General features: G+C 33.0%; 2 protein-coding genes across 2 annotated transcripts; both read right to left on the bottom strand.

Moving 5' to 3' along the window:
- Positions 1-961: 961 nt before the first annotated feature.
- On the bottom strand, positions 962-8788 carry LOC120345836 (uncharacterized). Its single transcript, XM_039415399.2, has 11 exons — positions 8606-8788; positions 8281-8339; positions 8148-8174; positions 6996-7055; positions 6445-6664; positions 6180-6333; positions 4657-4801; positions 3649-3768; positions 3099-3187; positions 2595-2702; positions 962-1557 (listed from the first exon to the last, which is right to left on the bottom strand). The coding sequence occupies exons 1-11, from the start codon at positions 8719-8721 to the stop codon at positions 1396-1398; spliced, it is 1260 nt and encodes a 419-aa protein (XP_039271333.2). The 5' UTR covers positions 8722-8788; the 3' UTR covers positions 962-1395.
- Positions 8789-15076: 6288 nt separating this feature from the next.
- On the bottom strand, positions 15077-39577 carry LOC120346720 (C-myc promoter-binding protein-like). Its single transcript, XM_039416527.2, has 36 exons — positions 39174-39577; positions 38373-38525; positions 38122-38216; positions 37622-37782; positions 37356-37425; positions 36922-37091; positions 36530-36774; positions 35794-35860; positions 35051-35109; positions 33555-33699; positions 32566-32741; positions 31825-32023; positions 30940-31057; positions 30321-30546; positions 29068-29305; positions 28416-28774; positions 27793-28022; positions 26978-27232; positions 26073-26155; positions 25428-25875; positions 24785-24982; positions 24087-24235; positions 23761-23855; positions 23254-23428; positions 22561-22702; positions 21991-22083; positions 21634-21731; positions 21111-21232; positions 20374-20425; positions 19974-20031; positions 19786-19870; positions 19471-19516; positions 18766-18915; positions 17940-18159; positions 17407-17628; positions 15077-17245 (listed from the first exon to the last, which is right to left on the bottom strand). The coding sequence occupies exons 1-36, from the start codon at positions 39335-39337 to the stop codon at positions 17106-17108; spliced, it is 5706 nt and encodes a 1901-aa protein (XP_039272461.2). The 5' UTR covers positions 39338-39577; the 3' UTR covers positions 15077-17105.
- Between the last annotated feature and the right edge of the window lie 21371 nt (positions 39578-60948).

The following is a 60948-nucleotide window of genomic DNA, read 5'->3' as shown; positions in this document are numbered from 1 at the left end:
ATGAGAGTGTGATCCATAACATTATTTCTTAATTGGGGGAAAAAATTTGCCCCATTTTACAAGTGTAAACCAGAGGACAGTGTTAAATAGGAAAGTACTCCAAAATCTATGTGAAATCTCAAATTTCAACCTTTGGTCTTCGATATTACCTATAGTACTCCAAAATCTATGTGAAATCTCAAATTTCAACCTTTGGTCTTCGATATTACCTATGTGTTGTAGTATGTTAAAACGTTAAAACTGGCGGAATGATGGATGGAGATGACCAACCCAAGAACTCGAATTCATCAATTTGCTTTATGTAGAGTAGGTCACGGTCATACAATTTCGGAGTCGGATCCTAGTTTCATTAAAAGTTAATATTCAACTCGTACGTTGAGTCAAATCCCCGTACCCCGCAACAAGTCGATCCCCCTCCAAGTAATAAATCGATAACTCGTATCAGTAGATTTCGAAAACAGTGATTGATTGGATGGGTGGCGTGGGCAATTAATACGCGAAACTTTTCTATTTCACACTGAACCAACTTTATATAAACTTCATAATAAGATTTAATCATGTATTGAGATATTCTACCTCGCTATTATTATGTTATATCTTTAGTTATATCTGCAGCAAGCTCTTAAATTTTCATCGATGTTACAAATCGACTTTTTGTTATAGTGACTTGTCCAAAATTTTCTTGCATTTCACTCGGGCTCAATGAGTCAAATCACTTCGATTCTTTGAAAAAGGAGAGATAATGATCCTGGTCTACTAAACACTGATTTTGTCATTTGCCCGAATACGAAGATGAGTACCTCAATGCGGAAAGGCAATGGGTGGAATAATGTGAGAAAGCTTTTCACTAGCCATGGTTATATGAGACAATTCAAACTTGTCATCCCAACATAAACATGTGCTTCAAACAACATAGCATACATACCATACACAAGTGTCGTTTTATCATCACACGTAGTCGTATTCATTTAGACACCTTTATCCCAAATTCCAAGTAACACATTATATAGTTACAAACAATAAAAAAAATGTTCAAAACAGCCAAAGTCTATATTTACAAGAGGTAGTACCAGCTACAATCGAGAAATTTCACTGAAACAATTATGTATTTTTTCACGAATCGATGGTCACATTGGTAATTTTATGAATAATATAAGCATCTCAAATCAAGCACAAAGCGAATATCGTAACTCTGATTTAATACTTCTCAAGCTATGTCCCACCAAATCAATCAACTTATATGTCTGTTAGCATGCGGCGGTATACTAGAATTGAAGAAACTACATGCCGATTTGTGGCTTTGTACAAGCAATAATAAAAATAGCCCAAACCGGAGCATCATAATATTGAATGTTTGTACAACATAATTTTACATCCATCTGGTGTCAACCATTCTCAGATACAACCACAATATTCAGTAATCATGTTGTCCACGTAGGCACTCATTAATGAGCCTCGTTCATCCAAGGTTATGTAGTGCAGCTTCCGATACGAAATGGGGGCACAACAGACAGTTGGCTGTGGATTTCTTGAATCTTTCTTTTTGTTACGACGCTCCTAAAATTAAGATGGAATACCATTTTAACAGCAATGGTTGTCCTGCAAAAATCTCAATTACAGTCCTAATAACACTCTAAAAAAGAAATATATTTAATCCCAGACCCAACGCGGAATTCAATTACAAGATGGTGATAAATAACGCAAATGTCCACTAGACTCAAGTATGCTATGGTGATTATGTCAGCAAGACGCAGTGATACTAGTTGTCATGATAGTTCGACATTTGATCACGAAAGCTAAATAAATAATAGTCCAGCCGTGGCAGGTACCAGTAAACAAAAGCATATCCACTGAAAACTATCGATTAAGCGTAAAGCGTATTCGGAACGATTTACACCTTTTGTATCTAAATTCTGTTTCTGGTAACTTTTATTTTGGTTTATATCTTACTTTATTTTCTTTTTTATGTATATACGTATTATATTTTTCGTTTTAATTTAATAATTTATTCTTTAATCTTTTTTCATCTTAACGACATGCCACTATATATTTTCAATAATTTTCCGAAACGGGAAATACTAGATAGCGATCGGAGACCGCCGACTTATCGATCTTTTGTTCTCAGCTACGAAAGTTAGGGGATCCCCCAAAACAGAAACGGTTTCAAATTTTTGCTCTGACTCAATAGTGACACCTCGTGTATCATCACTAATTAATCAATAACTCGCTAATTATACGACATAATTGATCCAAAATCAATAGGCTTCTGGGCCGAGAGATGATGACTTCACTTGACTTGATGATGATTCAACCTCGCTTTCGTGTGATATCGCGTAACTTACAAATACCTATCGACTTACTTACTAATTGAGATTAATAAGTAACAAACAGACAGATACCCATCAACATAATAAACCCAAGCAAAGGTTTTCTAACATTAGTGATTAGAGGTAAACTGTCAACGGATGGAGAATTGCGCTATTATTTTGCCATGCTAACAAACGTACTTTTTGATGACAAACTGTAATTTAACCACATAGAATTCGACATATTTGAATGAATCAGTTAGTGTCATATAAAATTTAATAACTCACCGAATGCATACTCAGTGCATGGTTTGTAGAATTGAGATCAAGAAGGAAGGCTTTATCACAGCTCCCTACACACTCGCCGATGTCGATTTCATATGGACGAATGACCGCCTAAGTTAGAAAACAGTTTAGGTGTAATAATATAATGAAAGAATATTTAAGGAAAATTTGAATTTAATTCTACTACAATTTGAGTTCTGCAGTAAATTTTCAAATGTAGCAACCACGAAACTCAACACAAAATTCCAGGAAATAAAGCTTAGGCGTATTGGGCCTAATTAGCTAATGGTGTATTGGTGCCCAATGACCCTAGCCCATATATGGTGAAAATTGGGTAGGCTATTTGGCTATGCCAATTTAAAAATTTTCAGCCAAACCAACATCTCGAAATATTCGTTTGCGAACAAAACACCTAAAAATTCAATACATAGATTGTATTTTAATTGACAATTTTTGATGGCAAGGTGAATACTTAAAATTTCCTAATATTGGTATTATTCATCTTACATCGTTATTTCTGTAATCCATGGAGTAAGGTTTACGCCGACAACTCTCTGTTTCAGAATTTGAGCTTAAACTGCGTTTAGATCTGCTGGCTGGAACGTCAAAAATATTTAAATGAAGAACATTCGGATTCGAAAGTATATGTAAAATTAATGAATCGCACTAATCTCTCCATAAATTCTATAAATAAACATAAAATTGTTTAGATTATGAAAATATTCTCTACAAATAAACGTTAATATTTAGAATGAAATGTATATTTGAAATATGTATATATGATCAAAAATATTTCATTAGATAGAAACATAAAATATGTAAATTCGGTTAACAAACTAGTTTACACACAAGATCTGCCCCTACCCAAACATATCAGTCCTACTGTCACAGCATTTTCACTTGTTTAAAATCAAAAATCCCCCCAAAAATACAAGTTTTTGAAGTGTCTATAAAACTTTCAAAATGTTAATACATACTATATATACTGGGAATTATGAAAACGAACATCCAAGCATGCAGCAATGCTACACGTTCGCTATAAAAATAATAAGCTTACTGCGGTCAATATTCACATTCCTCAAAGGCAGAATCGCTCTTGTGCTGGTCATATGAAGAACGAGTCCGGAAACTTCTAGTCCAATGTCAAATTGTTGCTCCAGGTAACTATCTGCATCAACTGTTAATTTTGAAAGCTTATCAAGATTAATAGGTTCGTTCAAAGAAGCGAATGTACTACAATGAAAACAAAAAACGTTGTCGTAAATGGCGCTAAAGAGAGGGCGATGGGGGATTATGAAAGCTTGCATCAAATTACAATTTTTGTATACGTGATGTGGCCTCAATTCAACACCTGCCGTACAATAATTCATTACAATTCATTCATTATATTTCAGTACGAACCACTCCTGTTTCCTTTCATACGGCCTGTATAAGTAATTGAATGGGAACAAATTTACGATATTGCGAATAGTTATATTACTATTGAGCCATTATCAGGACATGAAAAGACATTTAATTTTTGTCAGACAGTATTACGTAAATCCACGTGATGTAGCGCTGACTTTAGTCACACAAACTCGGCTCCTATCGCCGACGTGCCAAATAGTTAACCTCAAATATATTTTACATGTCAACTCACAATAGAAAATCTTCATCGTGTCGCGACTAGTTTATTGCTGATATTTTATAGCGGAATTGAATCGATTTAAATAATATATAATAAGATAATAATATTCATTGAAACGGCGAAAGTTCACGATTTATCTATAAATCAGTCATATGTTGACTGAGTGAATAAAAATACCAAATCATATATTGAAAAAAGCGACTAATGAAGTCAATTATACAAATGGTTTGAAATGCAAAAAGTTATTTTCTGCAAAAAGATGTCCCTTGAAAATTACTGAATTACGTGTAAAACTCAACTCCCAAAAGTTTTGTGTCCAATGTAATCTGAATATTAATTTGTAATATTGCATTTCAAGAACATCATTCCTGCAAACCAAAGAAAAATTGATAAAATGCATGCACAATGCCATAAATAAACTAAAACAAAATAAAATACCTTTCACGATTTGTTTTTGAGAGAAAACTTCAATTTCAAATTCGAAGAAGTCATGCTGGCCGGGAGTATAACTCGAAATCTTTTGTATACCCTTCTGATTTATCCCCGCAACGAAAAATCGATTTCCCGCCGAAGGGCAGGTTGCCTGTTATATGCATTTTGAAATTTAAACAATTCATGAAAATGAATGCTACAACAAAGCATGCAGTAGAGTAATCTTATGTTTCGATAACATGGGCGCCAAGTCGTGAAATTTTGCATAAAAAAATATAAATTCGCGATCCGCTGATACGGCTTATGAACTGGATTGCAAAATCATTCATTTTTTCAATATCGTTAATATAGTTGCTATCAAGCTTATTTATAGCGAAGCATGCAAAGCTGGAAAGAAACAAACGCTATGTTTTATTAAATATATATAGACGAACTCGCGCTATAAATCTGGGAAATGATTGATTTATCTATAGTTTGTTCCGGAGATATGCTTTCTCACGCTTATTCTGTTGACTAGTTTTATCTAGACGCCAAAACAAATATATTTCACTCCCTACGCACCTGTGATGTTTGATAAATTCGCAATTCGCAGACGTGTACGTGATTTGGCAATGCCGAAGCAACATTGAAAGATCAAAGCGATACAACTAGAAAATAATTTTTTTCACAATGTCTGAGGTTAAACTTGATTTTCATATAATCATTTCCAATTAGTTCCAATCTCAAAGATATTAATAATATAAACAACAACCTGTATTTGAGGTTTTATTTTATACCACTGCGGCTAACTTTGCTCCAGTTTTAAGCCAGCAATCTATAACAGGCAGACAAACAATTGCCCACTCAAATGGCCCTCTGCGTGAGAAATCATTTAAATAACGATCGAGACCATTCAGCCATCTTTGCATCTAACTAATTTCATGATTACTATTTAGATTTTTAATACTGGTATATTTGAGAGAAATTTCAATCAAACTATTGAAATAACAGGAAAATCAAAAGGGACGATCGTGAATCATTCCGGCAAGGGATAACTATATGTTTGCAAATGAGGGGTTAAAAAGGGCGGGGCATGTTGTAGGAAATCATCACCAAATGTAAATCACGAAGACTTTTTATGAGAATTCAGAGAATATGATCAGAATTCCTCACGGAAATCAAATTTTCACATTTGCATGGAATGTGCAAGTGAATGACTTTTATATCAGAGCTTTGAGGCTAAAAAAGGTAGTTATATTAAATTTGAAATACGAAATTTTAAAAGGCCTTGATCATTACATCACTGAAGATGATGCAGGATTTTATTTTGATCAAAATTACATCTACATAGTACGGCTAGATATTGCAAAGCAATATCAAATATATATATCGATTATTTAAGTTCGATAATAGCCGAATCGCTATTGATATAAATTCGGTGGAGATTCATTCATATCGAATGATTGTGAAGTAGGAGAAAATAAATTAGCGTATATAAATCACGTCTTCTATATCACTAAAATTTATTTTCATATATAATATGGTTTTACCTGCAATGTGTTGTGTACTATTACATCGCCATTGTATCCATGGTCTGTAGTTCGGAATGTGACAGTTACTGCATATTTTCCGAAAACTTCGATGTCTTCAGATGCGGATCTTGATATTATAAGATCGGCAGCTTTCAGATTGCCGAGGTTGAATCTTAAAAAATAGGCAATGGTTGATTGCGTGTTTGCCGTTTTATGGGTTTAGAAAATTGACACCGATGCAGTCACGATTTCCGAGAAAATTCGTAACTTTATACAACAATACCTGTCAGCAATAACACCCGCGCTGAACCTCGCTAAAATTCTTGACCCATTGCGTCTTTTCATCATCGGGTTCTGAACACGACTTTCGTAGTCACGTTGAGCAAAAAATTGTTTCCAAGTTTTTCTCATCGAAGAAAAAATGCGATTGCAACTTCCCACATTCAATGTAGAATTCATTACATCTTGGTTGCTTCTTTCTGTGTTCTGGTACTCACTCAGTGCTGGAAAATAGCATTCAGATCTTATTTAATCCACTTGATTATAGTTTAGTCAAATATAGAATAAATTTAGTGTGAATTAATTTGCTGCTGTGCAATTGATTTCATTATTTATCGAGGGATATTGCAAATCTATCCAAGGCATTATCAAAATATCCAATTATCAAAATACCCAATCAGTTGTTCATGGCTTAAAAAGCTGATTACTATTAAACAATAAAATAAGCAATTTGTCACACGCAAAGCATTTTAAGGTATATATTTTATTTACTTCAAACTACGAATTTAAGGATACTTTGTAGAGAGAAGAGAAAAACAGTAAATAAAAGATTACCGCAAATATACTCGCTGGTTGGAGAAGAAAATACAGTTCGCTCATCTTCGCTAATAGCACCTGCATTTTTTTTATAAACAGTTTTAGTATAATATTCAAGTTTCGATGCTTTATCAAATTAAAAATATACATAATATAAGGATATAGTTGACAAATATGAATCGCAGACTTCGGTTTAAAAATGTAGTGATCATTTTTACGTCTGTACGTAAAGAAGTAAATACTGGAATAAGTATTCTGGGACAAAATTTTACAAATGAAAATACTGAAATATATATAAACACGCAGTGAATACTTTGCAATATGCTTCAGACTAATAATCAATTACGAATCAGTAATATATTTTTATATGGTAATAATCATGCAATTCAATTATACTCAAATCATGCTATATGGGAAGATTATATAACGTTTTTTCAAATCGTCATGCATTCGAACAACATAAAAATACAGGAATACCTTTTTTCTAATAATCTTAGTTGTATCTCAATTTCGAATGAAATTATTGTATTACATTATATTTGTAATTTATATTGTTCATTCGGGTTCGGTTCGACTATGCTAGTTTCACACGTTGAATTAAAACATGCAACAAGTCATTCATTAGTGTAAAGATAAACAAAGATAAGGAAGCATTCACAAAATTTTATTAAATTTTATTATATTTCATTTAATCCATCACGGCCACTTTTTTTTGCGCGAAATTTAAAAATACTTGAGATTTGCATAATTTCGGGAGAGATATTTGAGTCAAGGTCGTTTTGCAAGGATTTGTCTGCGATAGTGATCAGTAAACAAGGCGCTGGTGCGAATAAACAACCGCTGTATCCCGTTATGCGGTTCAAAAATTTCAGTAATTTATACTGCATGTCATAGGAATTGTGATAAATCACGAAATGAATATTTCGACGAATCGTGATTAAATGTTACTGCAAGATAAATTATCCAAATTAACTCCTAATTTACTCAACATGGTTCAATACATAGTATTAAAATTATAGCAAATAATTACAGTTAGACTAAAATATATAATTGCATGAACTGCGAAAAAAGATGAAGGAGAACAGTTGATAGCCTTTAAAATATTCATTAACAAACAAACAATCTACTGAATCTGTCGGCTTTAACATTCATGCAAATTTCTTAATTTACCTGAAATTTTATTTTTGCAGAATTCATCTGAACAAAACTTTTAGTTCTTAAGGTTGAAAAAACGCTGACAAATTCAATAACACTTACAATCAAATCTGACAATTAAGGATTGAATATAACAAATCTTACTCACGTTTGACTCTCTGTGCCCGAAAAGCACGTAGAATTCTGGTGCATCGATGCTCTCGCGTTCTATAAACGAGGATAATATTTGTTTGACATTTTTGCTATCTCTGCAACTATTCACATTTTTATAATACTGTAATATTTACAGGAACTTCTATTATTATGCCGTTTGGTCACTCTGTTAAATACCCTAATTCAATCGAATTCAGTGTATGTGTGGGTTAGATGTACCAAAATATTGCCGTGTCTATGAAAATGTTAAATAAAAGCTCGGTTAGTGAAACCTGCAATAACAACCTTAATATTCCCCATTTATCATTACCAGCACTTACTTGTGCAGAAGACATCTTGTGAGTTTAAATTCCTCGCTATCAGAAGGAGCAAAACCTGCCTCAGCCAATACTACAACGCAAGTGAGCGCGACACAAAAAATGGGAGTCGTAAACATTGCGTTTTGCGATTTCGTTCCTCTGTTAGGCCATGAAACCACCCAGCAAATGAATCGTCTGAACCACACTTGTACTCTTTTATATGCAGCTCAAATGATTACAATTTCTAAACAAGCACACAGTCTATAAATAATATGACATATAGTGGGGCGGTGATACATAAAATAAAATTTACTTTTCAATTCGCCTGCATGAATCTACAATGTAGAAGAAGCTGGAATAAGTTTTGTACAAGGTGTAAAGTATATTAAAAATATATTCGTCAAGTATCATTCCTAAGGAGAGACAGCCAATCTCCATAGGATAAGAGATTTTGCCTTTTCCATACCTCGACAAAAAACAACCGCATAAAAATCCGTTCGTTAGTAGTTTAAAAACAACAGTTAATGATAAAGGATAGGAAATAGAAGATGGTGAGAAAAATTTTTTGATGCATTCGATTCTATATATTTTTTCAGAATTTTTGACACTTACTATTTACATGAAGTTGACTTAGTTTTCTATTCCTAAATTTTTTAAAACCGTTTCAGCGAAAATCGACCGCAGTTGGAAAACGGCCTCTGATGACGTAGTACTGAGAACCCGTTCCAGAACTTGTATTCATCGCACATTAGCGAGTATGATGTTTAATTTCTGTTTTTGACATTTAATTCTAGTTCCTCAACGCTTAGTTTCATGAATATTGAAATAATAATGAAACGTTGAACAGATATGCATAGGAAGTTCAGGTAATCGAGAAATGCTGTTTTATGTAATGAAGTTACCAGTATTGACAGTCTAGCGATAGACTTTAAAGAAAAACTGATTCTATAATCAGTTTTTACCACTTTATTTCGTTTTTCGGCTGTTCGATATAATATTCATTAAAAGTATGATGATTTCTGGTCACGACTGGCATAATTCTTGCATTTCATGTTTTCGTCGGCCGAAGAATCAGACTCCGTTAAATATTTGAATACTGTAGTGCAGGGCTACTCAACTATTTTTACCGAAGATCCGGATACAAAACTTCAAAATTATTTGGGTCCGGTCTTTCCAGAAATTATATTTCGGCATCATTAAACGCGCACTTCCTCGACCGGCTAATGATTATCAGCTAATCAAGATTGTTTATTATGGTATTATAGTTTTTTTCATATATATCCGAAACTATAAATGTCATTTTATAAAAGGAAACTTCAAAAGTGGGGCTAATGATCCAATATAAAGAATTAGGTGCGGTCCGATTCAAATATATACTCGAAAGGTCCGGATTCGGACCGCGGTCCGCCAGTTGAGTAGCCTTGCTGTAGTGTATGGAAAGGATGAATAGCTGCAAATATAGAAGTAGTAACGAGTTACAATGGGGATGTTATCGAATAGATAACGATTGAACTTAAATATATAATGTGAAAATCTATTTATTCATTTCATCGAACTCCTGAATGAAAACGTATGCAACGAGACAGTCAGACAGTGTCGCATGCTGAGCATCATTAATCCTGTAATCCGTCTGGTGATATCGTGTATGTCAATTTTTTTAAGTTAATTCGTATACTATATGTATTCCAGTTCAAACTGATATTTACAACACAGTCCAGCTATCACCAACCGGAACTGATTATTTGTTGCATGGTGCTATTCAAAAAGAAGATATGATTCCCAGTTCAATCCTGTGTAATTTCGAGGAAAAGAGAAACGTTCGGGTCCACCCAGACATAAAGTTGGCCCTTGCATATTAGTGGAAGTTCATACTTAGGCTTGCTTGGAATGAAATGCCCGAATTGACAAAGCCGCTCTATTAGGATCAATGTAATATTTACAACACGAGGCAACATTCGCGGGGAAACATTTATTGACATGATTGAATTAGATATTATGAAGAAAACTTGTAATCGCTTGGTGAAATGCCATAGACCAGAAAATGATTGCGATAAATCAAAATTTGATTTGATGAACTGCGTCAAATATTGTCGTTTAGGTCTGTGGAGCAGGAGTTTGCATGGACTTCAACATAATTTTTAAACTGAAACGGTAGATTCAAATTAGAGGTCTTCTTTGGGTTCCATGGAGAAATCAGAACGGGTTAGTTGAGCAAATTTGATTCATTATTTTCTTTCTGGTATACATGTTTAAGGAATTGATATAGGGGCAGACAGACCATCACTGTTAATTCTGCGGTAACCACCAACTACATATTTGCTAGTCATTGAAACTCCACAGCACATATATTCTAATTTAATATAGTATGTATATATATAACAACAAAAGAACTGGTTACAGAATCAGAAAAGCAGATATAACCGACATAAAGTATAAACCTTAGATCTAGTTGATGTGAGACAATAAAAATAGCCTACTAAGCCTAGTATATATATATATATGTTATTTTACTTGAGAATGTGTTACAGCAATAGGTCGGGCACAGAGATCGTGCGTTATGTGCGAGAGAATGGCTGGACTCCTAGCCGCCGTAGGGTGGGTCACGTAACCGCTGGTCGGTTACGGCTTCCTCTACCATCAAGTCCATGCTTCCGAAAACAAATAACTAACTAATCCCATACCCGACATGGAATGGTAACCGGACGAGAGGCTGTGGTTCGCCATATGGTTAAGCCGTCTTATCGGCTTTCCTCTCCCACTGGATAAATATGTAAATCCTTATCCTTATGATATATATTTTATTTTGAAACTAAAAAATTCTGAAAAGCGGAAAAAACCTTCAAAATTTGTTTTAACATATTGTGCTCCTCTTGTTTTTGTACGACCACTGTGATTATAGCTAAATCGTTGCCGAGGAGTGGACATTTGTCTTACGAAATTTTCAAATTCAACACCTCAGTTGACGGTTTTGATGACGTCACGCCCTAATTATTACTGCACGGAGGCTTCCTGGTGCAACAAATGTTACATTTTTTCAAGGCTAATACGCGTAGAGAGACGTAAACAAGGCGTCGTTACAATGAAATTCACGATGAGTTTTACGTTACATTCTTGTTTGTATAATTTTACCACTCCCTACCAAGCCTGGTTGAGTAAAAATTATATTTTTCAATACACTACATGACCACGTATGGAATATATGACTGACTATCAGTACATGCTAGGCCAATAAAAAGTCCATTAGATAGAAGGGAGTATCGCTTATCATTTCTTATCTGGTATAAGCGGTATGTTTGTATGCTTTTTCGTCTCGTAAAAGCAATATATAAGAGTTGACAGTTATAAATATTAAAGACGGCGTGTATGCACAAGACCATACTGGCCTAAAACACAACTGTGTGGCATGCACCCTTTTGATAATATAAAAAAAAACAATAAATCAAATAGTAAAGCTCTGACAAGTCATGTTCTAATCGATGACTGAAACTTTTTTCTCTTTTCTCGCTACGGCACAATACGACAAATAAAAGCTGAGAGCGTTGTTAACACTTTCAGTCAAGGGGTTTCAACTATGAGACACAACATTTGACATTTACAATGGTCAAGGATTGTATTATTCGCTTGGTATTTTAAGGGGACGCTTGCCTAACCACGCCGTTTCAGACTACGCGCGGTTGCTGTTGTACCTGCTTCGAAAAGCTCGCTGTGTGTAAATGTTGCTTCAGCAATCTTTTTAATATTATAAATGCAATACTGACCAACCTATGTTAAGTAACATGTACAGTACCACGGTCTATTTGTCGGTTGGGTTGAGTACCGGTACGGTACCTGGCAGTGGTGCACCCGTACCGGTATTGCAGTACCGGTACCGTCAGAAGACCGGATATCGTGTCAAACTAAGTCTATCGTGTACCTCAAAACACTGACATATTACGAAAATTCTACTTTAGTACAGCATCTCTCGGATCATCTACCGTCCAACCACATGCGAATACGCAAAACCGCAGCGTCCCCTCAAAAAGTGGTTTTGGCAGCAGTCGTCACCCTCTGTTAAGTCGTATAAAAGTCGGTAATGGCTTTAAAATTTGCAGTGGTTAACGATTGTATTTTTCGCTAGAAGGATATTACTTTCATTCATTTTAAAAGTATCTGTGGGCTCTATATCGGTCGTTTTTGTGTGTCATGACGTCACCAAAAAATCTCGCATCTGTGGCGGCTCCGGGTTCGCGTTAGTCCCAAGTATTGCGGTACCGGTAGTGTACTGTGACAAATCGCATACCCGGTACCCGTACTATTGGTACTTCCGTTTTGGTCTTCGTCTCCATACAATTATTTACACTCAACCCCTAAATTTCATGCCCACCGTGTCAATTGTCTTACCCTTATTTAGGTTTTTTACAAATTTCCGTATTTAAGATTTCTCCCGATTATCCAACACTTGTCCCTACTTTGTCGCTAAGTTTTCAAATTGCTCGAGTTCCCATTCGAGTTCATTGCTTTTTCTGTATTTCTGACTCGTTTTAAATCTAGGTGTAGCAGACCAACGACTGATGTGTAATAATTATGCTTGAATTATTTGTGATTTCTTGCACAACGAAATAGAGTTATGGGGTATAATGGGATTCATTAACCTACATAACATTGAAGACTTTCTAGGTCTGGATTTCTGATTAGCACCATGCTGTTCAGTTTTCTCAAAAGTTTTCTTCCTGCTCATTGTTATTCGCATTGTGCCTCTACGCCAATCAACAGCAACGTTCAAAAAACTTAACAATCGGTGTGTTTCAAACCAATCACCTCACATTTTGGAGGATTTACGCCATTTTGATCGGTTAACCAATTATGATTAGCGCAGTTCTACGATTTCTTGTTGTGTAGCTCAGGGGTTCTCAAACTTTTGGTGTTGCGGAGCCCTCGAAAGGTTGAATATTATTCGCGGAGCCCCAAAATAAATTTTAAAATTGTTACTTTCAGATTATTATTCCCGAGCAAGTTAAAAGTACTTTATTTATTCTAAATGCTGAACCTTTTTTAATAGGGTTAACACAAGTCATAAATATATCTAAATTTTATACTAAAGCTAATTATACTAAATTATACTAAATGTAAATTTGACACTTGACGAACATATTAAGAAATTAGGGATCGAATCTTTTCTTTTTTGACATTTTTGGAAGACTTAATTAAAAGGCCGTTAGTAACGTGCGCTATTTCATTTTGTTACAATCGCCGATTTTTTCCGTCAGCATGGCGTGTTTTAAACATCTTTACGCCGCTGTTTATTCTCCCTAAATCAAAAATTTCCCTCGGCATATACATGTATTGTTACACAATGACGACGTTAATTGCTTTTTTGTTTTCGTGGGGAATTATGAGTTCAATGTGAAAAACATGTTACCATATTATAGTCATCGGCGACGAAATGCTAAAAATAATAATCAATAAAAAGGTAAATCCACAACTCAAATTTCTTGATTGAAAAACGGCATTCTAAAATATTTAAACTGAAACTTAAAATGGAAGATCACACTTTGGTTTCAGCAGACTCACCTCAGATTGAAAACGCTTCTATAGACATTGTAAATCACAAAATTTGGTGTTATGTTATGTTTTCATCGTAGTAGCTGCGAAATCGAAACACAGTCAATTGTGCGCGCGATTTACCTTTTTTTTCATTCTGAAACTACCGACGCAGCCGCACGCAATCAATTGTGCGCGCGATCCGCGATGTACCTTTTTTCATTCTGAAACTACCGACGGAGCTGAATGCAATAAAATAATTTTCAATTGTTCGTATTTTCCCCAGACATTGTGATTTTTTAAACGGCGATATCTTGCTTAAAAATAATCTCAAGTGCGAAAGAACAAATTAAGTTTGACAAATCCCAAGATCGCAAAAATACGACACCAATTTATTTATAGTTGGCAGTTTATCACATATTTTATGTTATTTTAGAATAGTATTCTTACATTTTAGTAATCCTAATAGTAATCTCGAATCAAACGTGAGTAACGATGAGCACAACTACATTATACCGACGAGACACGTCAAATGCTCCATCGGTCTTGGATTGAATATTTTACGCAACAGAAATCTCGTTATCCGTTTTTTTAATCGCGAAAAATGTTGCGCGGAAATTTCCGATTCCAATTTTGAACCACCTCCCTCTTAAGAATCCTGGCTGCGCTACTGCTCATAAATAATGTCATTTTTTAATTCCGGCCCTTTACCATATTTCGAGGCTATATTGTTGTCAGATGTTATCAAAGCTGTTATTGCTTCTTTGAACAGTTACAAAATTTTGAGTCAGTATTTTGAAGAGTAATCGAATAGCTCGCGGAGCCCCTGGGTTTCTCTCGCGGAGCCCTGGGGCTCCGTACGGAGCACTTTGAGAACCTATGGACTGTAGCTAACACATTAAATTAAGTAAAAATATTCAGTTTGATCCTCCCAGGTCTGGATAATCCCAAACAAATCAATACAATGGTAAATACATTTGAATCCGATCTTTTTAAGTACCGCACTTAAAATTTATTTCATACTTTTATATGAAGACGGCATATAAACATGATGAGTAATTAAGACAAAACAACAAATATTATCTACGTAAACAGTAAAGGTATGAATATCTAACAAAAAATTTCTCAACAATTAATGGCGCCAAGCGTGAAACATTGATCTTATAATATGAACCATGTAGGGTTCATAGAGGCAGTTTGCTTAGGAGCAAAGCAGGCATTAAGTTGCTAGCAGGTATTCAAAACTTTCTCAATATATATACAATCCAAAATTTTCAAACTTGTTCCGCTAACAATTTAAAATATTCAAACTAAAGTTTGCATATCATATTCTAGAATGGATTTAATTTAAGAACTGAAAGGTAACCTTCCGATCCAACAAAGCACGAATTTTGTCTATGTTCCGTCCATTTAGGGTATTCAGTAGGAAAGGTTACTGAACACCTGATTAAATGACATCAAAAGACAGTTTGTAGATTCTCGATCTATTACATCAAAATATACAATTTAAAAACAGAGAGCAATGATTGATAAAACCACGCTTTTATTTCAAGCATACCAAACCGTTCACACCATAATTGCCCAGAGATATTAAAGTAGGTATTGCAATTGGCATGAATTATTTGTCCGAAGTCCGAAGTCCGAAGCATCTATAATCAAGTTTCAATTGGGCAAAATTTACCAGACACTATTGCAAAATTATATTTCTCCCGTTTTGAATATTAAACAATAGAACTCAATCTGTCAGATTGAATTTGCACACTTGAAATTTGACAAATAAAATATTATTCCTGTTTTGTCCAACAAAATTCGTAAATGATGGCTGCACAGTGGCCACATAAGCAGAACAAAGACAAGAATCTCCCATCAAAAATGCAACGACTACCTCCAACAATAAAAACCAGTTTAGTAGTGAAGCATAGTGTCTAAACTTTTAATTTCCAAAACTAGTACACAAGGATAAAACATTAATAAAAGAATTATTTTCGCATATTATCATTTTGTTTTCATTAGAGATACAGATAATCTAAGTCAGCATTGAATTATTAGCTATGCAATTTAGGTACATGCAGAGGAAAGCCATCTAAATTAAATTATAAGCATATCTTTACATTGGATGACAACAATATAAGTTAAATCAACTTAAAATGAACTGATAGCTCAATTTTGTAATCCATGATGTTGAATGTGTAGAACTGCCCTTACATATAAGCATAAAAATATAGACCTGGCTTCCACAAGCCTTATGGTAATTTTTAATTCAATTATCACACATTGCAATGGCAGCTATAAAAGCATGATTGTTTTTGAAGCTCTAAAACAGTAAAATAACTTAACTCCAAAAATCCGTAAACCATGAACTGAGTCTAATCTTGAAATTTTTGTCCAGCATTTATCTTTTTATAAACTATAATAACAAGCTGGTATAATCACCAAATTATCATCATCAAAACTTATATTCTTATAAAGTGTGTATTGCAAATGTATAAAACTTCATCATATTATTGTAAGTCGATATCCCTTGGCAATTCAGTGAACCAATCCAAACTAATGTAATGTATTTTACCAATAGCATCACTTAGGTAAGTTACTCGTTTCTCCAAGAGATTAATTTCACTAATAAACATACCTGATATTCTATCATTATCAGATAATAAACAAGAAAAATTCGAGACAAAAGGGATTGTGAATTGACAATTAAATTTAGTATTTTTATGTTATTACTATATGCAAAAATTAGAGTTAGACACGGTAAAATATTTCTAAAATATCGCAATACATTTTAAGTCCTTTCATCTAGCTCTAAAAGAGTTTGACACTTTGATTTGTGAATTTGAATCATTTATTGTGGTTGGTGTGATGTCAACTCGACTAGTATACCTTCGTTTCGTCAGCTTATCTATGATTGCAGACAAGCTCTGATATCGATATACATGCTTGCTCTCATGATTGATTACAAATTTCGCCTGCTTCCATAGAATATCTTATGATTTACAAAACACTATAAGAGATTTAATTCACCAAATATATTTCTACATTCTCTTGTATTAGTTCTGGGTGGTTTATCACATTTTCTCGTCATGCCAAGTTCTTGCATGGTAAGTGAATCAAATGCCTCATTGTACACTCTATCGTAGGCATCTGAAAATGAAAATTATGATGACAATTGATTAGAAAATGATTAGATGACAATTTTTAGCAAATTATTATCACATTATCTTATGTATAATAACCTGGTATTTTTGTCCAGAAACATTCTCAGCTAACTATTACTGTAATATTATCTAAATAAAAGTACTCACCAATATCAATTGAATTCTTTCCAAGTGCAACAATAATCAAAAAGAGTATTTCACGATATGCACTTCTTCGAACTTGCGAGTGAGTATAATTCTGAGCAGAAAACTCATTTAACAAAGCAACAAGGGGTCCTCGGACATCATCAGCTTTTATACTTTGCTTCATATTTTCAAGAAAACTAAGGGAATAAGCATGATTTTCAACAGATGAATTGGGTGTGCACACTGAAAAATAAAATTAATCATTTTAAAAATAATGATGTGCCATGATAATGTTGCATGATGAAAAGTTTTCGGTCATAAAAAACGGTAAAAAAACAGAATAGCACATGACACTTCACTGGTTCTTGTAGCTTTTAGATAGCCTCACCATGCTTGAGTCACTGCTTACTGAATTTGCTCCAACTCGTACAAATACATCACTAATATTTTGATATTGAGTTACAATGGGGAAAGAAGGTCGCAGACCCAAAATAACTATAATTGTATAATTTATTATCTAATTCTAAAAGAAACAACATATTAAAAACACATACTTTGAAGATAAGACCAATATAATGGAGGTTTTGCCATTCCTTCATGCAATTTCAAATTGTCCCACATGATATGGATTACAACCACACCACTTGTACTTCTTTTCGAACCATCATTATTAGTAGCTTCATTAGTTGTATCGACATCTTTATTTACAAGATTAGACTTCAAAATTAGATTATACAGATTTGAGTGTAAATTCAATCTTCGGAAATACCATACCTGCAAAATACAAGATAGAAATAACGATATGTCACTGATTGTATCTGAATTTTCAAATTTGTTTTTCGAATATAAGACAAGTAACGAACTATAACTAAAGAACGTGAACATATACTATCACCATACCAATTGAAAAAACAGCAAAAATAGAAATGCTCTTTCGTGTTATGCACACTCTGTTACTTTGTGAAAATGCACTAATATCCAATATGTCATGATTCCAACAAATACATACATGATGCAGAGTTGACTCCACAATTTTCTGAGCCAAATCATTACCTACTGAACAATAGGCTTTTGAATGGCTGAATATCTTGGGTTTGACCCCATCACCACCACCTAACCCTTGGTTCGATGCATTAATTGATTGTACGTAGCCTTGTTTAGAGTTAAAACATATCAAAGAATTCAATTTATTATTACGATTACAAACAAGTGTGGCAAAATAGCAGCAAGAAAAAAATTGAGAATTCAGAACACTAAAAGATTGCACAAACGACATTTTCAAGCATGGCTGTATGCGCGAGTTTGTCTATTCATTCATAAATTATATAAATGTTCCGAGATCATCATATTGATATTTAAATACTTAACAAATATACTTACAAAATTCCAGTATACAATAGGATGATGATCAACAAAGTCAGGTTCTCCCAACACCCTTGTACCCTCATTCTCAAGCATACTCTCCAATTCTTTTCTCAAGACCAAAGGACTTAGGTATGGTACATTGATTGGCTCCATGATTGTGAATGTCTATAAAAAGAACAAACTGATGTAGCATGGCAGGGAGACAAAATCACCCGATTCACAAACATCCAAATTGAATTTTTATCTATGCCCATATCCGCAAATTACAGTTAAGTATACTGCAGTTGAGTTATGCTCGGATATTCTATCTATGCCAGGGGTGTGCAACCTATGGCCCAAATGCAACTCACAAGGGAAGAATGGGCGGCCCACGGAGGAGTGCCACGAGTTTTTAATTTAGTTTAATCTGGTGTGTACGAGTAATTCCAATACCTTTGCACTGCATAAGATCAATAATCAAAATTTTTCTGCCTGCAACTACTAGAAAGCATATGTTAAATAAAGATGCGGCCCGTCGTTTCACCCAGTTATTCGTATCTAACTCTTCTGTATTGAAGGTTGGACACCCCTGTCCTATGCCAATTAGAGACTCAGATAGAGCAAGATAAATATGATACTGCTCATTTTCAAATTAACATATCATGCTCATCATAATATAGATGTGAATGGAATTTCTCACTTCAAGAATCTGACTAGTAGATGAAGGTAAGTAATACATACCCCATCACCAGGCTCTGAAATTGACGGGGGTGAAAGATTCCCTTTTCTGAAAAAACATATTTGTATTAATAATTTAAGTTAACTAACAAAACAGCAAGAATAATTCCTAAAAATCTAATAAACTTTCCTAAACTAATGATGCCACAACATGTAGCCGTGCATTATTTAATTTTTTTCATTTTTATTTTCGTAGGACGTTATGCATACGTAACAATTAAAGTTGCTAATATGGTATAAAAGATATGGGAGCATTGAAGTGCAAATGCACGTGTAGAACATCAAAGTAAACTTGTATTTATTTAAAATATAGCATACCTTTTCATGCTTTCGTTTTCATCTTTCGCAGAAATATTTTCTTCAAGATATGATCCATCCAGGTCATCATCATCTTGTGTTGTTGCTGAAAAAATAATGTTAATATCCTCAACATGATTGTTATGGTGATAATTTATTTTGCTTTTCTTTTTGTTGCAAATCAGAGAACTTTATTAGGAGCAACATACATGAAGTGTTTGATCTTTTTGTATGAAGTGCTGACTTCTTACTTTTTCTTCTGTAATCCTGAAAATGAAGGGAGATATATTCACACAAATTCCCAAGTATAAACTACTAACACTAATATTATGCTGATCATGATGGCCGAGAAGTTAGCATGCTGTAAATCCCTGTTAATGCAAAATGACTAAGCACCTTGTCCAAGGTGTATTAAACATAGCTTAGAAGGTGCAACTGTCTAATTTCGTTGAACTAGGTTTGGGACAAATGACTCACACCCACGGCTGCTTGTGCTGCTGGGCATCATGGGTAATGTGATATTGTTCTAGTGTCTGGGATCACTCGAATCAGAAAAAAAAACAGAGACAAATCATTGAAAATTTATCATACAACACCAACGAAACGAACCTTGATATCAATATGAAGAACTGGAACGAACAGTGAGTTGCAGAATGGACAACTGAAAAACATTATAGAGTAATTAATTGTCACTTGAAGAATAACAAGTGAAAGTCATTTTTAATAATGTCGAAAAATCAATCTAATACGAATTCGATCACATCATGATTTCTATATATGAAGCAACAAAAACAAAAATAAACTTGGTTAAAAAATCAGTTATAAAAAAAGTCATTTCACAATGAGGAACCAAACTAAGATAAAAGTGTTATCCATATATGACATATTTAACATGGAATACTGAATAGATTTCAAATTGATGAAGGCTTATTTTAGAAGTTAATCAAGTGTTCCTTTACAAAGATTGAATTAAAAAAACTATATACAAATATTATGATAAACATATTTGGATCAGTCTTCCAATTTTCCACAGTTACACCAAGTTCACATGTATTGACATTTTTTAATTGCACGTTTTTTTAGGAACATATCATATTGCATGAACTAAATTTGAATGTATTCAAATATTGGATTTGTTGTTGGAACATCTGTTTTTTTCACCAATTCGAAGTTGTATTCCACACTACAGAAATCTAAGAATTTATCCATTGGCAAAAAATTTCAACAAAGAAGAGCCATTTTTCATATACATATGAGCAAGAAATGCAAAAGCTTTCTTCTTCGTAAAATAAATGCATTTAAATTTGGAAATCCAACTAAAATAAAATAATATTTAAGAAACGTACTGAGTATTGAGATTAGATTCATCAGCCATCCACCCCGCCATAATTTCTTCATCGTAAACAAGAGATTCACATTTTTGACATTTTGAACAACTTGACAGTGTTATATCAAGTTCACAAGTACCCTGGATGACATGATAATCATTAAGATCAGGTAATAACTAATATAACCACATTCATTTAAATTTGGGCGATTCGGAACTGGGACTAACTAAATATCATGTAAAATCATGCTTATGGGAACGACAAATATAAAACTGACAATTAAAATAGAAATGAATGGTGGTGCTTAAGTAAAAATTAGACTTAATAAATGTCCAAGAGAAAAGAAGATAAGCATCATGATAATTAAACTCCTGGAAACTTTTTACAACTTAAGACAGATTTACCCCAAATTAAATAATGTTAACGGAAAGAAACTAATTGAAAATCTTTCAGGATGAAATGAGATTGAAAATTATTGTTTGTTATAAAATGATGTTGTAAACCAATGAGAAACAATGAAATTGATATAAAATGTAACTACCTTAGTATTTAAAGAGTTGATGGATGCTGCCAGATGGAGATGTGCAGTATTCATATTACTGCCAGGTACTTCAAGATGAGATGAATTTTCACCTAATGCTGTAAAAAATCAGAATAATATTAGTGTGATTTTACAGTGATTCCACATTTTCCACAAAGACTTAACAATAGCATGATGAACAACAAAATAACATTATAGTTTGTTTTCATGAGTTTCCTATTGCCAAAAATACAATCTGTTTGTAATATGATTCTAAAGGAAATTGTTATCTATTTATGAAAATCATTGTTGAAACATATATAATAATAGTTATATGCAACTTCAACTGAAGTGAATAAAATAGTTTTATAACATTACTTGTTGATGGATAACTAACTGGACGATAATTATGTTTGGTATCTTCTCTTTTTCTTCTGTCAACTTCATTTGTACCTTTAAACGTCATCGAACCTACACAAAAAATATAAATCAATTTCTAAATAATGTGGTTTCAGTAGCTCCAAGCATTTCAATGGTCACCAGCGACTTTGTCTCGAACTGAATGTGTATTACTACCTTGCTTTGAGCGAATTCTTAAAAATGAAAATGTAAAACGTTTTCAGGGTCATGATTGCCACCTAATCTATTCAAAACCTTTTTTGAAAATCACATAAAAAATCTCAGCTTGAAAAGGCATCAAATACATTTAAGGCATGAAGAACACAAGTTACACTTGGAGCAAAATATTTGAATATCAAAATACAGCTATCACTTATGGTTGAGGGAAACATCCATCTACCATTTGAACAAATATCACATCAAAATGTCTGTGTCATAAGTCACAACACAATATCTAGATAGTTCTACATGTCATAGGGGAAAATAACAGATATTCTACAGCTTATTAAACTACTGCAATTGTGCAATTATCTGTTCATCATATCGTACCTGTAATATCGAATCCACTTTGTTTGCTATCAGAACTTCTTATGCTTGATTGGCTGCTGTACAAATCATCTCGACTTTTTCTTAGGTGAGAGCTTGATCCTCCATACTCATCTCTTGTTAATTCAGACAATGATCCTTTAAACTGAATATAAAAAGTTTCATAATAATTACAATTTAAAGGCCAAATGAAAATGCAATACGAACCATTAGGTTACTTTGTTTTACTTAGCGACAACTCGTAATGTGTCACCATTTTCATTAGAGTTTAATGCTAAAATCATAGCAGTGGAGTCGAGGAAAATTCCCAAGCTATTTGAAAAATGACTCCAGTTGCAACTCCTCGTTGACAAAATATAGAACTACAAGTTACAAGAAAATATCGACTCGATCTCGAAGCACGAAAACTTCGGAGTAAACAAGCCTTCTTCAATTGTATATTAAGAATGCTTAGTGGCCTTAATACTTTAATAGTTTCCATCAAAATTTGACTTGAATTACCACTTTTATAAGGCTGAAAATCAGACTTACAGAGGAAATTTTTTTTTATTCAGCTTCAAAAAAAGACTCTGGCCCCAATATAAATAAAAGCATGAAAAACTCAATCTCTCAGCCTCAGCCAAAACTTGAAAAAAAAATACAGGCTTTTTAAGATTTTGAACCATTTCTTGTTTTTGTAAGATCTACAGTTGTTACCTTCTCAGGGGTGTAATAGGCAAGATTGGATTGTACGGTGTTATTGATATCTTTTGCAAAGCTAGTTGCCAGTTGTTTCGCTTTACTAGTTGTTGCTTTAAACAAGCTATTAAGTTTGGAACCAGAATTCATCAATCCACTCGATAAGGTTGAACCAGGTGCAAATGTGAATGATCTGAAAAATATAGATCCCGGATCAGTTACGAAATTCACTCATACACAGAATTCACCCTCAAGGAATGTCAAGGTAACCCAATGCCTTTCATTCAAATTTTGAATCACAAATTCTGAAACTTATTATATCAGAACATTAATGTATAAAAATTGATATTTCAGTCATATATTGTATCTCTATTGAAACAATTCATACTTGACAGGACATTAGTCATGTTGATATTATCAGCTATCTATAAATATATATTACTATCTATTGTCACAGTAATGAAAATATTTTTACTTTACATTACATTGACTTGGTTCAAAAATATCTAACTGTTTCTAAAATACCTAGTTAGTAGTCCAGGAGGAGGGTGTTTACGTGGAGGTGTTCCTTCTCCATGTATGCTACCACGACGCTTGGGTGTCTCAGAATCACTCTCATCCTATCGAGTTCAATACAAATAATTCAATTTTTTTGAATAATGAATAAATATAACAATTCCAAAACATTAACTCTATGATAACTGATGTATTTACATTTTTCCAGCCAAGAAAAGTTATTTGAAAAAAATAAAACTGTCAGGAAAGAGTTGGTTCAACCATTTACATAAATCTTGGTAATTTACAAAAACTTGAGTAAGTTGTGGTAAAACGTCAAAACATCTTATTCTTACTTCTTGTGACACAATAGCACTCTCAGTTGACAAACTCCCTTCCTCGCCTACACTATCCATTGTGGATTGTGACTGATCAAATGTTGGATCATCTCTTGTCATATATTGTTGGATTTCATCAAGAAGATGACGCCCTCCACTGTCACTTTCTGGAAAATAAATAACGGATTCAATGCAGTTAAACTTATTTCTAAAGTATCAATTCAATTAACTATTCTTGAGAATTTTAATATTTTTGCATTCATTTTCTGAATAAAACTGTGGTATATAAATTTTTATCATTTTGACTTAAATCCATTTATAATAAAAATTTCATTCTAAATCCCATCAACAAAAATTTTGAAAACTATAACGTCTGTATATCTTTTATATCGATGATAGCTGGTTTGCTATTCACACAGAATCAAAAGTTCAATAATGAAAGTATTTTCGAGTTAGAGGCAATTCTGATTATTGAATAGGGATTTCTATTTTAGTGGAATGGCATTAATAAAAGTGCATTGTCAGTTTCATCTAGAGCGTATTGCCTGCTGTGCTGTAAAAGGAAATCATTAATCCAAACAAAATCTTTCCTCTCTAGCAATACACAAATTAACATCAAATGAGAATCGCAGAATGTTCCACTTTAGCAGAAGCAGAACTGATTTAGGCTGTGTAATCTTAAAACGATTGTGTAAAAGATTCATAAAAATTCTCACTTGACATTGCGTCTGTTGATGAATTATCGTCAAATGGATCAGATGATCTTGTGTTCAAAGTTGGAGGCGGTGACAAAGGATCAAGTGCAAGATGTGTAACATCCATTCGTTCTATTAGTTGTTTTTGACTTGGCTTTCGAGTGATAGCTGTCGTACCATTTACAGGAGAGGATTTGTCTTTTTGCATATTATTTTGATCTAGAAAAGAAAATATATACAAAATAAGTTGAAAATGTTTCAATTTTAAATCACATCATAAAATAGAAACTTGTGCTTATGATTTGGTTTCTGCGAGACTAACTACTTATCCTTCTATGCTTTTGTGTCGGCGGATCCGTATAGTGCAAGGATGCTGTAGCAAGAGTAAAGATAACTATCCTAAGTGATTCAAGAGACTCTTGAATCAGTTAGGATAAAATAGAAAATAGTAAATTTATAGATGTTCATCAATGTGAAATTAGCAACAATAAATGTGATTTCGTAGTAATAAAATCGAATCACTAGCATGAAATCAAGCCCAGAAAATATATATTGCAGGTTTCGTGTTTTTATTCCACTGCGCTGTATATATCCAATCTGAGATATGTTCAGGCTAATTCGCATAAGCTTTCCATACCAATCTTTGAAAAACAAGAACTTCTACCTGTAGTTATTGAAGTATTATTTGTGTTATTCCATTCTGAATTTTTTGCTGGAGATGCTGGCGAATGAATTTTATTTCCGGACTTTGATCTAGCCCTTGATCGTTTAGAAATATAACTTCGAGATTTTTGGGGTGAGGGAGTAACAATATCATCTGCTGTCATATTATCAAAATTATTTCTTAAGTTCTGATCCTCGGCAAGAGACACACCAGAGTCTCCTTGTGAAGGTTCAAAAAATGATTTTTTTTCGACAATCGAGCCGACGTTTGCACTGGATTCTCTGTCAGGTATGTGGTCAGAAGCAGATCTTTGCCTTGTTTCGTATTTGAGATCATTTTTGCGAAGTTCTCTCTGTTGTTGATGATTGTCTGCATGACTTCCGTCACTGCCGGGCGTTCCTGGTGAAGATAGTCGACGAGGTGCTGAATACGCCCTCTGTTTTATACCCTGTAATATAATGGTAATTTTACGAACATCTGGATAATTCGCCCAACTCATCAGAAACTATGCGCGTACCATGTTCTGTTTAAACTAGAAAATATAATATTCTTCATATTGAACTTGTTCCCTTATACTGCATTGTCTTTAGGTTTGAAACAGACAAACTTACTACAAGAAACTGAACAAGATAAACAACATATTACCTCGTGTTTGATTGATTTTCCATAAAAAATTCCATTATCTTCAGGCTCTTCTGCAAGAGGAGTTGACACTGGTGATATCTCAGCTAAAAAAATGAACAAAAACGCAGATTCAGTTTTACATTCAGCCTCATGCATTCGGAAGTTGACTAAACTTGTACATTCAACATCCAAATCTGATCATACACAACCATGCTCAGCGAAGACACATACATATGCATAGGAAGTCATTGAATCATATATTTTCACTTTGTTTTAACTTTTATGGATTTGATTTTAAACGAAAATAAGCTTGGTATACCGTATTTGCTCGTTTTGTAGTCCAGACCCATAATTTTTTAACTCACTAACCCGACCCTTATTCAAGCACGGGTGTTCTTATTTTTAAAGGTAAAATTATACACCAAATATACTGTCATTTCCAGTTCTCAAGAATAATTTAAAGGAGAATAACAAAAATTTTGACTTTTTCCACGCACCGCACAAATCCACAAAAGAAGAAAAGTTTTGCGACGCCCTATCAATATTAAAAAACGACACACTTGGGCGTCCCGACGCCCAGTTTGAGAACCACGGTGTTACGTAATCAAAGCTATCTGTTATGTCATTGGACGCTTAAGGCGTGAGTGTTATCTACCAGCGCTTAAAATTCAACAGCGTTGTGACAAAAGCGCTTCTTATTTCCTATTGTTTTCTACCACTGAAAAATCACATCGGGCGGTTATTCAAGCACCGGCCCCTATTTATTTTTATGTTCTGTTCACACGGGCGACTATTCAAACGGGCCCTTAATCAAGATCGGGCAGTAAAACAAGCATATACGGTATACATATTTGGAAATACTAGTCTAAAAAGCAAATCAGGGGGAAATGAAACAACATGTTGAAAGATGAATATGCCAAACAAACCTGCATTTTTAACAATTGAATTACAACGTCCATGAATAGAATCAGGTGACGATATATTATTGGAAGTAGGAGTTTCTGCATCATTCCCTGTCTCGCTAACAGGTGTCATTGCTTTCTTCACCAAAATTTCAGTCTCAAAACTGATTGGTTTATTGATATTTGTTTGATTATCTCCACCACCTTGTTCTACTTTATTAACTTCAGTTAAGGACAGTGTTGCAGGTGGCTCAACTAAACGTCCTCTGTGAGTTTGATCTGATCAAAGATTATGAAGCACAAGCATGAGACAATGACAAGCATGCGACAATTTCATGATCAAATTTGAATTATTTCAATGATTTTTGTGAATCAAAATTGAAGACAAAGTCAAAGGCCCAGTATTTCCCACACACACAAGTCTAGTGATTAGAACATTTGGCCTATGCTTTTTCAGGATGTTGACAGAAATTTCCTAATTGAAGACATTCACAGTCGTTCCAAAAATAGTCACATAGCTTACATATAATTGAATGCATTTACAGAATTGTTGGCAGTGAAGGCGTGACACCATCCCAAAAAATATTTCACACAGGATTAGAACATGCTTCTCCTAGTTTATGACTAAGTAGAGAAACACAAACTCCCAAACAAAACCAACAAACATTCAAATAAAATTAAAAATTTCAAAAGAATACCAGGAAATTTTTTTTTTGAATAACTCATGCATTATTTAGCATATTTGAAATGGAAAAAGAAATCAAAATGATGACCATGGAAAATCATATTTTAATCTAAAGTATTGTGATGCAACAGAAGTCATTAGTCTTTCATCTTACCTGTATTATCAGACTTTGTTATTTCAGTATGATTCCCATCTTTGTCCTCTGACTGTTGCTTTGGAGATGAATGTTTATTAGGTGCATCAGAACTATTCTGACTTAATGAATCCAAATCACTTTTTGTGTCTGAATAATCAGGTGTACTAGTCGAATCGACATGCCGAATCAATCTCCTTAATTTAGCTGTTGCAATAATGACGTTGCGTAATTTTTGCCATAACATGTACCTTGAGCCCAAAAAATATGACATTAGTATAACAGGCTTCCACCATTTTAGCAATCGTATTTCATCAATCTAGTATACAACACCAAAGCAAATCTTACAACTTATGTTTTAATAAAATGTGATGTTTTTATTTCTTCTTTATGTCTTTATGTGTTAACACTGCGCTTCTGAACATAAATGTTATCTATAGTCTCGGATTGTATTGGCCCACCGAAATTCAACATACTATTAAGTTGTCAATATACAGACCGATTCATAAGGCCAATGTTATAGTGCGAAGACAGTCCCACATTATTACCAAAGCAGGCAAAAAATTGAAGGCTATAATAGATTAAGTTCTTATAAAGTTAATCCTCTTTTTATGTCTAAGTCCCAGAATATTGTTCCAACTCACCCATCTCTGTTTGATGACGGCCATGTTGATTCATAAACAGCCTTGTTATAAAGTCCATATGTTATCGCACTCAATTGAGTCCCAGAATCACGAACAAAATTATACACACGAACTGCGAGGACTGGTTTATTCTCCAGTGTACATAAGTGCATTAATACGCGATAACACGTCTCGTCAGGCAGTGGCATACATCCTTTCTCTTTCATCAGGTAAAGAATATCATGGCTTGTTCGAAGTACAGCAGCTTTTGAGTTACTTTGTCGGACAAGTTCCGTTAAACATCCATACCAAACACTGTATGTGTTTGATAACAATAGACGAGCCCACATCTGTGGATTTGAGCTGTACAATTTTGCTTGCTAAAAATATTTTAATATTGTTAAATATTATCTACCAAACTAGTGGCATAAAGGCTAGGTTAAATCAGAAATTGCTACACATTTTAATCGATAAGCATTGTCTGCCAAATGTCCATTACTATTGATTTTCTACAAAGACTTGGTATTTTTAACTGTAATCTATGACAAATGCTGAATGCTAATGACTAATATACAGGGGTGCCATATTGAGAATTTTCTGTGGTTCATATAAATTTTAACAAATTATAAATAATATGAACAAATCTTTTTATAAACACAAATTTGGAAACCACCTTCTGTGTGACTTTTATTTCTTGTTTCGTCCTTCGTCCAATAACAAAAGTTCCTGATCTTCTTCTCTGTTTTTCAAGCGTGCCTCCTTTCAGGGAACCAGATTCAATACTCTCTTTATCTTTATCATTATCCAAGACAAATAATTCTTCTTGCAATTCAGGGAAAGTTGTGTACTGATAACCAACATCGATTGGAAGTCCTTTTTCATCAGGTGGCATAACGAAAACTGTTCTTTCACTGTATATATATAAAAAGAAAATACATTCAATCCACATAAAAAATGATATGCCTATAAAGGCATTATTAAGAATGGATATGTAGTCAGTATGGTGTAACCCTAACTCATAGTTATATAGCAGGGGAGGGCAACATTTTTGAATCAGGGGTCAAAAATTTTGCCCACCTAGTCTGGCGGGCCATGTAAGTGTGACGCAAATAGTTATATTTTTTGAACAATTTTTACAGTGTCATAAAGCAAAGGTGGAAAACAATAAGCCTCGTGCCAAAACTAAATTTAACCACGATCTCAACAAATTCCTTGAGCTATTTTTAGCTAAAACATAAAAATTTGGTTTTAATTTGGTTGTGGCAGCATCAGGCGGGCCAGATTGAATTACCCAACGGGCCGGATTTGACCCGTGGGCCGTACTTTGCCCATGTCTGTTATATCGCTTAAAGACACCAACTGAGTACAAATTAATTTCAACCTATTCAATGAGATGAATAATTATTATTTTAATGACTTTACTTTCATTTTGTAGCGAGAATTCTGTTTTGATAATTACTGGTTCTTCATTATCTGCATGAACCCATGGGAATGAATCATAAATAATTCAATAAAAAATATTGAATAACGTTATACGTCATCTATAAAACAGTGTAACCATATCTGTATGAGTTATAAGTTTTACTCGTATGTTCAACTACACATCACAGAAGTTTACAAAGTATCGAAGTGAGACTTTTTAAAAACTACTTATAAGGCCATGGATGGGATGGCCAGAAACAGATCATGTACTATTGCGAATACATTCATAAGTAATATTTTTGAATATTGAGCACGGAATATGTTCTAAGTAGCCCGAAATAGTTGTGAAATTGATTTTTAAACACTTGAAATGACAAATTTTTCAAAAGTATGAATTGAATCTACCGGTAATCATTTTCACCTCATATTAGACATACCTATCAAATAGAGGCCTATAAAATTATATTCACATTACAATTTGATATTTACTGCCTTGTTATTTACCTCTTCAGAGTATCATCTGCTTCAATCAACCTCACATTATCATGAAATTCTCCTCCGAGTCTATCAATACACTCATCAAAAAACACAAGACTTGCTGCTTTTCCTGCACCATCAGCCCCAGTAAATGATGCAAAAGATCTTGCTTCAACAAAAGCGGCAAATAACTGAGTACCAGTTAATAACGTGAAGAAACGTTGACTTGCTTTATCCTGACATCTGATAAAATCTGAATTGCATTTATAATATTGCAGCAGCCTGTATGTATACACATAGTGTCCAACCTATTTCAGGATGGCAGTCTATAACACAAGTTGGGAGTAAAATACTATACACACAAAACTGCAAAATTTTATCCTCGCTCAAATCAAGACAATCCTCAAAATATGCTATTTATTCCAATACGATAATCAGTTTCAAATATAAAATTTTATATTCATGATTTTAAAATAGGAATTCCAGTATTATAAAATGGGTTGGCACAAACGAATGGATAAAAAGCATTAAGTGACTGAATAAATTTAATTGTCCAATTTTAAATTAGAAATCAATTGTTAAACTAACACAGACAACACCGAGCTGCTACATAATAATCCACAAATAAAACTTAAAAATTTCTTACCTTGAATGCTGAACAATGAACTGGGATCAGTAGTTCCAATACTTGGTGCTTCAGTTATTGGCAAAAGATATTCTCTGTATTCTTTCATAAGGACTGCCATGAATTTTAATATTGTCTCCTATGAAAATTAATTAAATTTAATTTTGATGCAGCCCGGTTGAAGATCAAGAGTTGAAATACTATGTTCAGAGTGTTTTCCATGGCGGGTAGATATACTGAACCAATAGGATTATCGAATCCTATGAAATACAGTGCCTCCCCATATTTTAAGTTACTTCTATGGAGCCTTGTTTAGGATTAGAATGTGGAAGACTCAATGAAAAATGTGGAAAAGGCTGTTATAATTTCATGATAGGTGATCTGCGTGATCACTGATTAGTATTTACTTTAAGGGAAATGTTTAAAGTAAAAACCACTTCCTCCTATAAACAAGACTAATGTCATGCATTCGACAATAGCATTGCTGCCACTGATTTAATGGGAAATCACAACTCTGCCTTTAGTGATCTTTTCCCCTTTGAAAGAAGAAAACTTATGATGCAAATATCAGGCAGTAATTTAAAATAAAAATAACTCTTACTCTGAGCATATGTTTTCTAAATATAAATACCAACACCATAGGTCATTAAATAGCTTCAAAATTGTTTTTAAAAATGTTGAGTCTTCCTAAAAATCGGAACGGGACCATTCATAGCATGCAGAAAAAGCCAAGTATTCAAATGAGATTTATTCAAATTGGGTATATGGTTGTATTAAAACACAGTGATAGGTAACATGCAATATATATTCATAAGGAACTAAATTGAGGTAAATTTCTAAAAGGAGATAACAACCATAAAAGCTATCAAACCATGTTAACATACTTCAAAAATATTTATGACATACTTGTATTATTATCTCGATCTGCATATGCCTTGCTGTTCTTGTCAACTCAGGATCGAGTGATCCGATATATTCACCCTCATCATCTTTTCTACGGGGACATGAGTGCTTAATCTCCTTGAAAAGATTTTGTAAAATATTTCGAGCATGTTTAGCAGGTTTTTTCGGCAAGATTTTCCAACTATATTTCTTTTCATACATCCTGAAAACAAAAACTTTTCTGTCATTTGAAGCAATATTTCAATGTATTATATCCGTTAATATTCATTTGATAAAATCCCCAACTCTCCTATGTTGTTTTTTAAACTTGATGCCAAAAATAGTATAGTCAATAATATGAAAAATACATAAAATTGTACAAAACGTATTAAGGAAATTCTTAATGCATGTGCATTGTGCAATATAGTTATGATCAAGTGAAATCAGAATAATATGATAATAAAGTACTTGATGCTTTATTAATGATCGCTGTACAAACCTAAGCACCAGACTACAGAGGACTTCAACTTATCAAGTTAAATGCCTTTCTCCTTAACTTTCTAAGCAAAATTTATAAATATGCTATTGCATAGAGTTCTGATTGGATTTCATCCTAGTACAACTACATGACTGTATAATGGAAATCAATTTATGTTACAGTACAAAACAATCTTATCTCAAGCATTAAAAACGAGCAAAAAAAATTACATGTTACGACTCTTGTAAGATTGGCGATATGCAAATAAATCATAAAAATTAACTCACTGTGTGATGCTATTTGTATCAAGATTAACACATGTAACATCGTGAGGAGGTTCGTACATATCAAAATATCGAGAATCAACTCCTACTATAAAAGGACAAGGTGCCTCGAGTACATAAGCCATTTCCAAAGGACAAAGAGGTACATAAGTGCATTGCCATTTGAATGGAAACAAAAGCTGTAAAACCAATATATAAAGTGAAATGTGTGCAAATAACTACCCTAAATAAAAAGAGCTATCCTTTTAAAAATGACTGATCTAAGAATGAATGACAGTGCATATTATGGAGGTGGTGTGATAAACCATGAATCGACACTAACAAAAAAACTATGGCTCGAAATTAATTGAACACTAAACTGAAAATACAATATTATCACAGATGATATTCCGATAATTAAGTACATGATTGTATTGTTGAATTTTGAATGATTTATAGAAATTTATTGAAATATCATTTTTGTCATTTGGCCAACATTAATAAACTTATTCTGATAGTTCCAATATCGAAATAATATAGTTTTAGCTTCAGTTCACATCTATTGATTAGAGTGGCAATAGCATATGGGTAGGTGATTGTCCAAACGTTTTTGTCCAAAATGAGGAGACAAGATAAATGAGAAATATGATCAATATTACCAAGATTTTGTGGCAACAGAATTATTCTAAACATATTATTAATAATGTATATTTATTTCCAATAAATTCAATCGAGCTCTCAGGAGAAATAAATGATGTATGAAAATTTAAAAATATTTTTATTTTCTTCTGCCAATTCAAAATAGCAAATTCTAATAGTATAAGGCTTATTGTGTTGTTAAATAAGGAAAAAGGGCGGCAAAAGTATACTATGATAAGAACAGCTTGATTTTGACACAAAATTAATTCGATATGAATTATTTATTATAACAGCAGTTGAAAAACTGAGACGACCAAGTGAATTCAATTCTCTTTGGAATATCTGCCACATAAGAGGAATGAAAAATGCATTACCGTTATTAACGCTTCAGCAACTCTAGTAATTTCTGCCCTTCTGAGTGAGTGAACAACCAATTTGTGCTCTGTAAGTGCGAGTGTTATGAGAGTGAGTGTATTGTCCGCTCCAAGATCATCAAGCAACGCCAGGAAGGATGCTCCACTGAATTATTGAAAATTACGAATCAAACTTAGGACAAGGTTTATTTAACCTCACATTTTATTCACAAAAACATTTCAAATTTATTCGAAGTCATACAAAGATTTCTTTATCAGTTATATTTAGAATTAGATAATGTTAAAATTTAGTGAGACTGTAAAGCATATTTGAACAAGAATAATTTTATTTTTCCTTTTTTTAAATTTCAATCTTTTCTAGTCAAAATCCAAAAACATGTATCTTCTTAACTACTATGTATTCTCTTTCGAGAACACTTTCTTGTGTGTAACTACTGAAACCTCATTTCAGTTTTTTGAAATAAGGATTTAAAATTTCAAACTAGAGCATAATAATTTAATTTTTTCAAAATATTATATCTATCCATATCTTTTATAATAAGAATTCAAGCATCTCAAGACAAACGGACGAATAGAGCAATTTGAAAAAAAAATGTTTGTTCGAAAATATTGTAAAGAAATATCTCTTCAAATTAAACAGTCCACATTCCTTATAGCTATTGAGTATTCAAGACAAGTTTGAGAAAAAGAGCAAAATATGCCCCTTGCTAACAAGGACGAAAAAGGAGGCAAATCTTAATATTTACCCAATTACCTCAATATATTATTTGATTTTAAAAGTACTTCATATGGTGCAAATTAGAAAGGGCAAAAAGATGAAAAAAAATATATTGTCCTAGCCAGACATGACATATAGGTTGCAAAATCAAAGTGAACAATTATGTAATTTAAAGTTTCTGAATACCCAATCAAGGTTACTTAGCAAAACCTATAAAGGCATAATTGAATCTCCATAATGATATAAAAACAAAAATATTTGAATTTGAATATTTTCACAAAATTTGAATACTCATACAAAATGTCAATATAAACAAAAAACATTGCCTCCTTAATGTCTAATAACAGTTTGAAGAAATATTCAATCAAATAATTCCAATAAAAAAGTTAGAAAAAAAAATTTCTCATTTCTCATTTTTTCAAAACAGCTCTCTGTCGTTTCGCTTTTTTAGGTTGAAGCCCTCAAATTTAAAAAATCAAAAGTAACGATTTATCTATGATAAAGCATGTCCCATGAAATCAAGGTTTACATCATGTTTGATAAGTGAATCCTGAGCAGAATATTAAATCATGAATGTCAATGTGAATATGTAAACAAACAAAGAAATTAGAAAGCAATTTATCTAAACACTGATCCCTATCAAAAAATTAGAACATTATGTACACCAACAACATAGTATAACAGAGCAAATTCATTTCCATGTTAGAAATTGAAAACTATGCCAAAGTACAAAATGAATTTAAATTCATATATCTGTAAAAAACTTAAAGAGTTTTACCTCAATGGTATAGGAGTTATCTGTGGTCTTGTTAGAGTTGTAGCATGCATTGGAGACATCTAAATGAAAATTAATGTTTCGTCAGTAATAATGCAGCTTACCTATTCGATACAATATTACAATTACAGGCTTGAGAACATTGACATACAATTTACACAACATTTAACATCAGTGCGTCCATTACACAATATTAACAATATTTTTATTTCACAAAACACACCACAACACAGAGTGAAGTTTGACTGCAAAATCACTAAATTGTATATATCAGGGTAAAAATAAAACCCATTTATCATATACTGTGTTTTCCCGAAAATAAGACAATGTCTTATTTCAAATTTCTTCTAAAGAACAACACTAGGGCTTATATTGGGGAGATGTCTTTTATTCTCATTTATCAAAAACAAATTTACAAAGTAGAGAATTACGAGATTTTCAAAACAATATCCATTTACTTATAAATAACACATTTTTATTTAAAATAACTGCTAAACATAGATTATTAATCCTTTGAAACGAGTATGAAGGATTTTTTGCTATCGACTAGGTCAAAAAAAAATTTGCGCTTTCGACTGGGTCTTTTTTTTTCAAGGGGAGGGCTTATATTAAAATCATTTTTAAAATTCAGACTAGGTCTTATTTTCGGGATTTAAGATCAAAGCCAACATGGCCAAAACTTGTAATTACAAAAAATACTAACTTTTTGTGGGATAAAACAATTACTATCAACAACAAAAAAGTACCTGATATTGAACTCTTGGTCTTTGTGGTGAAGGAAATGGCACATTATTCATGAAGTGGGCAATATGTCTGCAAAATTATATATTTTCAGATATGATGTCACCTTACGTGTGCCAATAAGGAGTTGTAGCTATGTTTTAAAATAAATAAGTTGAAAACATTATTTAAAAAAATGACGGGACCGTGGATTAAAATATCTGAGAAATCATATGTTTGCCAACCCAAGTTAACAGGTTTTAGGGCATTAACTAACATCAGATGGCATGACATGAAATAGAGAAATGGCCAAATACCAAAGATAAAATGATATAACAGAGAAGAATATTGTTTTAGATAATTAAGTTCATAAATAATTTATAACATACGGAAAATAGAATACATTGAGTTCGATATTATTGCATACCAAAAAAAATTTTTTCAATGTAGCTTTTTTAACTATGCACAATAATATAATTGGTAGTCTTATTTAGGTAGAGATTTAGTAAGACATATATATATAGCATATCTTGTCTCATTATTTCTTTATTTCCAACCACTGCAAGACCAAAAATCAACAACTTCAGTTGTGTAGATTAGTATGTTTTTACATCGTATTAGCTTTGGCTCCTCACTCCTGAAGAGATCTTGTAAATATTCACTGCGGGCATATAGCTTCATTTCTAGCACCAGTCAAGAATATGAGTGAACTCTTAGGTGACAATATCACTAAAATAATGATCTGAAATGCAACACACTCACCTTTCAATAGGCACAATATGAGCGATAGGTGACACTGTTAACCGATACAGGTAAATTAAGAAATCGCGAAAAGCGTCAAACAGAGGCCATCTTGATAGCATACAAATTGCCTTGATCGTGTGAATTGTTTTTTCTTGACTGCTCCGATGACCATCAGCTCGTAATAATCCAAGGGTATACTTGTGATCTTCCTTTAGTTTATCTTCAGGATAATTTTCATAGAATGAAACAACAGCACCATATATCTAGCAGTAAGAAAGAAAATAATTTTTTTACTAAACATCCGTTAGTAAAAAATACAAATTCCAATTTAGTTGAGTGCACAGTACGTATATTAAATATTTTCAACATTTTACTAATTAGTAAACTGATAAGTTGGGTCTTAAACTCACTTTTTCTGATTTTTCAGTTGTGAGTACAAAAGATGAAAATGATGGCAGAGGATGCTTTGTTTTCTTCGACCAACATTCAATAGTAGCACCCATAGGTAGACAAAACAAAGGTACTGTTGCAGGGAGTACAAAACTTTCATTATCTTCAGCTGGATATCGACCAAGTAAACCTGTTAACAAAACCAGTGTATGATATTTGTTACTTGCAATGAGCAATACCTCGGCTATGTTCGAATCATGCTGTTAAAAATAAACTTCAGTGTGTTGCAGTCTTGCAGAATACAACCTAAACAAGACATTTCAAGTATTTTTAATCAACAATTGTCAACAACCATTTGGGATTGATTGATTTCATCTAGTGAATTAAAATGTTTTAGTAAAATCAAAAATGAAGATCATGTACAGACCAGCACAAAAAACAGCACCAAATTTACCTGCTTTAAATGCAATTGAGTTGACTTGTCTCATAGACTTTTTATAGCACAAAAACACACTGGACCCAATCTGCAAAATAAAACAATTATAAATGCATACAAGTATTACAAAAACAAAACAAATTGCTCAATGTTTAAACACCAAAGTAAAATAAAAGAGAACAATCCATATCTGGTCTCCTTATATCAAACAAACAATCACTAAATCAGGTTAAGCACTGCATAGTCAAATTCAGTAACCATAAAACTAAGCCAGTCAAACTTACCATGCCCTTATTAAGATTTTTGTCAATGAGACAATATGCATAAGGGGGGTATTCATTTTTATTCGTCAAAATAACACAAATATCTGTGACAACCAACGTGCTCTGAGGTGCCGATGCTTCTGCTCTTCTGTATGTGAGATAGATTGGAAAACTACCCATTCCTAATAAAATGAAATTATAGTTTTAATGAGTCAAAAAAAAAATTAATAATATGCATCAACCTGGACTCTCATTTCGAAATTTTTGATAAAATATCAGAATATAACCATGAATCAATTCAATAATAAAATACATTAAGGTCCCTCAAATCATAATCAACAGACAAGTAGAAAACTTAATCACTGGGTCAAGTATTTTGTTTCATTTATTGAAGTAAGTTGTCATGAATTTGTCCATGCATGTTTTGTTATTTTCAATTCAGTTATTATTTGTAATACATGTTGCTTTCATCTAAAATAATATAGCATATTATATCATCATGATGTAAAACAAATATTTACCAGATTTGTTATTCACGTTAGCTGTTCTCCCAGAAGGTGTAGTTTCAACAATCGAAATACCATTTTTTACGGTCTCCAAACCCTCATAATAAACACTGTAAAATAATATTATTACACATAATATCATCAGAAGTGCAATTAAGATCACAATAAACATGCAATCGTGTAATGACCCCTCGTTTTTTATTCGAAAATATTCTCAAAAATAGGTTTAAATAGATTTAGATTTATTATAAAAGTAAAAATCTTACCCGAGGTCGACCAATGGTGGTCTATCTCTCCCCCTTCGATAGCATAAAAAAATATTATGGGCAGTAAAACTTCCATGATTAAGATCTGCAAGCAATCCAGATGGTGTTTTATCGATACAGGTAAATCCTTGAGGACATTGTTCATCAAGAGTTCTAAAATACAAGTTTGAAATAATAAAATGATATGAACACTTATATTTGATCGAATTAAGACTGAAAGGAATAAAAAACACAGCATAAAAATATTGACACATTAGGCAATGCTATAATGATTATTGATATCATTTTATTGTCGAATGATTTCATTGTTATATATGGAACAATATTCTACAAACTTGCTGGAATAATATGATATTATCATCTAAATATATAAGTGTTCGCCTAACTTGTTATTGCGCTACAATTTTAAGGCATTGCATTGTGTCTTTAAGGATATAGTCCCTAACATCAATTTAAAATTATTTGTGTTTTTACTTTCAACAAATTTTATGTGTAAGTTTGTACGATTATGTACTATTTTCATCTGGTTATGTCCAGTTTATTTTACTCAACCAATATTGAACTGTATAAGAGACACACATCAAACTCCTATGAAAAATATTATTTGACCTCATATCTGATGTTACTAAATACAATAAACTTCATCTACTACCTACAAAGATGTTATGTAAAAAAAATATAACTGCAAACGTACAATATAAAGTTTTCATCTCTTTTTGAAATGCATCTTCTGAGGTGCACTGTTGGGTTATAGAATGAGATTAAACAGCACTGAACTAGTTATTATAAAATGTTCCATACTTATCAATGATGCAAATATCCGTAATAGGGTCCTTTGTCTTTGAATTTATTTTGTGGTTTGTTGTTGGAAATGGCAACTCTACATCTTGAACACATGATGTATCAGTCAATCCTGCTACAACAAAGTAATCTGCAACTTTGATTTCATTATCTTCATAATGCATTGCACATTTGACAGCGGTTATAAAATCCAGAACACTATACCATCAAAATGAACACAGTTATCATATATCAAGTATAAATCCAAGTCTTTTATGTAGGTAACGGCAAATCAATCATCATTGCTGATAAATCCCAATGGAAACCATGTTCATAGTGTTGAGTATTGTATAAAATAAACCAATATCAAAATATGCATAAATACACAGAAATACCGAAATTAAACCTGCAAACATCACACAAGTCGGTCAGTATTTCACTACTCGAATTTAATACTCAGACTTACATACACTAAAATATATCACAAACACATTTCAAATCCGTAATCGGCTAAATACTGAAATAGTAAAAAATGATCTCAAAAGTTTCAAGAAAAATCTCAAGGTTTTTTAATATCATTTTTCTATATACAGATATAGCTATCGGCTTCTATATCTGTATATCAGTGTATCACTGTATCATTAACAGTATATGTCAAACAACTGAACAATGAATCACGGAACTCTTGAACTAAATAACGGCATAGAATAAATGCATGACATAGTACTGTAGTGTGTGGAATAGTACAAGTAAATTATAGAATTATAATTAATAAATGCATAAAAGACAATATTCTAAACTCTTCCAATCTTGAGCACAAACTTCAATAAAACTTTATAGCACTGTTTAAAATATAAATCACATAACCAACTACTACAGGCAGACAGGCAATTTCTGAATACTAGAATATGCTAAGACATTTGTTTAACTTAAATCTGTAAATGCTGTACCATACAGCTGTGAGTGTCTACAAACAGACATTCAAACATATCTGAATTCACTGTACTGGGATTGTGGGACATTTCCCTTCGAGTATGAGTTATTTTATTTGTCACTTGAGCATTCAAAAAGATTCAACATTAAAGTTTCTAAACAATCAGACAATATAGAAATCACAGGATACATGAAGAACTCCGTCGACCGTCGTCAGGTCTACAACATCTTGCAAAAATTTTATTTATTTATCAAAAATAGGGTATGTTAACTAAAAATTGATTGACAAGTTGCAAATAGCTAGAACAATGCAAAACTGCAGACGGCAGTCAGTACAGCAATTACTGAATTAAGTCAGTACCCGTACCGGTATAACATAAGTCAGCATCACTAATCCAATTTCATAATTCTGTACCGGTACCGTACCGTATTGAACTCAAGTTCGATCGAATGACTTGATTTACAATTACCCGGTACCGGTACCTAAACCACTGTGAAGCTAGTAGCAATTTGACCTTTGTGTGCGGCGAAGCGGAAAGGTTAATATTTACGGCAGAAATGGAGGCGTGTCAGAATCTACACCCGAAAAAATGAAGATAAAAGAAATTAGCATACTATTATGGGAAATATGTTTATAATTTAGGAAAAATAACAAGTATATAACCAAAAAATAAATATTAAAAGCTTGAAAAGTTTTTCACTCAACTAGAACCTAAGCCTTTTTCATTTTAAAATCAAGGGTATTCTCATAGCGAATATGGCCTTGTTTGAAAAAAATACGTATATCGACAAAAGATAATTTAGTCAATTTTCAAAGCCCAGCTGCACACCCTTCCCCACAAGAGGCATTCGATTTGATTATTTCTCATTAAAGAAGATTACCAGAAGTTTTTCACACAACTAGAACCTAAGCCTTTATTATTTTAGAATCTGGGGTATTCTCATAGCAAAAATGGCCTTATTTGGAAAAATTACATATAGCGAAATAAGCTTATTTAGTCAATTTTAAAAGCCTAGCAGCACACCCTTCCGCACAAGAGGCATTCGATTTGATTATTTCCCATTAAAGAGGTTTACCTGAAGTTTTCCACACAACTAGAACCTAAGCCTTTTTTATTTTAGAATCTACGTTTTTCTCATGGCGAAAATGGCCCTAATTAGAAAAATTACGCATAGCGAAAAAAGCTAATTTAGTCAATTTTGAAAGCCTAGCAGCACACCCTTCCGCACAAGAGGCATTCGATTTGATTATTTCATGTTAAAGAGGTTTACCTGAAGTTTGCAACACAACTAGAACCTAAGCCTTTTTTATTTTAGAATCTGGGGTATTCTCATATCGAAAATGGCCTTATTTGGAAAAATTACATATAGCGAAATAAGCTTATTTAGTCAATTTTCAAAGCCTAGCAGCACACCCTTCCGCACAAGAGGCATTCGATTTGATTATTTCATGTTGAAGAGGCATACCTGAAGTTTTTCCTACAACTAGAACCTAAGCCTTTTTTATTTTATAATCTACGTTATTCTTATGGCGAAAATGGCCTTATTTGGAAAAATTACATATAGCGAAATAAGCTTATTTAGTCAATTTTAAAATCCTAGTAGCACACCCTTCCGCACAAGAGGCATTCGATTTGATTATTTTCCATTAAAGAGGTTTACCTGAAGTTTTCCACACAACTAGAACCTAAGCCTTTTTTATTTTAGAATCTACGTTTTTCTCATGGCGAAAATGGCCCTAATTAGAAAAATTACGCATAGCGAAAAAAGCTAATTTAGTCAATTTTGAAAGCCTAGCAGCACACCCTTCCGCACAAGAGGCATTCGATTTGATTATTTCATGTTAAAGAGGTTTACCTGAAGTTTGCCACACAATTAGAACCTAAGCCTTTTTTATTTTAGAATCTGGGGTATTCTCATAGCGAAAATGGCTTTATTTGGAAAAATTACATATAGCGAAATAAGCTTATTTAGTCAATTTTCAAAGCCTAGCAGCACACCCTTCCGCACAAGAGGCATTCGATTTGATTATTTCATGTTAAAGAAGTTTACCTGAAGTTTTTCCTACAACTAGAACCTAAGCCTTTTTTATTTTATAATCTACGTTATTCTTATGGCGAAAATGGCCTTAATTGGAAAAATTACGTATAGCGAAAAAAGCTAATTTAGTCAATTTTCAAAGCCTAGCAGCACACCCTTCCGCACAAGAGGCATTCGATTTGATTATTTCATGTTAAAGAGGTTCACCTGAAGTTTTCTACACAACTAGAACCTAAGCCTTTTTTATTTTAGAATCTACGTTATTCTTATGGCGAAAATGGCCTTAATTGGAAAAATTACGTATAGCGAAAAAAGCTAATTTAGTCAATTTTGAAAGCCTAGCAGCACACCCTTCCGCACAAGAGGCATTCGATTTGATTATTTCCCATTAAAGAAGATTACCTGAAGTTTTCCACACAACTAGAACCTAAGCCTTTTTTATTTTATAATCTACGTTATTCTTACGGCGAAAATAGCCTTATTTTGAAAAATTACGTATAGCGAAAAAAGCTAATTTAGTCAATTTTCAAAGCCTAGCAGCACACACTTCCGCACAAGAGGCATTCGATTTGATTATTTCCCATTAATGAAGATTACCTGAAGTTTTCCACACAACTAGAACCTAAGCCATTTTTAGTTTAGAATCTGGGGTATTCTCATAGCGAAAATGGCCTTATTTGGAAAAATTACATATAGCGAAATAAGCTTATTTAGTCAATTTTCAAAGCCTAGCAGCACACCCTTCCGCACAAGAGGCATTCGATTTGATTATTTCATGTTAAAGAGGTTTACCTGAAATTTTTCCTACAACTAGAACCTAAGCCTTTTTTATTTTATAATCTACGTTATTCTTATGGCGAAAATGGCCTTAATTGGAAAAATTACGTATAGCGAAAAAAGCTAATTTAGTCAATTTTGAAAGCCTAGCAGCACACCCTTCCGCACAAGAGGCATTCGATTTGATTATTTCCCATTAAAGGAGATTACCTGAAGTTTTCCACACAACTAGAAACTAAGCCTTTTTTATTTTATAATCTACGTTATTCTCATAGCGAAAATGGCTTTATTTGGAAAAATTACATATAGCGAAATAAGCTTATTTAGTCAATTTTCAAAGCCTAGCAGCACACCCTTCCGCACAAGAGGCATTCGATTTGATTATTTCATGTTAAAGAGGTTTACCTGAAGTTTTTCCTACAACTAGAACCTAAGCCTTTTTTTTTTATAATCTACGTTATTCTTATGGCGAAAATGGCCTTATTTGGAAAAATTACATATAGCGAAATAAGCTTATTTAGTCAATTTTAAAAGCCTAATAGCACACCCTTCCGCACAAGAGGCATTCGATTTGATTATTTTCCATTAAAGAGGTTTACCTGAAGTTTTCCACACAACTAGAACCTAAGCCTTTTTTATTTAAGAATCTACGTTTTTCTCATGGCGAAAATGGCCCTAATTAGAAAAATTACGCATAGCGAAAAAAGCTAATTTAGTCAATTTTGAAAGCCTAGCAGCACACCCTTCCGCACAAGAGGCATTCGATTTGATTATTTCATGTTAAAGAGGTTTACCTGAAGTTTGCCACACAATTAGAACCTAAGCCTTTTTTATTTTAGAATCTGGGGTATTCTCATAGCGAAAATGGCTTTATTTGGAAAAATTACATATAGCGAAATAAGCTTATTTAGTCAATTTTCAAAGCCTAGCAGCACACCCTTCCGCACAAGAGGCATTCGATTTGATTATTTCATGTTAAAGAAGTTTACCTGAAGTTTTTCCTACAACTAGAACCTAAGCGTTTTTTATTTTATAATCTACGTTATTCTTATGGCGAAAATGGCCTTAATTGGAAAAATTACGTATAGCGAAAAAAGCTAATTTAGTCAATTTTGAAAGCCTAGCAGCACACCCTTCCGCACAAGAGGCATTCGATTTGATTATTTCATGTTAAAGAGGTTTACCTGAAGTTTGCAACACAACTAGAACCTAAGCCTTTTTTATTTTAGAATCTGGGGTATTCTCATAGCGAAAATGGCCTTTTTTGGAAAAATTACGTATAGCGAAAAAAGCGTAATTTTTTCAATTAGGGCCATTTTTGCCATGAGAAAAACGTAGATTCTGAAATAAAAAAGGCTTATGTTTAATTTGTGTGGCAAATTTCAGGTAAACCTTTTTAACATGAAATAATCAAATCGAATGCCTCTTGTGCGGAAGGGTGTGCTGCTAGGCTTTGAAAATTGACTAAATAAGCTTATTTCGCTATATGTTTTTTTCCAAATAAGGCCATTTTCGCTATGAGAATACCCCAGATTCTAAAATAAAAAAGGCTTAGCTTCTAGTTGTGTGGCAAACTTCAGGTAAACCTCTTTAACATGAAATAATCAAATCGAATGCCTCTTGTGCGGAAGGGTGTGCTGATAGGCTTTGAAAATTGACTAAATTAGCTTTTTTCGCTATAAGTAATTTTTCCAATTAAGGCCATTTTCGCCATGAGAATAACGTAGATTCAAAAATAAAAAAGGCTTAGGTTCTAGTTGTGTAGAAAACTTCAAGTAAACCTCTTTCAACATGAAATAATCAAATCATATGCCTCTTGTGCGGAAAGGTGTGCTGCTAGGCTTTGAAAATTGACTAAATTAGCTTTTTTCGCTATACGTAATTTTTCAAAATAAGGCCATTTTCGCCATAAGAATAACGTAGATTCTAAAATAAAAAAGGCTTAGGTTCTAGTTGTAGGAAAAACTTCAGGTAAACCTCTTTAACGTGAAATAATCAAATCGAATGCGTCTTGTGCGGAAGGGTGTGCTGCTAGGCTTTGAAAATTGACTAAATAAGCTTATTTCGCTATACGTAATTTTTCAAAATAAGGCCATTTTCGCCATAAGAATAACGTAGATTCTAAAATAAAAAAGGCTTAGGTTCTAGTTGTAGGAAAAACTTCAGGTAAACCTCTTTAACGTGAAATAATCAAATCGAATGCCTCTTGTGCGGAAGGGTGTGCTGCTAGGCTTTGAAAATTAACTAAATAAGCTTATTTCGCTATACGTAATTTTTCCAAATAAGGCCATTTTCGCTATGAGAATACCCCAGATTCTAAAATGAAAAAGGCTTAGCTTCTAGTTGTGTGGCAAACTTCAGGTAAACCTCTTTAACATGAAATAATCAAATCGAATGCGTCTTGTGCGGAAGGGTGTGCTGCTAGGCTTTGGAAATTGACTAAATTAGCTTTTTTCGCTATAAGTAATTTTTCAAAATAAGGCCATTTTCGCCATAAGAATAACGTAGATTCTAAAATAAAAAAGGCTTAGGTTCTAGTTGTAGGAAAAACTTCAGGTAAACCTCTTTAACGTGAAATAATCAAATCGAATGCCTCTTGTGCGGAAGGGTGTGCTGCTAGGCTTTGAAAATTAACTAAATAAGCTTATTTCGCTATACGTAATTTTTCCAAATAAGGCCATTTTCGCTATGAGAATACCCCAGATTCTAAAATGAAAAAGGCTTAGCTTCTAGTTGTGTGGCAAACTTCAGGTAAACCTCTTTAACATGAAATAATCAAATCGAATGCGTCTTGTGCGGAAGGGTGTGCTGCTAGGCTTTGGAAATTGACTAAATAAGCTTATTCCGCTATATGTAATTTTTCCAAATAAGGCCATTTTCGCTATGAGAATACCCCAGATTCTAAAATAAAAAAGGCTTAGCTTCTAGTTGTGTGGCAAACTTCAGGTAAACCTCTTTAACATGAAATAATCAAATCGAATGCGTCTTGTGCGGAAGGGTGTGCTGCTAGGCTTTGGAAATTGACTAAATTAGCTTTTTTCGCTATACGTAATTTTTCAAAATAAGGCCATTTTCGCCATAAGAATAACGTAGATTCTAAAATAAAAAAGGCTTAGGTTCTAGTTGTAGGAAAAACTTCAGGTAAACCTCTTTAACGTGAAATAATCAAATCGAATGCCTCTTGTGCGGAAGGGTGTGCTGCTAGGCTTTGAAAATTAACTAAATAAGCTTATTTCGCTATATGTAATTTTTCCAAATAAGGCCATTTTCGCTATGAGAATACCCCAGATTCTAAAATAAAAAAGGCTTAGCTTCTAGTTGTGTGGCAAACTTCAGGTAAACCTCTTTAACATGAAATAATCAAATCGAATGCGTCTTGTGCGGAAGGGTGTGCTGCTAGGCTCTGGAAATTGACTAAATTGGCTTTTTTCGCTATACGTAATTTTTCAAAATAAGGCCATTTTCGCCATAAGAATAACGTAGATTCTAAAATAAAAAAGGCTTAGGTTCTAGTTGTAGGAAAAACTTCAGGTAAACCTCTTTAACGTGAAATAATCAAATCGAATGCCTCTTGTGCGGAAGGGTGTGCTGCTAGGCTTTGAAAATTGACTAAATAAGCTTATTTCGCTATATGTAATTTTTCAAAATAAGGCCATTTTCGCTACGAGAATACCCCAGATTCTAAAATAAAAAAGGCTTAGGTTCTAGTTGTGTGGCAAACTTCAGGTAAACTTCTTTAACATAAAAGAATCAAATCGAATGCCTCTTGTGCGGAAGGGTGTGCTGCTAGGCTTTGAAAATTGACTAAATTAGCTTTTTTCGCTATACGTAATTTTTCCAAATAAGGCCATTTTCGCTACGAGAATACCCCAGATTCTAAAATAAAAAAGGCTTAGGTTCTAGTTGTGTGGAAAACTTCAGGTTAACTTCTTCAACTTAAAAGAATCAAATCGAATGCCTCTAGTGCGGAAGGGTGTGCTGCTAGGCTTTGAAAATTGACTAAATTAGCTTTTTTCGCTATACGTAATTTTCCAAATAAGGTCATTTTCGCTATGAGAATACCCCAGATTCTAAAATAAAAAAGGCTTAGGTTCTAGTTGTGTGGCAAACTTCAGGTAAACTTCTTTAACCTAAAGGAATCAAATCGAATGCCTCTTGGGCGGAAGGGTGTGCTGCTAGGCTTTGAAATTTGACTAAATTAGCTTTTTTCGCTATACGTAATTTTCCCAAATAAGGCCATTTTCGCTATGAGAATACCCCAGATTCTAAAATAAAAAAGGCTTAGGTTCTAGTTGTGTGGCAAACTTCAGATAAACTTCTTTAACATAAAATAATCAAGTCGAATGCCTCTTGTGTGGAGAGTGTGCTGCAGGGATTTGAAAGTTGCCAAAATTAGCTTTTTTGACTTTTGTAAATTGCGTAATTTTGTTTGTACCATTTTTATAAAATTATCGTGTATTAATGACACGATTGCACATAATTCTGGAAATTTGTCATCTCTTGAATAAAAAATTAATATTTCGCGCCACCAATATAGAAGAGACGTTATGCTGATCTTCAAAATATCCAAATTACGATATAACGATAATGTACGACATATAATAACCTGACTTCTGATTTCAGCGCCAGTGAGACATATTGAAACAAAACAATTTTTACGTTCTGTTTATTGCATGTGTTGAAGAATTTGCTTTATACTACAAATTGCATGTGAAACTTCTTAAATTACTAAGACATATTATAATGAAGTTTAACGTTTGTTACGTAATACAATACACAGTTTGAAACGAAGTAAAGCACTTTTACGGCTACGAAATGTTGTAATTTAGTAGGCTGGTTTTGAAATATTTTTAAAGTTATACAAAAATGCTCGGGGCTCTTGGTTGAATTAACACTTTAGCAAAATAAGCAGCGCGCATAAAGCATCACGGAATGGGCACCATATAAATTTTTATCGGTATCACAGTGTTTAATAATGTAAATCGAGTTGGTCAGACGATTTGGACCTCAACTCAATGGCTCGGTTGATATTGCTTATTTCTCTTAGTTCGCGTACCATCTTGCACCTCTGTATAAATGTTTGCAGGCATGAGAAGTATTTCCAAAAAATGTCACATAAATTGAACATAACTTAGCTTTTAATTAGCAGTTATTACCGAAACCTATGCAGGTGACATGGAACACTCGTTTCGTTATATTTTCAAGCTTATATGATTACGTAATCTAACATTTTTTGTCAAAATATTTGTCCTGATCAATTTTATCAGCCGAGTATATTTAATTTCGACAACGTACTATGACAAATGAAACTGCATAGGCGATCAAACCGCCGGGATGCTCTCCACTCTGTATCCTAAGTTGCCGTCAAATATATTTGAATTTACTGCTTATCGTGATGTATTTCTTCCACAGCCTGTCTACAAACTTAATCATTGTTCTCTGTGTGGAATTTAGGACTCGCCCATGTTTTACGCCACCACCCTTCAATAAGCACAAAACTGTCATATCACCCTTCAATGAGCACAAAAACGAGATTATACGCACCGCTGCGCAAAATTAGAAGAAGGTTTGCTACTAGCTTCACAGTGGTATTTCCAGATCAGCAGATTGAAGTTCTGGAATCTAGATGAAACAGATCCGGTAATTCCAAACTCCGGCATCGCACCCGAAGAACAGCGCCGAGAAGGTTTTGTTGGCTCGATGATGGAGCCATTCGCTCTTCACAACTCTTGTCAATTCTATATTATTCTGTTATTACAGAAATAGAAATTTAAATGTTAAATGATTTTGGATCGAGTGACAAAAAAAATAACGCTGACCAAGAACGAAATCATAGCTATTCATGACAAAACTATAACGCCAAAGTGACTGACTCGACATCTAGAAGTGATTTTTTTTTGCTTTCGTTAATCCTCATACTTCGGAATAATAATTTGGATGGGTGAGTTCGAGGTAAATTTGGCTCGTTTTCACATTATATTCAAGTCCGGATAATGCATGAGGAATTACGGTATTTAATTTAGCCGATGATCGATTCGTTATTTTCATCTATATTATCAACAGAAATTTATATTCAGAAAAACTGTAGACGTAATTTCTGTTATTCCAATGTGTCTGTCAATCAATCTGTCAATTTCCTTTGTTATGTATTTCGTATATTTTTGGTTATAATGCTTGTTTTCTGGTTGGCGTAAGAATAAATTTTTTATTCTCTCTCTTTCTCTTAAACTGATGGTGATTGTCACACCAAAAAATTTCTGTCAGTGGTCAAGTCTGGGATTATTATGCTAAAACATTTATACATTGTCAAGGTATCAAGCTACATTATAAGAAATATTGATGCCAATGTAGCAAAAACATCAATGAAGACAATTATATGGAAGATATTTTTTTCATTTTAAGACATGTGTAGTCAAAAAAAAATATTGTCCATGGTGGGAAATATTGAACTTCATAATGTGAAAGATTGATTGCTTCCTAATATTCAAGCATATACTGTATTTATATTAATTGTATTATATTAAATATTAATTATATTAACTGATTATCAAAGTGAAGTATTCCGTTGTTTTAGGATAGGATTTACATATTTTTTATTATTGATATTTCATTACAGTTATTCGTTTGTTATATTTAATGCAAATAGAAACGAATTTTTTTATTATTATTAATTCCTCGAAGTATTTTGTTATTATAAATAATAATGGAAGTAATACCTATATGCAGAGAACGTCGGATAATTCCCCGGAAAAACATGTCATTTTTTACAGCCGTCGTACTATATTTCGTGCCTCTCGTCAGATTACTTTTCCGTGTTGAGTATGGTCCTATATTTTTATATATTGAGATAAGCCTGTCAAGTCAACCGAATTGTTTTTTCATTAACTCTTCGTCAATAATTCAATTCTTCCTCATTGAGTTTATGTCCAAGCTTTAATATATTTAAACAAAAAGAAAATGGCCTAGGCTAAAAAATTGTATAATTGGTGTATTTGAATAACTGCATTCCTATATTCTGTAGCCTATACTTTTATGTAGTGCAAATACAATATGTGTCGATTTTTTTTAGTTGGATAAATGATATAACATAATTACGTTTTCATAATAACATATTTTACCATAAAACAGTAATTTAAAATACCCCAAATAAAAATAAGGAAATAGGAAAGACGAGAGCGAACTAACGAAAAATAAAAGCTTCAGCCACTAAAAATTTTGAAGCAATTGGTCCATCAGGTAAAGAGAAAAGCGTATTCCTCATAACAACAAGAATACGAATTACAAAACGATTTATAGGTCTATACCAGTGGTTCCCAAACTAGGGTCCGCGGACCTTTTGGGGTCCGTGAAGTACTTTCCGAGGGTCCGCGAAAGAAATCTGTTGGATGGCTCACAGTTTGATAATGCAAAAATTAACTGCTTAAATTTGGAAAGACACATTTATCTCATTATGATGCTTTACAATCTCTGCTGAGGACACTGATTCTTCACTTTTTGTTTCGATTAGGCTTTCCCAATTGTGACGTCACAAAGCTATGACAGCTCCTGCCACGAACAAACCGCGGCGTCCCATGTCATGGTTTAATGGCGCTATAATTTAGTAATCAGTATTATCGGCATATTAACAAAGTCATGCGCCGTACTTTTGTTTAATATACCAAAAAAATACCAACCTACTCATTGTTTGTCACCAACAGGGGCAGCCCTGCCAATACATCCGACATGCCTTGGTTACGGCATCAAAATTTTACCCGACATGATTTTTTAATTTGCTGCCGTGGTACCGGTTTGGGGCAGCTAAAAAGTCAGTCGCCGTGGTTTAACCGGAGCTCCAGAAGTAATCTATGTGCACCAAGATGGCGCACAACCTGAACATGGTATTGTGTACCGGTTAGGGTTCAGGTCGTGCGACATCTTGGTACATATGCTTCTGGAGCGCCGTTTAGCCATAGCGGTCATTGTTTGGAAATCCCGCTAAATACCTAAAACTGCACTTGGAGGTGTAGATGGCGCTGCCTTTTTGCATGCTTGTTGTTATAGGAGAGAATTACAGTAGGTAGTTGATAAAGTATGCCACTCCGTTTCTAAATGCTGATTTACGCTTTTGTTTTGAAAGGTGGATAGCGTTAAATATAGCGCAGTCAGAAAGGCACTACGTTTTAGTTTTTAGATGTCAATGACACACGGTAACGGTAGGCATATATTTTTACGGTTTCAACTCTGTATTATCAATTTCAAAATGTCTTCTAAAATTAAAATTGAGATAATCGTATGTAATTTTATCGTGATAAACGCAGGTGAAGATATGTTTTGCACTACACCGTGTGGAGCATTTATTTTTGTTGTGATCTTGTTTTATGTGATATCTTTCTGTCTTTCTTTGATAATGTTCTATTTTAGTCAATTAGTGCACAGGGCCGCGAAACAAAAACAAAATTGCAAGAGGTCCGTCCGTCAGACAATTTTTTTGAAAAAGTTTGGGAACCACTGGTCTATACCGTGTCCAAAACGATCTATATGTATCGGTTTTATTTTGTGTCCAGTAAACTCTCTCTGGCCCTCAGCTTTGGTGGTGACATGAGCGAATCATCGGATCATAACAAGCTCACACCACTGTGAAGCTAGCAGCACTTTCAGCCAGAATATTTTTACACATTGAATATAGGTTCCACGCGCATATAATGTTCACTTATAGGTAAATATGAAAATTGAAAATGCTGATCAAAATATAATATTGGCACGAAAATAGATGAAAAATCTTTAAACTGAATGAATACAATAAATTTAACAAGAAAATAGTGTTTAAAAAAAGTCTAACTAAGCGAAAAATGAATTTTCAGGTATTCCGCAAATACAAAGTTTCGGAAAATGATCCTTTTCGGAACCTCGATTCCTCGAAAACCGCCAATAAAGGCAGCACCACGACACATTTGTAGAAAAGCAGATACCCTATAAATTCGATTTTTCTATAACAGAACAGAAGCAGTACGTTTTGGCTTGACCATATATATTACCAAACATATCGTGTAATCTAAATTTTAATAACGGCATGGACGTAACAAATTTAAAATTGATTTTGTATTTCAACTAAATTTGCTAGATAATGGATAAAATATCATTTTCTCTTTGTCACACATTAATACTGTACAGCTTTTAAACTTGGAATACGTTGCGGGAAGTATAAAACAGCAAAAAAACATTTGCGACTCCTAGTGGATTCTGTCCTGGATTACAAAAAATTATCGTTTTTAAAATGGCGATTTTTCGGAAACCGCCAATAAAGGCAGCACTACGACATATTCGGATAAAAGCAAATACCTTTTAGATTCGACTTCACTATACCATAACAGTAGCAGCACGTTTTGACTTGGCCATTTATAATACCAAACATAGCGTATATTCCTCGATTTTTAAAACAAAGGTACGTAACATATTAAAAAAGGTTTGTATTTCAACTAAAGTTGCAGGATAATTGATTAGATATCTTTTTCTCTTTGTCGCACATCAATACTGTACGTCTATTAAAGTTAGAATAAGTTTCAGAAAGTATAAAGTAATATTAAAAAAAATTTTGCGCACCCCCTTGAATTAGTTTGAGAATTTCGAAAATTATCGTTTTTGGATTGGTGATTTCTCAAAAACCGCCAATAAAGGCAGCATCACGACACATTCAGAGAAAAGCACATACCTTATAGATTCAATTTTATTATGTCAGAACGGTAGCAGCATGTTTTGACTTTGCCATATATAATACCAAACATAGCGTATACTCTTCAATTTTATGAACAATGTGGACGAAACAAAATTAAAAAGGAATTGAATGTCAACTAAATTTGCTGAACAATTGATAAAATATATATTTTTCTCTTTGGAACACATTAATACTGTACGTCTATTAAACTTAGAATGAGTTACAGAAGAAAGGTATAAAATACCAAAAAAAATTTTGGAAGGGCAATTTCTCGAAAACTGCCAATAAAGGCAGCACTACGACACATTCGGAGAAAAGTATATACCCTATAGATTTGATTTCACTATAACAAAACAGTGGCAGCATGTTTTGACTTGGCTATATATAATACCAAAATAGCGTGTATTCTCAGTTTTATAAACAATGTCGACGTAACAAATTTAAGATGGATTTGTATTTCAACTGATGCTGCTGGAAAATTGATCAAATATATTTTCCTCTTTGTCACAAATGAATACTGTACGTTTATTAAACTAAGAATTAATTGGGAAAGTTTAAAATATAAAAAAAAAACATTTTACGCTTTCTATAATGGGTTCTTTTCTGAATTCCAAAAAATAATCGTTTTTGAAAGGGCGATTTCTCGAAAACCGCCAATAAAGGCAGCATTACGACACATTCAGAAAAAAGCAAATACCTTTTAGATTCTACTTCACTATACCATAACAGTAGCAGCACGTTTTGACTTGGCCATTTATAACACCAAACATAGCGTATATCTCAATTATTTGAATAGCGTAGATGTTCACATATTTTAAAAATGTTTGGTATTTCAAATAAACTCCCCTAATATCGTAATATTCCGTTTTCTTACTTTTTCAAACACCAATACTGTGTGTTAATTAAACTTGGAATAAGATGCAAATTGTATAAAACAATGAAAAATGTCTTACAACCTATATATAATTTTTTGATTTCCCAAACATGCCGTTTTTGGAGTGACGATTTCTCGGAAAATGGCCAATAAAGGCAGCAATACGACACTTTTGGAGAATAGCAGATACGTTAAAGATTCGATTTCACCAAACCAGAACAGTAGCAGCACGTTTTGATTTGGCCATATTTAATACTAAACATAGCATATAATTTTCAATTTTATCAACTATGTAGATGTAACATATTTAAAAACGGTCAAGTATTTCAACTAAATTTACTGGATAATTCATCAAACACTTTTCTCTCTTGGTCATACATCAAAACTGTACGTTCATTAAACTTGGAATTAGTGTGCAAATCTTAAAATGCCAAAAAATGATTTGACGCCCTCTTGTGGATTTTTTTCGAAGTTTTTGAAAAAATATCGTTTTTGAAAGGGCGATTTCTCAAAAACCTCCAATAAAGGCAGCACTACGACACATTCGGAGAAAAGCAGATACCTTATAGATTTGATTCCATTATGTCAGAACAGTAGCAGCACGTTTTGACTTGGTCATATATGATACCAAACATAGTGTGTATTGAAAATGTTATAAACAATGCAGACGTAACATATTGAAAAACCGTTTGGTATTTCAACTAAATTTACTAGATAATTTATCAAAAATCATTTTCTTTTGGCATACATACATACTGTACGTCCAATAAACTTGGAATGAGTTGCGGAAAGTAGGAAATACCGAAAAAATCATTTTACGCCCTCTTGAGGATTTTTTTCGGAATTTCAAAATAATATCGTTTTTGAAAGGGCGATTTCTCAAAAATCGCCAATAAAGGCAGCACTACGACACATTCGGAGAAAAGTAGATACCTTATATATTTGATTTCATTATGTCAGAACAGTAGCAGCACGTTTTGACTTGGCCATATATAATACCAAACATAGTGTGTATTCAAAAAGTTATAAACAATGCAGACGTAACATATTCAAAAAACGTTTGGTATTTCAACTAAATTTACTAGACAAATTATCAAACATCTTCTTTTCTTGGACATACATATATACTATACGTTCATTAAACTTGGAATAAGTTGCGGAAAGTATAAAATACCAAAAAGCATTTTACGTCCGTTTGTGGATTATTTTCAAAATTTCAAAAAATTATCGTTATTGAAATAGCGATTTCTCGAAAACCGCCAATAAAGGCAGCATTACGACACATTTGGAAAAAAGCAGATACCTTATAGATTCGATTTTAATATGTCAGAACAGTAGCAGCACGTTTTGACTTGGCCATATATAATTCCAAACATAGCGTATATTTTCAATTTTATTAACTATGTAGATATGACATATTTAAAAACGGTTTGGTATTTCAACTGAATTTACTGGATAATTCATCAAATACTTTCCTCTCTTGGGTATACAACAAAACTGTACGTTCATTAAACTTGGAATTAGTGTGCAAATCTTAAAAAGCCAAAAGCTTTTCTCTCTTGGCCATATATCACAACTGTACGTTCATTAAACTTGAAATAAGTGGCAAATCTAAAAATAACAAAAAATGATTTTACTCCCTCTTGTGGATTTTTTCCGGAATTTCAAAAAAATATCGTTTTTGAAAGGGCGATTTCTCAAAAACCGCCAATAAAGGTAGCACTACGACACATTCGGAGAAAAGCAGATACCTCATAGATTTGATTTCATTATGTCAGAACAGTAGCAGCACGTTTTGACTTGGCCATATATAATACCAAACATAGCGTGTATTCAAACTTTTATAAACAATGCAGACGTAACATATTTAAAACCGGTTTGGTATTTCAACTAAATTTCCTAGATAATTTATTAAACATCTTTTTCTCTTGGACATACATATATACTGTACGTCCATTGAACTTCGAATGAGTTGCGGAAAGTATGAAATAACGGAAAATCATGTTTCGCCTTCTTGTTGATTATTTTCAAATTTTCGAAAAATGATCGTTTTTGAAATAGCGATTTCTCAAAAATTTTGCTCAAAATTTCTGTATTTTATTATTTTTAGACTGTTTCTTGTATGTGTTTTCTTATATGTACTATTTTAAATGAGATTGTTTTTCATTTTACGACGCTGTAAAATACTAAAAGTTTAATTTTCAACATGCAAATATTGCGAATTCCCTGCTGGTTAAATCAGCTATAGATATAATTCACGATATCTTCAAAATATCTTTCAGCATTACTGTTCAAAACTTTAAAAATATACTCTAGATTAGTTTTTATCTTGAAATTGAATTGAAATTACCTTGAAAAAAATAGACATTACGTGTGGACATGTTAGAGCATGTTGTTATTTTTCTGTTCTATAGTAACATGGTTATTTTATCACCCCAATGTCTGATGATCGTTGTCTAAAAGAGGATTCCTTTTCAAAATGATCTGCAACAAGCTGGTATAACATAGAATTCACTAATCATGCTTATGGAAATGCTGTGAAATGTACCTATTAAATGAGGAATTTCAAAGTGATTTCTCATTTATTTAACTCTTTCAGAGGAATTTCATCCTTAATAGCTATGCCAAAACGTGCTTGTTATGTTATGGCGTTTTTTTCCCTCTACGTCATTGACTCCTAAAGCATCCTTTATTGACCAATTTTTTAATTTGAGAAATTACACTTAGAAAAATATCGAACATTTTTAAAATTTTGGATATAATACTCGAGACTACTTACAAATTTTATGAATTAAGACAAACTAAGTAAAGATAATTGCGTAATTGTCTGTTAGAAATATTTGAAATGCAGTTGGTCTTTGGAATATGTTACATCTACATTGTTTGACAATCATAGAATATATGCTATAGCCAAATCGAAAAGTGTTGCTACTGGTTCTGCCACAATAAAATCAAATTTCTAAGTGTTCTTCTTTTTTTCTGAATAAGGAGTAATTCTGCCTATATTGGTAGATTTGGAGAAATTACTGATAAGTAAATTAAATAGGCAGAAAAGAAAAAAAAAGACAGATGTCGTTGAGGTATTTTATAAAATCCTCAACTCATTTAAATGTATTGTGCATGGAATAACTCTTTTTGAAGCTAATAGCTTAAATATTCGGTAACCTTGAAACTTGAATAATTGACTTAAAACCTTTCCTTAAATCTGTTATAAACAAGAATTTTGATGAATAATGAAATTGAATAGTGAATAATGAAGCCTTCTAAAATATGTGAACATCTACGCAATTTAAATAATTGAAAATATATACGATATATTTGGTATCATATATGGCCATGTCAAAACGAGCTGCTACTGTTCTGACATAATAAAATCATATCTATAAGGTATCTGCTTTTCTCCGAATGTGTTGTAATGCTGCCTTTATTGGCGGTTTTCGAGAAATCGCCTTTTAAAAACCATATTTCTTTGAAATTATGAAAAGAATCCACAAGAGAGCGTAAAATGATTTTTATTATTTTATACATTCCGCAACTTAGTCTGAGTCCAATAGACGTACAATATCGATGTGCGACAAAGAGAAAAATATATTTGATCACTAATCCAGCAACTTAAGTTGAAACACAAACCCTTTTTAAATTTGTTTCGTCCACATTGTTCTTAAAACTGGAGAATATACGCTATATTGGGTATTATATATGGTCTCGTCAAAACGTGCTGCTACTGTTATGATATAATAGAATTGAATATATGAGGTATCTGCTTTTCTCCGAATGTGTCGTACTGCTGCCTTTTTTGGCGGTTTTTGGAAACTCGTTACCAAAAACGGTATGTTTGATAAATTAAAAAAAAAATGAATATAGGGGGTAAGACATTTTTTGTTGTTTTATACGATTTGCAACTTATTCCAAGTTTGATGAGCGTACAGTATTGATGTATGTCTAAAAAATATATATATTTGATGAATTATCCAGTAAATTTAGTTAAAATACAAAATCTTTTTAAAATATGTTACGTCTACACTGTTTATAAAATTGTGAATACACGCTATATTGTGTGTTATATATGGCCAAGTCAAAATATACTGCTACTGTTCTGACATATAAAAATTGAATCTATGGAGTATCTGCTTTTCTTCGAATGTGTCGTAGTGCTGCCTTTATTGGCGGTTTTGGGGAAATCGCCACTCCAAAAACGGTATGTTCGAGATATTAAAAAAAAATTACTATGGGGCGTAAGTCATTTTTTTGTTGTTTTATACAATTTGCAACTTATTCCAAGTTTAATGAACGTTCATTATTGATGTACGTCCAAAAAAAAAGATGTTTGATGAATTATCCAGTAAATTTAGTTGAAATACCAAACTGTTTTTAAATATGTTACGTCTGCATTGTTTATAAAAGTTTAAATTCACGCTATGTTTGGTATCATATATGACCAAGTCAAAACGTGCTGCTACTGTTCTGACTTATTAAAATCGAATCTATAAGGTATCTGCTTCTCTCCAAATGTGTCGTAATGCTGCCTTTATTGGCGGTTTTCGAGAAATCGCCCTTTCAAAAACGATAATTTTTCGAAATTCCGAAAAGGATCCACAAGAGAGCGTCAAATCATTTTTTGGCATTTTAAGATTTGCACACTAATTCCAAGTTTAATGAACGTACAGTTTTGTTGTATACCCAAGAGAAGAAAGTATTTGATGAATTTTCCAGTAAATTTAGTTAAAATACCAAACCGTTTTTAAATATGTCACATCTACATTTTTTAATAAAATTGAAAATATACGCTATGTTTGGAATTATATATGGCCAAGTCAAAACGTGCTGCTACTGTTCTGACTTACTAAAATCGAATCTATAAGGTATCTGCTTCTCTCCAAATGTGTCGTAATGCTGCCTTTATTGGCGGTTTTCGAGAAATCGCTATTTCAATAACGATAATTTTTTGAAATTTTGAAAATAATCCACAATAGGACGTAAAATTCTTTTTGGTATTTTATACTTTCCGTAACTTATTCCAAGTTTAATGAACGTATAGTATATATGTATGTTCAAGAGAAAAGAGGTTTGATAAATTATCTAGGAAATTTATTTGAAATACCAAACCGTTTTTAAATATGTTACGTCTGCATTGTTTATAAAAGTTTGAATACACGCTATCTTTGGTATTATATATGGCCAAGTCAAAACGTGCTGCTACAGTTCTGACATAATGAAATCAAATCTATAAGGTATCTGCTTTACTCCGAATGTGTCGTAGTGCTGCCTTTATTGGCGGTTTTTGATAAATCGCCCTATCAAAAACGATATTTTTTTTATAAAAATTGGAAAAAAATCCACAAGAGGGCGTCAAATCATTTTTTGTTATTTTAGGATTCGCCGTCTTATTCCAAGTTTAATGAACATACAGTTTTGATGTATGACCAAGAGAGAAAAGTGTTTGATGAATTATCCAGTAAATTAAGTTGAAATACCTAACCGTTTTTAAAAATGTTACATCTACATAGTTGATAAAATTGAAAATTATACGCTATGTTTGGTATTATATATGGCCAAGTCAAAACGTGCTGCTACTGTTCTGACATAATAAAGTCGAATCTATAAGGTATCTGCTTTTCTCCGAATGTGTCGTAGTGCTGCCTTTATTGGCGGTTTTTGAGAAATCGCTATTTCAAAAACGATAATTTTTCGAAAATTTGAAAATAATCAACAAGAAGGCGAAACATGATTTTCCGTTATTTCATACTTTCCGCAACTCATTCCAAGTTCAATGGACGTACAGTATATATGTATGTCCAAGAGAAAAAGATGTTTGATAAATTATCTAGAAAATTTAGTTGAAATACCAAACAGTTTTTAAATATGTTACGTCTGCATTGTTTATAAAAGTTTAAATACACGCTATGTTTGGTATTATATATGACCAAGTCAAAATGAGCTGCTACTGTTCTGACATGATGAAATCAAATCTATAAGGTATCTGCTTTACTCCGAATGTGTCGTAGTGCTGCCTTTATTGGCGGTTTTTGAGAAATCGCCCTTTCAAAAACGATAATTTTTTGAAATTCCGAAAAGGATCCACAAGAGGGCGTCAAATCATTTTTGGCATTTTAAAATTTGCACACTAATTCCAAGTTTAATGAACGTACAGTTTTGTTGTATACCCAAGAGAAGAGAGTATTTGATGAATTTTTCAGTAAATTTAGTTGAAATACCAAACCGTTTTCAAATATGTCACATCTACATTTTTTAATAAAATTGAAAATATACGCTATGTTTGGAATTATATATGGCCAAGTCAAAACGTGCTGCTACTGTTCTGACTTATTAAAATCGAATCTATAAGGTATCTGCTTCTCTCCGAATGTGTCGTAGTGCTGCCTTTATTGGCGGTTTTTGAGAAATCGCTATTTCAAAAACGATAATTTTTCGAAAATTTGAAAATAATCAACAAGAAGGCGAAACATGATTTTCCGTTATTTCATACTTTCCGCAACTCATTCCAAGTTCAATGGACGTACAGTATATATGTATGTCCAAGAGAAAAAGATGTTTGATAAATTATCTAGAAAATTTAGTTGAAATACCAAACAGTTTTTAAATATGTTACGTCTGCATTGTTTATAAAAGTTTAAATACACGCTATGTTTGGTATTATATATGACCAAGTCAAAATGAGCTGCTACTGTTCTGACATGATGAAATCAAATCTATAAGGTATCTGCTTTACTCCGAATGTGTCGTAGTGCTGCCTTTATTGGCGGTTTTTGAGAAATCGCCCTTTCAAAAACGATAATTTTTTGAAATTCCGAAAAGGATCCACAAGAGGGCGTCAAATCATTTTTGGCATTTTAAAATTTGCACACTAATTCCAAGTTTAATGAACGTACAGTTTTGTTGTATACCCAAGAGAAGAGAGTATTTGATGAATTTTTCAGTAAATTTAGTTGAAATACCAAACCGTTTTCAAATATGTCACATCTACATTTTTTAATAAAATTGAAAATATACGCTATGTTTGGAATTATATATGGCCAAGTCAAAACGTGCTGCTACTGTTCTGACTTATTAAAATCGAATCTATAAGGTATCTGCTTCTCTCCGAATGTGTCGTAGTGCTGCCTTTATTGGCGGTTTTTGAGAAATCGCCCTTTCAAAAACGATATTTTTTTAAAAACTTCGAAAAAAATCCACAAGAGAGCGTCAAATCATTTTTTGCCATTTTAAAATTTGCACACTAATTCCAAGTATAATGAACGTACAGTTTTGTTGTATACCCAAGAGAAGAAAGTATTTGATGAATTTTTCAGTAAATTTAGTTGAAATACCAATTCGTTTTTAAATATGTCACATCTACATTTTTTAATAAAATTGAAAATATACGCTATGTTTGGAATTATATATGGCCAAGTCAAAACGTGCTGCTACTGTTCGGACTTATTAAAATCGAATCTATAAGGTATCTGCTTCTCTCCAAATGT

This window comes from Styela clava, chromosome 8 (genome assembly GCF_964204865.1).
Source record: "Styela clava chromosome 8, kaStyClav1.hap1.2, whole genome shotgun sequence".
Classification (NCBI taxonomy): domain Eukaryota; kingdom Metazoa; phylum Chordata; class Ascidiacea; order Stolidobranchia; family Styelidae; genus Styela; species Styela clava.
The sequence above is the reverse complement of the archived record's forward strand: the minus strand, read 5'-3'. Positions and strand labels throughout refer to the sequence as shown.

Bases quoted from the DNA above. Each gene is read 5' to 3' on its own strand.
- LOC120345836 (XM_039415399.2), bottom strand. From the start codon at position 8,721: ATGTTTACGACTCCCATTTTTTGTGTCGCGCTCACTTGCGTTGTAGTA. The intron at 8,340-8,605 runs GTAAGTGCTGGT...CCTCGTTTATAG, and splicing joins ACAAGATGTCTTCTGCACAA to AACGCGAGAGCATCGATGCA. The intron at 1,558-2,594 runs GTGAGTTATTAA...TCTTAATTTTAG, and splicing joins ATGCACTGAGTATGCATTCG to GAGCGTCGTAACAAAAAGAA.
- LOC120346720 (XM_039416527.2), bottom strand. From the start codon at position 39,337: ATGCATTATGAAGATAATGAAATCAAAGTTGCAGATTACTTTGTTGTA. The intron at 36,775-36,921 runs GTGAGTTTAAGA...TCTTACTGCTAG, and splicing joins CAACTGAAAAATCAGAAAAA to ATATATGGTGCTGTTGTTTC. The intron at 35,110-35,793 runs GTACTTTTTTGT...ATTTTCATTTAG, and splicing joins GACCAAGAGTTCAATATCAG to ATGTCTCCAATGCATGCTAC.